The 72,089-nt window shown below is 36.5% G+C and overlaps 4 protein-coding genes and 2 long non-coding RNA genes across 9 annotated transcripts in view; 4 read left to right on the top strand and 2 right to left on the bottom strand.

Moving 5' to 3' along the window:
• The first annotated feature begins 5,066 nt into the window (after positions 1 to 5,066).
• On the top strand, positions 5,067 to 7,435 carry hint3 (histidine triad nucleotide binding protein 3). Its single transcript, XM_048153975.1, has 5 exons — positions 5,067 to 5,232; positions 5,686 to 5,803; positions 5,995 to 6,064; positions 6,150 to 6,276; positions 6,708 to 7,435. The coding sequence occupies exons 1-5, from the start codon at positions 5,101 to 5,103 to the stop codon at positions 6,744 to 6,746; spliced, it is 486 nt and encodes a 161-aa protein (XP_048009932.1). The 5' UTR covers positions 5,067 to 5,100; the 3' UTR covers positions 6,747 to 7,435.
• Positions 7,436 to 7,945: 510 nt separating this feature from the next.
• On the bottom strand, positions 7,946 to 10,688 carry si:dkey-29b11.3 (actin-binding Rho-activating protein-like). Its single transcript, XM_048153506.1, has 2 exons — positions 10,465 to 10,688; positions 7,946 to 9,355 (listed from the first exon to the last, which is right to left on the bottom strand). The coding sequence occupies exon 2, from the start codon at positions 9,307 to 9,309 to the stop codon at positions 8,836 to 8,838; it is 474 nt and encodes a 157-aa protein (XP_048009463.1). The 5' UTR covers positions 9,310 to 9,355; positions 10,465 to 10,688; the 3' UTR covers positions 7,946 to 8,835.
• A 202-nt stretch (positions 10,689 to 10,890) lies between these two features.
• On the top strand, positions 10,891 to 26,414 carry trmt11 (tRNA methyltransferase 11 homolog). 3 transcript variants are annotated; one of them, XM_048153503.1, is made up of 13 exons: positions 10,898 to 11,055; positions 11,275 to 11,340; positions 11,428 to 11,501; positions 12,443 to 12,524; positions 12,622 to 12,714; positions 13,070 to 13,204; positions 13,398 to 13,554; positions 14,540 to 14,620; positions 14,722 to 14,886; positions 15,191 to 15,263; positions 17,238 to 17,372; positions 23,480 to 23,600; positions 26,154 to 26,414. In XM_048153503.1, the coding sequence occupies exons 1-13, from the start codon at positions 10,963 to 10,965 to the stop codon at positions 26,292 to 26,294; spliced, it is 1,416 nt and encodes a 471-aa protein (XP_048009460.1). In that variant the 5' UTR covers positions 10,898 to 10,962; the 3' UTR covers positions 26,295 to 26,414. The 3 variants fall into 3 exon arrangements, with proteins under 3 accessions (XP_048009462.1, XP_048009460.1, XP_048009461.1); XM_048153505.1 differs by lacking the exon at positions 23,480 to 23,600 and having other exon boundaries at positions 10,891 to 11,130; XM_048153504.1 differs by lacking the exons at positions 10,898 to 11,055; positions 17,238 to 17,372 and adding an exon at positions 11,110 to 11,130.
• A 12,878-nt stretch (positions 26,415 to 39,292) lies between these two features.
• On the bottom strand, positions 39,293 to 42,665 carry LOC125244250. Its single transcript, XR_007179268.1, has 4 exons — positions 42,532 to 42,665; positions 41,504 to 41,555; positions 41,231 to 41,388; positions 39,293 to 40,281 (listed from the first exon to the last, which is right to left on the bottom strand). It is a non-coding gene; the product is annotated as an uncharacterized LOC125244250 (long non-coding RNA).
• Positions 41,290 to 52,832, top strand: LOC125244249. 2 transcript variants are annotated; one of them, XR_007179267.1, is made up of 5 exons: positions 41,290 to 41,399; positions 41,531 to 41,647; positions 42,552 to 42,849; positions 51,660 to 51,808; positions 52,669 to 52,832. It is a non-coding gene; the product is annotated as an uncharacterized LOC125244249 (long non-coding RNA). The 2 variants fall into 2 exon arrangements; XR_007179266.1 differs by having other exon boundaries at positions 51,660 to 52,832.
• Positions 52,833 to 66,502: 13,670 nt separating this feature from the next.
• cenpw (centromere protein W) overlaps positions 66,503 to 72,089 on the top strand; it is a 13,966-nt gene continuing 8,379 nt past the window's right edge. The window contains exon 1 of the mRNA XM_048153976.1: positions 66,503 to 66,771. Coding sequence (XP_048009933.1) covers positions 66,685 to 66,771 — 87 coding nt within the window. The 5' untranslated portion in view covers positions 66,503 to 66,684. The remainder of the gene's footprint in view (positions 66,772 to 72,089) is intronic.

The raw sequence follows: 72,089 nt of genomic DNA on the forward strand, positions 1-72,089 counted from the left end.
AGAATTTGGCAATACTGACCTGACCTAACAGGTATTTATTTGATGTTAAAATACTTTGCTATCCCAGCTTATGCAGAGACTACCATGAGTAAGCCATTTGGAGATTTGGTGATTTGATTAAAAACACTGTTTGCCTCTGTAGTGCTATCAGAAAAATACTTGGCTAAAGCTAGCTGTTAGCAGTTGCTCAGCTCGTGCATGATTCTGCCATCTTTGCTGAATAAAAGTTATTGTCTCGAAACGTTAGCCGTAAATGCCAAGTGACTCACTCTAGAGCCACAGGACAATGACATCCTGACGACAATATTAACTGGCTGATTGCAGTTTTTTTTTTACGATTTTGGAATTAAAGTACTACTTGGAGCTTAAAGTCAACTTGAAATAAAATATGACCCCATTTACTTGTACATATTCCAGTCACATTGTGAGTAATTCATCAGTGCATGATGTTACAAAGTAATTTATATATACACACACACATATATGAGCTCACCATGGCTGCATATATAACCTGATTCCAGAAAAGTTGGGACACAGTACAAATTGTGAATAAAAACAGAATGTAATGAATTTCAACATTATATTCAGAATACAACATAGATGACATATCAAATTTTTAAACTGAGAAAATGTATCATTTTAAGGGAAAAATAAGTTGATTTTAAATACACATCTCAAAGTTGGGACAAGGCCATGTTTACCACCGTGTGGCATCCCCTCTTCCTTTTATAACAGTCTGCAAACGTCTGGGGACTGAGGAGACAAGTTGCTCAAGTTTAGGAATAAGAATGTTGTCCCATTCTTGTCTAATAAAGGCTTCTAGTTGCTCAACTGTCTTAGGTCTTCTTTGTCGCATCTTCTTCTTTATGATGCACCAAATGTTTTCTATGAGTGAAAGATCTGGACTGCAGGCTGGCCATTTCAGTACCCGGATCCTTCTTCTATGCAGCCATGATGTTGTAATTGATGCGGTATGTGGTCTGGCATTGTCATGTTGGAAAATGCAAGGACTTCCCTGAAAGAGACGATGTCTGGATGGGAGCATATGTTGTTCTAGAACTTGGATATACCTTTCAGCATTGATGGTGCCTTTCCAGATGTGTAAGTTGCCCATGCCACACGGACTCATGCAACCCCATACCATCAGAGATGCAGGCTTCTGAACTGAGCGCTGATAACAACTTGGGTTGTCCTTGTCCTCTTTAGTCCAGATGACATGGCATCCCAGTTTTCCAAAAAGAACTTTAAATTTTGATTCATCTGACCACAGAACAATTTTCCACTTGGCCACAGTCCGTTTTAAATGAGCCTTGGCCCAGAGAAAACGCCTGGGCTTCTGGATCATGTTTAGATATGGCTTCTTTTTTGACCTATAGAGAGTTTCAGCCGGCAACGAATGGCACGGTGGATTGTGTTCACCAACAATGTTTTCTGGAAGTATTCCTGAGCCCATGTTGTGATTTCCATTACAGTAGCATTCCTGTATGTGATCGGGCCATTAGACGGCACTGCAAGATCACGGGCATCCAGTATGGTTTTCCAGCCTTGACCCTTACGCACAGAGATTGTTCCAGATTCTCTGAATCTTTGGATGATATTATGCACTGTAGATGATGATAACGTCAAACTCTTTGCAATTTTTCTCTGAGAAACTCCTTTCTGATATTGCTCCACTATTTTTTGCCGCAGCATTGGGGGAATTGGTGATCCTCTGCCCATCTTGACTTCTGAGAGACACTGCCACTCTGAGAGGCTCTTTTTATACCAAATCATGTTGCCATTTGACCTAATAAGTTGCAAATTGGTCCTCCAGCTGTTCCTTATATGTACATTTAACTTTTCCGGCCTCTTATTGCTACCTGTCCCAACTTTTTTGGAATGTGTAGCTCTCATGAAATCCAAAATGAGCCAATATTTGGCATGACATTTCAAAATGTCTCACTTTCAACATTTGATATGTTATCTATATTCTATTGTGAATAAAATATAAGTTTATGAGATTTGTAAATTATTGCATTCCTTTTTTATTCACAATTTGTACAGTGTCCCAACTTTTTTGGAATCGGGTTTGTAAAAAAACAGTAATATTCTGAAGTATTAGTACAATTTAAAATTATAGTTTTCTATTTTAATGTATTTTAAGATATCATTTATTCCTGTAATGGCAAAGCTGAATTTTCAGCATCATTACTCCAGTCTTCAGTGTCAAATGATCCTTCAGAATTCTTTCTAATTTACTGATTTGGTGCGCAAAAAGTGTTACTTATTGTTACTGTTTTTATGTTGAAAACAGCTGTGCTTCATTTTTTGTGAAAACCATGATACTCTTCATTTATTGATAAAAAGAAAGTTTAAAAAAAAGGAATTTATTTTAAATATAATTATTTTGTTATATATATAATATAAAAATATATTAACCTCCACACAGACTGTCAGATAATTTTAACCAAAATCCAAATAGCTATTTTATAAGCGTTATTTTGGCAAACTGTTTGTCTGCATTTGCAATACGTCACATTACGGAAGTTGGGATTGCGAACAGCAATTCACATTGACTTTGAATATACTACAGAAACAAGCAGAGGTGAAAAGTCAAAGAAAGCAGATTATAAATAAAATGCCTCTTAACCTCTCAAGCATGTTATTTGTCAATGTTTTGCCATTTAATTTCATAACAGGCCGATTTCAGATTCATAAAGCATGTGTGACAGTGACCAGTGGCGATGGCAGTCTTTTCAGCGGGATGTATGGAATGAAAGAGGAAGTTGGAAGTAGGGCAGAACATGATTAAAGAAACTGAATATTTTCCCTTCATGTATAGCTCCCTCTCTCTCTCTCTCCAGAGATTCATGATTTGCAGTTGTCACCACCCCCCAACTTCCTCCATTTTAATCAACAGGATCTATTTACAAAGCCGATGCCTCATGAATAATTCTACAACCTCTTCAGGACAAAACATCGACTTCCTCAATGCTGGAGTTGATATTTTGGTCATGAATCATTTAGAGACGTTGTTTGTTGCCAGCGCTTAACTTCATATTTTCCCAGTTATTTCTAAGGCGTTTGTATTTTCCATTCACATCACGATCATCTTCTACGTCCCACATTTGCCAGTTCTCTCAGTTATCAGTAATTCTGTTTTTTTTTTGTTTTTTTCTTCAATCCTTTGCATTCCTACAATACCATAGCAGACTGTAATTGCATACAGTCATCTTCTGGCACATTATTTATCATATGGAGCCGCAGAACAAGAGATAACATAATAGCTTTGGCCAGCTGACAACCTCCAATACAGTGGCTGCAAATTGTTGATTGTCACATAAATTATTTTCACATTCATAATGTAAATAGGGGAGGGTGTACAAGGAGAGTAAATTTGATGTCTTGAGTCATTATTATTTTTGTAATTTGTAATAATGAATCTCTGGATTGTTGGGAGTGCAAATGAGCTCTTAATTTAGAGACTAAACATGAACATGCATTTTAATGACATCATTTGCATACATTAAGGTGGTAAATGTGGCGTCCTGACATATTGGAGTACTCAGGATTAATTGCTTGGCTGACCCGCTAAACAGAGCAGTTTAACATTGTGTGTTGTCACTCACTTATCCTTTCTGCCTCTCTTGATTAGTAACCTTTAACCGGTCGGGAGCTTCGTCTGAGTTATTCTGCAGGGAGATTTTTCTCAAAAACTGCTGCGCTGGCTGCTAGAAGACAGTGTAATAGAATTTCATAGACATAGGCCGTAAATAAAGAATAACACAGCTGTGTCTCTGCCATTTCTGTTTGAGATGCCCAACTAATCAAATACAATTTTATAAATTAATCTAATTTTTTCAGCTTATACATCTTAACCTCTATAAAAACCATTGGTGACATGCTGTCGGTTACTACAGACATGAATATGACTCTTCAAATTCGAATTTGCGTTTTTACATGTTTTGGTAAGACTGTAGTTTTTTAGGTTTAAGGTGTTGTGGTTATACTTTTAAAAACAAAAAAGAACAAGAGGGGCTATAAGGATTTTTTTCAGTGGTGAAACCAAAGCGAATGAATACATTTCTCCAGGTTCTGACAATATCAATATCATATGAAAAATTTTAAACTGCTAGAAGCTTAGAAATATGTAATATTGCACAGAGCTGAATGGAAAATACTGTGTGAATATTGTGTGAGTTTGTTATTTGAGCTGTAAAACTGTCTAAATCATCCCTTTTTGATGAGACTATTTTAGGCTTTAAGTTTTGTGGTTATACTTTTGAAAACAAAATACAAGAACAAGAAAGAACAAGAGGAGATGTAAGGATTTTTTGAACCATTAAAAATAAATAAATGTAAAACCAAAGCTATAATGAATAAATACCTTTAGGTTCTGACAATATCATATTAAAAATTATTCTGAAACGGCTAGAAGCATAGAAATATATAATACTGCACAGCTGAATGGAAAATATTTCCTATAATCAGAAATAACATTTCAAGAAATTCATCTAATTTTCTCAAAATATATAAATTCACAATTACTATAAACTGAATAAATGTGATTTAAAGTCTAGCATTAGATGAAGCAACAGGAACATTATGTTAAACCTATAATATATTCAGTGTTTCTTTTGTATTCACTGCAGGGTTTGATTTTGACATCCACATCAGGTAATGAGGGACTTGAAGAATTAAAAAAAAAAAGTATATTGCTATAGGCCCATTTATAAATATTTCAAATTGTCCAATTATTATGTATTTTCTCCTCATGCACCGTCACTTGCTCACTGGCTGGATGAAAGTATTGTCTGTAAAACTGCTTTGTAAGAATATTTAGTTTGCTGACTGAATTAAACCAAATAAAAATATTTATTGTAGGCTATATTCTAATAATGGTTATATATATTTAATACAAACTATATTTTTCCATGTAATATATTAATATTTTAATGTTATTTATTTAACAAAATATCCAAAAACAACAATTTGTTTTAATAATGTAATTTTACATACGGGATCAGCATATTTCTTGACTCTGACTCAAAGGACTTGTATGTTGAAATGACGTGACGCTCGTGCTCGTGATGTAATTAGCGCTGACTTCACGCTTTGAAGATGGCGGCCGACATAAACACACCGACACCTGAGAGCGGCACATCGAATCAGACTGATGATGGTGGATATGACAAAAAATGTATTTTCTGTAAAATCGTGAAGGGGGAGATGGGAACTGAGCTCCTGCACAACGTGAGTGTGCTGTCAGTGTTTTATCTTAGATAACTTAAGATAATGTATGACGATAAGACGAGGCTAAAGATCACAATGAGAAATGTCTCATGAAATCAGTTTTTGCGTGAAGTAACACACCGACGTCTGTAATGCATAAAAGTATTTCCTTTCATTTTTACTTTGTCAAAAAAAAAAAAATAGCTATGTGGTTAATTTGCACAGCCGTCGTCATCACAAAGTAAATTATTATTAATACTAATAAAGAAATGTGGCATATTAATATGCATTTGATATGGTATTACAATAATTCAAGTCATGTTTTGTTGTTTATTAAGTCACGTTTATGTTAAGCACATTTAAAAACATCAGAAGTTGCAAAAGTGCTCTCAAAATAATTACAAATAACTTTAACAAAAAATTATTAGACCCTATCACTGTTATTTATTTTAAATAAAACCTTTCTCTTTTCAGGATGAGACTATTTCCTGTTTCAGAGATATCCACCCTGGAGCTCCGCATCACTATCTGGTTGTGCCAAGCAAACATGTGGGCAATTGTAAATCTCTCAGAAAAGAGCATGTACCATTAGGTAAAAACGCTGTAATTTATCAGAGACTGGTGTAAATGTTTAGACATTTCTGACAGTAGCTGTTCTTACAGTAACAATCAGAAGTAATGAGTCAGTTTTACCATTTACAAATAGTCACAATTCCCAATTTAGTTACATAGCATGTTGGACTACACAGTCATCTGCGTAAACTCTATTTTTGTGTTTTTTAGTGGAGAAGATGGTGGAGATGGGGAAAGAGATGCTTCAGAAGAACAATATAACTGATTTAAATGATGTTAGGTAATGGATAAAACTTTGAATACTTTGCCAGTTATACTAAAATCACGTAGCATGCCAATTTTGACATGTCAGTCGTGTTTCCAAGGTTTGGTTTCCACTGGCCTCCATTCTGCTCTGTCACACATCTGCATCTCCATGTTCTCGCACCCGTCAGTCAGATGGGCTTCATGTCACGCTTGGTCTACAGGCTAAACTCGTATTGGTTCATCACGGTAAGCAATCAAATTAACCACCCAACAATACAAACCACTATTCCCCTTATCCTCTAAGTAAATTACATCCACTAAAACTAATAATCACATTCCCTTGGAGCAGGTTATTGATGCATTAACAAACAAAATGTTTTCTGAGCGTAGGAAGACATCGCCATTTATTACGCCTGTTGAACGAGACCTTTTGTCATGTAATTGCAACAAGCAAATTGTATTAAATTAAAATAGACAAGCTACAGTGGCGGGGAATGAAAACCTTTTTTGTGTTTGCCAGCTCTAGCAGATACTGCTGGATGGATCTGTGTGGAGAAATGACAAATTCTAACACTATAACATTTTTCTTTATGTATCAAATAATAGAATTGTTGATTTTCCCTTACTTTGGAGTATGCAAATGTATAGCTAACTCTTGTCTTGTTTTCATTTTGCAGGCAGACCAGTTACTCCAAAGACTGAACTCTATGAGCTAAATGTACAGAAAGTGAGAGGAACTCAAAATACATTAATGTTCGAGATGCCCAGAGCCTTGTTACTCATAACAGTCCAAGTCAATCTGTTTGTGATGACAAAAGGCCAAAGACGGGTGCCTCTGGGATGTAATACTCATTATTGCTACGTTCATTAGTTAGTTATATTGTTGGCTAGGCGGGCCAATCAAATTTGCAGCAACAAAATTGCAGCTACTTTTGAATTGATTTGAAGAAAAAAAAAAAGCATGCTGAATAGTAATGACAAAAAAATTTGACAGAATCATTAATCTTTTATGGTGAACAGTTGGGCTTCTTTCAGTTTTACTCAAATAATAAGATTTTTAAGGATGCAAAGTAATGACAAAGACTTTTTAAAATATGAACAAGCTGAAAATGGCAATTAAGCTCAATAATTGGATTTAGCTTTGGCCAAATCCACTGCTGAATGATTTCAGCATCAGAATACGGCAGTGTTTTGTCATTCTGTACTGCATCAGTGATGAGCAAGTCTGCTTTCCTTCATATAACATTAAATGAAATGTTTTAACTGTTTATGCTATGACATAGATTGTACTGTATAGATATAAGACCTGTTTGCCTCAGATGTATTTAATTATTGATTGATGTAAAGTTGTATTTGCACTGTATGATGTCCGTAAGCATGTAAACAAAATAAATAATAACCTGCATATGTTTTCTGCTTTTTAATACTTTTTTTGTGCTTCAAAACTATCACATGATCATCACTCTAAATATATTTTATATTAAATATATTTATAATAAATTCAAAACAACTCCATACAGAAAAGTAGACATTAACGTTACTTGTAATTTCCTTGCAAGTGATTCATCGTGAGAAAAATGACTATTACAAATAGAAAACATTTAAAGGATTAGTCCACTTTTAAATACACTTTTCCTGATAAATTGACTCACCCCCATGTCATCCAAGATGTTCATGTCTTTCTTTCTACAGTCGAAAAGAAATGAAGGTTTTTGAGGAAAACATTCCAAGATTTTTCTCCTTACAGTGGATTTCAATGGCTACCAACAGATTGAAGGTCAAAATTACAGTTTCAGTGCAGCTTCGAGGGCTTTAAACAATACCAGATGAGTAATAAGGGTTTTATCTAGCGAAACGATCGGTCATTTTCGGAAAAAATACAACGGTTTATGCTTTATAAACAAAATATCGCCTTGAACGTACTTTCCGCTTCCGCATTCTTCATAACGCTTACGCTGAATGTTCTACGCCTTCCCTATTCTACTTACGGAAAGAACGCGGCGCCAGTTTCGTTTTTTTCCGTAACTTGAATGAGTAATATGTCTTGTCAACACTTCAATGTTGCATGCTATTGTAGGTGTTCACTTAAAGGGATAGTTCACCCAAAAATGAAACGTTGTTCCAATCCTGTTTGAGTTTCTATCTTCTGCTGAATACAAAAGAAGTTATTTTGAAGAATATGGGTAACAAACAGTTGGTTTACAGACATTCTCCAGAAGAAAGAAATGTGAAAGCATGTATTTTTTTGATAATACATTTTATCCCATCACAGTTTAGTGTGCAGAGATATCCAGAAATAAGTCACTTATAGGTTTCCCTGTTAAAACCCTCTTAAACCAATCTAAGCTGGTCTTCCAACTTGACCTCTATGGAGAGTACTCAAAACCAGCAAATCGACCAGCCTAACCAAGCTTCTTCTTTTTTTTCAGCAGGAACATGTGAAAAGTGTAAGTGTTGTGGCTTTGTTTCTATAGCAGCCCCTCATAACCAATGGTATGAGATGGGGGTGGGGCTTCTTGTTTAGTTGACCAATGACAGACAAGAGTGTTTTGAAATCTGGTTTGAAAACATTATTTTTCCAATTCTGTTTGGTGGTACAGAAATGACACACTTCACCTTTGAAAGCATGAAAAAGTAACAATATTGCTACATTTAAATTCAATATAGTTTAAATCTCATTATCAATAGTTTCTTTGGCTGAAAAACTGACTCCTAACCCCTGTTCAAGTAAAATGGATGCCTATAAAGCAATGTTACACAATATTGACTTTGAGGCAGGCACATGGTGTCCATCAATGCTGTAAATCACTGTAACAAGGTGATGAGGACTTCATCATCTCTCCCCTGCCACAGCATCTCTCCTTCAAAGTGCACCAGCCCTTGCTTGCGCGCCCGCAGCAGAACTCCCACTAGTTTATCAGAGATGGTGACGTATCTCTCAAACAGCATCCCGAACCGCACAGACGTCCTGCCGTCATCTCCGCTCTCTCCGATCTCCTTAATGACCTGGCAGAGCTCTGTGACCTCTCTGCTGATATGGGAGTGGGCGTCTTTTCCTCTCTGCTCTGTTTTGGAGCCCTCTAAAGGCCTGCCGTAGCCCTCCTGTCCTCGCTGGATCTGCGGGGGAATCACCTTGCCGTTGCTGAAGGGATTTTGTTTCTGATACTCGCAGTGGTCGTTGGACCATTTCTGCCAGTTCTCTGTCAGACCTTTGACAGACACGGTGCAGGTCTCCGCCCTGTCGTCTTTATGCTGCGCAGGTGCTTCATCCGTCTCCATGGTGACCTTTGGCTCACAGGATGGCTCTAGTTTTCAGCATGCTTTACTGTTGGCACAACAAAGGCTGCGAGTGAGAAGATTGCATGTCGTACAGGCTTTAAATAACTTAAAGCCTCATGAAGTCTACAAGTAACTCTGACCCAATGTAATCAATACTAGTCTATGCACTTAAACTAAACTATATCATAAAGATATATTCATTTATAGACTATAAAATAAATACTGATCTCAAAATTTGAGGTAGAACCACACAAGTGTCATTTTGAAATTTAAGGAAAAATCTTCCAGGACACGGTATTATCATTAACTATACCTAAAAACAATTGTGTTCATTTAAATAGGGCTGAAATGAAACAAAATATAAATATTAGATGAAAAACTTGAACTAAACAAACATTAAGTGGTTTATAACTGAAATACGTTTAAGATGAGGCAACTAAAATTACTAACTGGAGGTAAATAAAAACTAAAACTGAATTAAAATGAAACAAATAGAAATAAAAATAAAGTAAACCTAAATGGTAAAAAAAAAAAAAAATAGAATAAAAAATGTCAAAAGCACATTAAAAATTACAAAAAAAAAAAAAAAAGTATTAAAATATAAACCTAAAATATAAAAAGACCTAGGCCTAGGGGTAAAATAATGCTTTTTGGAAAAATTATAAATAACCGGATATATATGTAAGTTAAATTCACATTTTTATTAGCAACATTTCAAACATTGCTTATTATTACTATGTTTAATTATTATCAATTAACATTAACTGTTTATGGAAATATCCCATATTCATACTGATTTTTTTCTTCATTATCATTATAAAAAACTGGAGATATTTTATTCCATTTTAATAATACGTCCTCAAATTTGAATTACAATTCTGCAGTGCAACCTAAATTCGAATTGAATTTGTTCTCAATAGCATTCATTCTCAAAATATAGAAGGATTTAGAAAGTAGAATTGAGAGATTTTTTTTCAATTCTATTCTGAAAGTCGCACAATATACAAAACACATAGGCTATTCAACAATACGAAACTAGCACTGTATAAAATTGATAGAGACAGTCTATGACAGCGGAGTTTAACGATGCAGTCGACTTTACAAAGATTTATTTGACATCTAAATATATACACCACACGTTAAGTGTAACCTTACCGCCCTTGTTTGGGTTCTTGTGGATGGTTGTCATGCTGTAACTGCGATGGAAGTGGATACATTACAAGTTGTGCAGTGGACACTTTTCTGACCTCTTGTGAGAGTGATTGATGTGTAAACTAACCAATGAGAGCATGAGAATCATGTCACTGTACGAGAGAATGAGCCAATGACAGGGAAGATTTCATCTCCTTAAGACTTTAATGAGTGTGTTAGGATTAAAAGATATTATCAGGTGACACTAAATCGTTTCCATTTTCAAAAAAGACTATATACATAAAACATAGGGAAATGATTCGGCTTTCACGAACAGACACTTCTTTCGAGCACACAGGCACTTTACTTAATTTTACTCATGGGTATGACTTAGTTAAAACAGGCATTAAAAACTACAAATATCTAATCCTTTTAGGAGATTTTCGAGCAGGCGATTTACGTACGGGGATGCCAAATTGGAACTGTTGTTACGAGCACAATATGCCCATCGGATTATGTTGAATGTTGCACACAAACATGGCGCTCCACTGTGGTCGGGCGTGCAGACAATATTTACTTCATCTGGCACACGATAACGTCGATTTTAGATTACCGGTACAAACTGTAAACCTTCCGTACACTCAGACCTTCGTGTCAAAATGCTTATTTTGTTGGATTAAACTGTCAGGAGTGTGTTTATTAACTAAAGAGCTCATTATTCATACATTATTTTGCACAGCTCAATTCAGTATTGTAGAGTTAATTATTTTGAGTCTAAGATCGAACTGTATTTGGTACACATTCATAAATCGCTATTTGAATTATCGATTGCAGGAAATAAAATCATTGCTGTCTCTAAGGAACCAGCCATTTGATACATCAGAAACATTCATTGAAAAGGTAATGCCAAAATTGTTTTTCACTTGACACAAGTAATTGTCATAAATTATTAAACTTTTTTAAATTATTAAACTTTTTCCTCATAAGTCTCCCTTTTGGCAACTAAATGGCTTATCAGAAGATGATATACGGAGTGTCATGTCCAGAACGGTTTGTGGCAAGTAGGTTGTAATATTTTATTATTTAAGGTGCATGTAAAATGCTCAGGATGACAAACTATTATAAATATTAATCTAACTGCATTTTATTGGCGATATTTATCCAGAAATTTTGAGTTACTTTGCATATGATTCCTTGATCCTATGACCCAGTACTAACTAAAAAGGGCTCAGCATAAATTTGAATGTAGTCAATGATTGGCTGAAGATCATTGTTATAATTGTTATAAGTATAATATATAATATTATAATAAGGTTTCATTTGCTATTAACATTAGTTAACATGAACTAACAAAGAACTATATTTCTACATAATTTAATTATCTTAATGTTAATTTCACCATTTACTACACTTTTAAAATCAAAAGTAGTTACAGGGATAGTTCACCCAAAAAATAAAAATTCTGTCATCATTTACTCACCCTCAAGTTGTTCCAAAACTTTATGAGTTTCTTTCTTCTGCTGAAAACAAAAGAAGATATTTTGAAGAATGTCTGTAACCAAACAGTTGATGGACCCCAATGACTTCCATAGTATTTTTTTTTTCTCCATGCTATGAAAGTCAATGGTGCCCATCAACTGTTTGGTTACCAATATTCTTCAAAACATCTTCTTTTGTTTTCAGCAGAAGAAAGAAATTCATACAGGTTTAGAACAACTGGAGGACGAGTAAATGATGACAAAATGTTCATTTTTGGGTGAACTATGCCTTTAAGGCACTGTAAAACTGCGTGAACAATTGTATTTTTATTAACAAAGATTAATTAATACTGCAAAAAAATATATAATGCTCATTGTTAGTTTATATGTTAGCTAACGCATTAACTGACATTGACAAATGAAACCTTATTGTAAAGTGTTACTAAAATAAGCCATAATTAAAAAAAATAAAAATACAGTGATTAAATTACTGGATTTATGTAAAGTTTAATATTGATTTCCAGGTCTGCTTTTGAACTTTGGGGTCATGGAAGAACAACAGACGAGTTGAGGAGGTCACTGTTGGAGTATCCAGCAGAAAACATGGTTTGTTCATGTTTCCCTCTCAATAAAGTACAATGTGTCCATGAGATTTACAGGGTGTATTTCTGAATAAACCGTCTCTTGTATTAAATTTTCACAGGCTCCATATCTACAACAGAATTCAACTTATAAGATCAATGTCTACACTTTCAACAAAACATTAGAGTTTAAGGACAGAATCAAAAAGATTGATGTAAGTATTTTTCTGTATTTTACATGTTTGTACATTTTGAATTCCTGATTCTGTGGCATACAATCCATAATTGGTGTTTTTAATGTGATAAAGGGTTAGTTCACCCAAAAATGAAAATTCTGTCATTAATTACTCACTCTCATGTCGTTCCAAACCATGACTTTTGTTCTTCTTCGGAAGACAAATTAAGGACTGTCAATGGAGGGACAGAAAGCTCTCAGATTTCATTATATCTTCATTTGTATTCAGAAAATGAAAGAAAGTTTTAAGGGTTTGGAATGACATGTAGGTGAGTAAATGATGACAGATTTTTTTGGGTGAACTAACCCTTTAACTTAATGTATTTTTGCCACAGGCTCTAGATTTCCTGCCGTTTGAAGGGAAAGTCAATCTGAAGGATCCAGAACATATTTTCTGTTTGCTGGAGGATTATGGCTCTGATCCTAATGACATCCCAGAGGAGCCTTTCCATGTGTACTTTGGGAGATGGGTGAGCAGCTCTTTCCAGATATATAATGGTTCAGAATGTTTCTGACCTGGTGTACAGGGCTTCACATTTGACGACTGTATGGATTTGTAAAATGCTTGATTTGTGCCCTGGATACTAAAGCTGAATGATGTCCTTGAAATAAAAGGTAACATACTGTATCAACTCTTAAATGTTAAAGAAGTTTTCTCTTCAGATTGCAGATGGTCAGAGAGAATTAATTCGCTCTTACAGTGTAAAGAAGAGACATTTCATTGGGAACACTAGTATGGACGCTGGCCTCTCTTTCATCATGGCCAATCATGCCAAAGTAAAGGCTGATGATTTGGTTTACGATCCTTTTGTTGGAACAGGTGAGGAAATCTTTGTGCAGATAGAATCTATAATGCTCACCATTCATTTGATCATTCTTGCTGTATTAATTTATTTAACTTAATATCTGAAATTACATCACTTAAATTCTATATTAACCCAGGCATCATTAATTGAATATTATTAGCCTATAGCTAATAAACTATATAATTTGGTGGGAAAGTTTTTTTTTATCAATTTAGTTCTATTTCATTTATTTATTTATTGACATTATATTGGAGGTTCGTTGTCTTTTTAAACTAGTTGTCAGTGACTGCGTATAAGTTTCTCATCCAGCACATTTAAGAAATCAGATCTCTTTATTCTGCAAATGAATTCATTTAGTCTTGCAGATTGTTTGTTTGGCATGTTGTTAATCAAAACAGTTTAGACTCTTCATTTCAGGCCAAACTGAAGCAGGTGTTTGTGTTTGTGTCTCGTTCTGAGTGAAATCACATCTGACAGCTTGTCAGGGTGATTGAGGATTTGTACCATCGTCTTCTGTTTCTTATTTGTGTCTAACGGGAACCAGGAGCAGATCTCTTTATAATGTTTTGTGATGGCTCACAAGAATTCTCACTTTTCCATCTCAGTTGGCCCACTTTTACTCTTTCTTTTGACTTTGAAAGTCCCACTTTCGAGTGTCATTAGTCAAACGAAGGATTTCTGGCTTTCTAAACAGCATGGGGTTGCATTTCTGTCTCTCTCTCTCAGGCTTTTTTTGCTGAAGCGTGAGTTTGTAGCGTGCCATGATGTTGCCAGGCTTTATCATAAGTCTGTTGTCACCACATGCGCTGAGATCTGCAGGCCAGATGTGCTTATTTAGTTGAATACTCTCTGGATGGCTGGAAATCCTTATAAGCGTAATTTTACAGTGCCAAGCGTATATAAAGATCTACAGTTAGATACGTACATTCCAGAGACCACTTGTATAATTTTTTTTTAATTCTCTCATGATCATTTTTTCCCTCTGTTTTGTTTTTCCAGGTAGTCTTTTGGTAGCATGTTCGCACTTTGGGGCTTATGTATGTGGGACAGACATCGATTATAACACTATCCATGGAATAGGTATGTTTTTTTTTTTAATGGCATTACAATCATTCTCCTTCGAGTATTCCACATAATGCAGGTTTAGTCAGTGCACCTTTGAGCATTTAAACCTGTTGCAGGAAAAGCCAGCAGGAAGAATCAGAAATGGAGAGGACCAGATGAGAACATCCGAGCAAACCTGCGGCAGTATGGGGCTGAGAGTCTCTACGTGGATGTCATGGTGTCCGATGCTTCCAAACCTGTTTGGAGAAAAAACGCACAGTTTGATGCTATTGTTACAGACCGTACGTTCCTAGAAACTGAAGGCCTTTAAAGATGAAGGGTGTCATTTTTTCATGTTAAAATACAATGATCTACCTGAAAGCTAAAAACCAGCTACCATGTTCCAAAACACTGCTTGTACTGTAGCTTAAGCTGGATTTTCAATCACATGGGAATACTGTTTAATTACGTTTAGTGGTGTAGAAATGACACACTTCACCATTAAAGTCAAATTTGTGGAGGTATTTTTATTTGTTACTATTAACTGGGTTTTTTTTGGGTTTTTTTTTTTTGAAGCTTCAAGTGTTTTTCTTTTCCCTTGTGCAGCTCCATATGGCATTCGTGAGTCCACGAGGAGAACGGGATCTCATAAAGATATCATCAAACCTCCTGAGGATTTGTAAGCCTATCACTTTTATCCACCTGCATTTTTAATGGATCCACTTGAAACACTCTTTAGATGTGAGCCAGTCATCAAATAAGTCTACTGCCTCACAACTAGCACAACAAATGGTACAAGACTATACAATTACACTACCATTCAAAAGTTTCATGTTCATTGCCTTTATTTGATTTAAAAAAAAAATAATTTTCTGTGATGACAAAGCTGAGAAATCAGAAATCATTCTAATATTCTGATTTGGTGCTCAAGAAACATTTCTTATTATTATTACAGTTGTGCTGCTTAATATTTTTTAACAAACTGTGATTTATATATATATATATATATATATATATATATATATATATATATATATATATATATATATATATCTGTATGGATTCTTTGATGAATAGAATGTTTAAAAACAGCATTTATTTGAAAGAGAAATAGTTTGTAACATTATATTGCCTATACTGTCACCTTGTTCAGTTTAAACATTTTTTTATGAATTTATGAAACCCAAAACAACTTTTGAACAGTAGTTAGAACATTTTGTATGAAAGTTAGAACATATATAATTACTAATATTAATTTGGGCTCGAGAAAATAAATAATAATGTCTTTGGAGATTTGGATTTGATTATCAATGGAAAATGCAAGGATGGTTCCGTGTATTTGTTATCATTTACTCGTGTTTTAAATGCATATGATTTTCTTTTTGCCATGGAACACAAAAGGCAGTGTAGAATATATTAGTCATCCTTTTCCGTTCATTACATTCGCATAGGAACTACATTTTTCAAAAAGGACACAACAGACCACAGTTTAAATTGATATGTTCTTAAGACTTTATAGGTGATGTGTGATTGTAACCGGGATATTCTTTTAACACAGATCTTTTCAATGAATCAGTTGATCCACTTCACAAAACTTCTGTGAATGATTTGTGTACAAATCAGACTGACTCGATCCGTTTGTGCTCGCTTGTCAGTACTCACAAATAGTGCACAAATGCTATGGACTGCTTAAAGGGTTAGTTCACCCAAAAAATGAAAATTCTGTCATTAATTACTCACCCTCATGCCGTTCCACACCCGTGAGACCTTCATTCATCTTCGGAACACAAATTAAGATGTTTTTGTTGACATCCGATGACTCAGTGAGGCCTCCCATAGCCAGCAATGACATTTCCTCCCTCAAGATCCATTAATGTACTAAATACATATTTAAATCAGTTCATGTGAGTACAGTTCAATATTAATATTCAGTATTAATATTCAATATTAATAATCAGCTTATCGAATCATGATTCGGATCGCGTCAAACCGCCAAACTGCTGAAATTGACTTTGGCGCTCCGAACAGCTGATTCGACACGCTGATTCATTATGCTCCGAAGCTTCCTGAAGCAGTGTTTTGAAATCGGCCATTACTATATAAGTCATTATTTTGTTATTTTTGGCACACCAAAAATATTCTCATCACTTTATAATATTAATATGGAACCACTGTACTCACATGAACTGATTTAAATATGTTTTTAGTACCTTAATGGATCTTGAGAGAGGAAATGTCATTGCTCCCTATGCAGGCCTTACTGAGCCATCGGATTTCAACTAAAATATCTTAATTTGTGTTCTGAAGATCAACGAAGGTCTTACGGGTGTGGAACGGCATGAGTAATAAATGACAGAATTTTAATTTTTGGGTGAACTAACCCTTTAATGAGGATATAGTACTTTTATGGTGCTTGTGTTCTTTTTGAAGCTTGAAACATACAGTCCCGATTTACTGTAATTGCATGAAAAAGAGCGACCAGCACAATAAAAAAATGTATCTCAATTTCTCGTTTTCTGTTTCATGGAAGAAACAAGTTTGGAACAACTTGAGGGCGAGTAAATTATGACAGGCTTTCCATTTTTTTGGTGAACTATCCCTCTTGAGTTTCTTCTCTTGATTATATTTTCTTGTGTTTCATATCCCAATGCAGCGCTGGAGAGAGTCACGTTCCTGTTTCAATGGCTTATCATCTGAGCGATATCTTTGCTGACCTCTTGAATTTTGCAGCCCACCACTTGGTTTTAGGTGGACGTCTCGTCTACTGGTTACCAATCTACAGACCAGAGTAAGTAAATCTGAATGTTCACATTCACTGTACACGTATTCCTCCAGCATATGTGTACTGTATCAGTCACTAGGGGGCTATCTTGTACCTTCTTGTGTCTGTAGATATGAGCTCAAAGCATATCAGTACTCAAGCCCCCTGTTTCAGTGGAGGGTGTTAAACCTGCTCAGGCTTGTTGACCTGCGGTCAGCCCAGCAATGGAGCAGGTGTGAAGCCGTGGGGTATTTTCCACTGACCACAAACAGCAGTGTCCACAGATCATGCTATCCACTGATTACAGGGCCCGGGAAGAGTAGTGACTCAAAGGAGGGACCCGCTGCTTGTGATCTACACCTTTACCTCACCTCCATCTCACTTGTAGACAGATTTTTCATTATGTAGTTACGGGATTCACTCCCTCAGGTTTGCTGATGCCAACAATTATGAATTTAGCTTGCGTCGTCTGTGCCGATACAATCGTGTATCACAATTCTTTTTCTCATTATTTTTTTATTTATGTGTTCATTCATTTCAAAGTGTGTTTGGCACAATATTAACAAAATACTTGTTTGATTCACACTGCCATTCGAAAATTTAGGGTTAGTATTTTTTTTTAAAGAAGTTTATATTTTGATTCAGCAGGGACTTTAAAAGTGACAGTAAGGACAGTTACTGTTACAAAATATTTCTATTTAAAAAAAATGCTGTTCTTGGTCTTTCTATTCATCAAAGAAGTCTAAAAAAAGTATCATGGTTTACACAAAAAAAGTTGCTGTTTCCATTTTAATAGGCAAATACTTAAGAGACTATGGATGGATCATTATTAGTTATTATTATTTTTCTAGCATGTTATATGTTTGGCAACGGTTCTGTTAACCCTAAATGATGGAGTGTGTAGCTTTTCATTTTTTAAACATCCATGTATTAAGATGTATCATGGCCATAATAGAGGATGACAATGTCAAGATTCATCAGGCTCAAATTGTGAAAGAATTGTTGAGAGGGAGCATGAAGAATCATTTTCACACATGAATTGGCACTGACCTTAACCTCAGTGTAAGTTTTTAGGTTGTGCTGGAGGAGACTTTACAGAGTGCTCACCTCTTGCATTGTCAATACAAGATCTTGACCAAAAAATTGATGCACCTCTTGATGGAAATAACATCACAACATTTATTTCCATCGAGAGGTGCATCATTTTTTTGGTCAAGATCTTGTATTGACAATGCAAGAGGTGAGCACTCTGTAAAGTCTACTTCAGCACATCCCAAAGACTTTCAATGAAATTAAGGTCTGGACTCAGGCTCTCTGAACCATTCTTTCTCAATTTTAACCCTGGTGAACCTTGACATTGTCATCCTGGAATATGGCCATGATGTGTCTTCCTACATGGTTGTTTAAGAAATGAAAAGCTACGCACACCATCTTTAAGGGTTAAAAGAACCATTGCCAAACATATAGCATGCTAGAAACATAATAATGATCCATTCATTGATTCTTTTTTTTTTTTTTTTTTTTTTTTGGCCAGGCAGTGAATTAAGCAGCACATCTGTTTTCAACACTGATAATAATCATAAATGTTTCTTGAGCAGCAAATCAGCATATTAGAATAATTTCTGAAGGATCATGTGACACTGGAGTAATGATGCTGAAAATTCAGCTTTACCATCACAGAAATAAATTACATTTTAAAATGCATTAAAATAGAAAGCAGTTATTTTAATTTGTAATAATATTTCACAATAGTACTGTATTTTTGATGAAATAAATACATCATTGGTGAGCACAAGAGACTTCTTTCAAAAACATTTAAAATAAAATCTTGCCGACCCCAAACTAGAGTGCCAAACTTGACAGAAATGAACTCTAGCATATCTGGCCGATGGGTCAGAAGACGACATACTGACCCCTGATCTGAATATGTTAGGGTTGGATTTTACTGAGAACAATCAGTAACATCCACCACAAGGAGGCGCTGGCGTCAGGAAGGAACTTTACGACAGCATCTTCAGAGCAGGCGTTAGTATAGCAACACTTGTGTTTATAAACTTTGGTGTCAGAGGAGTGGATGACTGCCGCTGGAATCTGAGGCTTCGATGTTGATTACCCTTGTAACAGTTAGAAGTGGAAACAGCCCTCAGTATCCGATTCATCCACTTCATCCTGTGGAGAAAGTTCACAATCAAGCCCAAGACCAGATGAAAACACATCTGCAATAGTAAATGGCAGGATTTCCCCATTTCTGGTGACGCATCAGGTCAACAAATAAAATTAGAGGGATGATAGAATAACATACCGTAACGTATTTTGAATGGTGTCCACAGTGATGTAGACGTCAACATGACGGTGAAAAGTGAGTCTTTTGATTCAATTGACACATCTTCGACCTTTACTTTAATTGTTTTGTTACCACTGCATATTGTTGCAAACAGAAGAGTAATCTCTCTTACAGGACATGGACGTCATGAAGTGAAGGCAAAGATGAGTGTAATGTCCCACATGGGACGTTAGTCAGTCATTAGTACCCCATAATGCACGAGTCTGTTCTGACTCATTGCCCTATATTCAGAAATGTGATTCTGTCAGGTGATTTCTGTGGATGGAGATCTCCAGAGGGCCCTTTACTGGAAAGCTGACATTTGTTAGACATTTCTCCAAGGTGACAGGAGTAGCTCCGTGTAAACAGTACGATGGAGAATATGTATGCTTCGTATGCCTCCTTGTTTTGCTTTGTCAGGTCCGTTGAAAAGAGGGCACATAATTTATGATTTGTTTGAAATGGAGCTAACTGCGTGTGCGCAATGGTTTGTGGATCAGTGGCTTTGTGTGGATGAGGTTCAGCTACAGCTAGCAGCCCTCGAAATGATTTTTTCATTGATTTCAGGCACTAGTCGTATTTACGTAATCGTCTGAAAAATGAAGGGAGTCGGTGCGTGCGAAGGCGTCTGTCAGCGCGTGAATGTTAACAGCCTACCAGCTCAACTCCCTGCTGAGTTAATGTCCCTACTAACTGTCTTCACAGTCTCTGGGAACAATGAATAGTTTGGATGTTCTCAGTGTTTCTCATAGTTTCGGCATGGCTTCAGATTGTGATAAAAATGGTCAGAATGGTCTAGTCACAATTTGCGGTAAATGCTGTTTCGTCGTGTTTTCGTGCGTTTTTCTTGCACACAGCAATGTTTCAACATGTGTTCACACATAAACATTGTACACAGATGTCAAAATCACATCCATCATCAATAAAATGATGGATGTGATTTTATTTTTTAAAAAACACTGGCATCCTAAATCTCTGACCCGAAGCTAAAAGCTCAAACTCTTGAGACACTGGGTGCCTATGATCTGATATGATTTTCATGGCTTTACTAAGACATCTGGTTTTGTAGATTTGTTCTAAACCAGTCAGAGGATATCAAGTAATTTACTCGCAATAAAAGTATTTGTTCAAAACCATAATCAGAGTTATACCAACTTACCAAGTCATTTACTCGCAATACTTAAACGGTTAGTTCACCCACAAATGAAATTTCTGTCATTAATTACTCACCCCCATGTCGTTCCACACCCGTAAGACCTTTGTTCATCTCCGGAACACAAATTAAGATATTTTTGATGATATCCAAGAGTTTTCTGACATCCCTATAGAGAGCAACGTCATAACCAATTTGAAGGCCCAGAAAGGTAGTAAATACATCGTTAAAATAGTCCATGGGACTACAGTGATTCAACTCGAGCGCTTTTTACATTGTGAACAGGGCAGGAGACTGGCAGGGAAAAGAAGAAATTGTTTTTACGCACAAAAACTATTGTCGCTTCATAACATTAAGGTTGAACCACTGTCACATGGACTATTTTAACAATGTCTTTACTATCTTTCTGGGTCTTGAAATTGGTTATGACGTTGCTTTCTATAGGGAGGTCAGAAAGCTCTCGGATTTCATCAATAATATCTTAATTTTTGTTCCAAAGATAAACAAAGGACTTATGGGTTTGGAATGACATGAGGGTGAGAAATTAATGACAGAAATGTAATTTTTGGATGAATTAATCATTTAAGTATTGCGAGTAAATTACTTGGTAAGTTGGTATAACTCTGGTTTTGCTTCCAATTTCCTACACACACCACTTGAACCTAAAATAATCATTCATAAAGTTCAAAAAGGTTGAATCAAATTACAAGGGTGTTCGCAGTGGGCTGTATTTACATTAATCTTGTGTCATAAAAGCATTCTGAGCTGAGGTTCAAGTATATTTAACCACTTACATGACTAGCGTTCTCCAGCACTCTTCTTCATGAGCATTTAAGTGTGTTGTTAAAAACTAGCCTAAAGTTCCATTTGCTGTTAAAAACTATGCTCAGAATCGATTAGAGAGAGAATCGCGATACTTTCAGAAAAGATGCAATGATTCTGATCCATAATCATTGGATCATGAATTGAGAATCGATTTATTGTCCCATCCCTAGTTTTGTCTGTAACTCAACAAATGTGGTTGCAATTTCACCGATATATACACACACACATATATATACACACGTGTATATATATATATATATATATATCGGTGAAATTGCAACCACATTTGTTGAGTGTATATATATATATATATATATATATATATATATATATATATATATGTATATATATGTTGTTTTTTCCCAGAATGAACACAAAGGCAGATATAGTAATTGCTACACAAAGATGTCAATTGTTGTCCTTGATGATTGGCTAGAGGCTTCCTGTAGCTGAAACAGTAGAGCACAGTGCTAGCAACGGCAAGGTCATGCTTTTGATTCCCAAGGAAAGTAAGAACTGATAAAATGTGCACTTTAAATGCAATGTAAAGGGGTTCGCACACCAGATAAAAACGTCTACCAAATGTGGGTACATTCATGCATTGCTTCTGTGTTCATTTTGGTAACCTTCAAGGTGCCCTAGAACGTTCTTTCACAAGATGTAATAAAAGTCTAAGGTGTCCCCTGAAAGTGTCTGTGAAGTTTCAGCTCAAAATATTCCATAGATTTTTTTTAAATTAATTTTTTTAACTGCCTATTTTGAGGCATCATTAACTATGCACCGATTCAGGCTGCGGTCCCTTTAAATCTCACGCTCCCTGCCCCCCCCGAGCTCTCGACTATAATACAGTGCATAAACAAAGTTCACACAGCTAATATAACCCTCAAATGGATCTTTACAAGATATTCGTCATGCATACTGCATGCATGCGTCGGATCATGTGAGTGTAGTATTTATTTGGATGTTTACATTTGATTCTGAATGAGTTTGATAGTGCTCTGTGGCTAAAGCTAACATTACACACTGTTAGAGAGATTTATAAAGAATGAAGTTGTGTTTATGAATTATACAGACTGCAAGTATTTAAAAATGAAACTAGCGACGGCTCTCTTGTCTCCGTGAATACAGTAAGAAATTATGGTAACTTTAACCACATTTAACAGTACATTAGCAACATGCTAACGAAACATTTAGAAAGACGATTTACAAATATCACTAAAAATATCGTAATCATGGATCATGTCAGTTATTATTGCTCCATCTGCCATTTTTCGCTATTGTTCTTGCTTGCTTACCTAGTCTGATGATTCAGCTGTGCACAGATCCAGACGTTAATACTGGCTGCCCTTGTGTAATGCCTTGAACATGGGCTGGCATATGTAAATATTGGGGGTGTACATATTAATGATCCTGACTGTTACATAACAGTCGGTGTTATGTTGAGATTCGCCTGTTCTTCGGAGGTCTTTTAAACAAGATTTATATAAGGAGGAGGAAGCAATGGAGTTGGAAAAGAAATACATTGAGTTTCAATGTACTGAACTCTTGTTATTCAACTATGCCAAGGTAAATTAAATTTTTGATTCTAGGGCACCTTTCAACATTGTTTGGCTTCTAAAGTGAGAAGGGAATATCTGTGAAAACATTCAGCCACTCATTTAATTGATCACCCCTTTTCCATTGCTATGCAGTGCATGATGTGATGCACACAAGAGAGCAGTGGCACAATTTTGACAACAACTGTTAATAGTTGTGACATCCCCTACCACTATCAAGGTGTTTCATTTGATAAGTGGGCAGCTGGCTGATCTAAAATTGTACTGTGGTCTGCAGGTACTGTGAGGAGATGGTGCCTCTTCACCCCTGTTTGACTCTCATCAGCAACTGCGAACAAACTCTATCCAGCCACACGTCACGAAGACTCATCACCATGGAGAAGACCAAGGAGCCTGAGGTATGTGAGGCTTTTTTGAGGTGGATACCCATTGCTCTTAAGATGAACTTGATTTATGCAAACTTGTCGGCGTGTGCTCCTGAATATGTTTAATACGGTTACGTCTTTTATGGCGCCGCATTGAATGCTCTGAAAATAACCTGCCATCTGGCTGTGGTTGACTTGCTGTTTTTAAGCTGCTTTAATGATTTAATCACACATTGTATGGAAAATAATCCATCTTTGGATTTGACAGCCACTTCACTTCAAAACCCCAAATTGTTCCCATAAAAGCTTTCCTGAAACACACTCACGAATATCTACCCAGACGGACATGTGTCTCCTCTTGTGCTCCAAACCTGGAACGAATATGTTACCTACAGATGTCATGTCCTTGTCTTCCTCCTGAACTTGCTTCAAACCCCAAAGACAAAAAATGACTATCAAATGAGTCTCTTCTGTGGAAAAACTGGCTCACTTCCCAAAGCTTCAAGTATGTGATCTTGGCATCGGATCCCTCAGTGCGATTATGGAGATCGCTGCTAAACTTCTCCTCATGTCCAGCAGTAGCTGAAAAAAACATCTGAATAGTGTCCGCTGCTTATTGTTTATGGATGTTTATCCTAATGTCCTTGATCGGCTGTGTTAGACTTGTTCTACAATGCTCTTCACATGGGTTCTGTTGCTTTTGTTTAAGAACAGAAGGAACATGTCTTGTAACATTATGGGATAAATATTACCCAGTGAAGCTTATTTTTAGAACAGAACGCTGGACTTTCAGGAGCTTATCAGATCTAGCATTAGTCTAGTGCTGTCAAACAACTCTGAGTCCAGATGAGGCCCTGTTTCTGCCTTGTCTCCTTCGCGTTCTCTCTGTTTCCATCTCTTGCTCTGTTGTTTCTCTTTACATTTTGCTTTTTGGCACAAAGAATCTGTGTGTCCTCATCTCCCCTTGTAAAGTATCTACACCAAAGATCTGTTTATCTTCCTGGTTAAATCTCACAAAGTAATCTCCAAGCCATGCTAACGAACTAAATCCAAAAGCAATAATATTCTACATTATAATATACCTTGTTTTTTCACATTAATGTGATGCAGTAAAGTTAATTTGGATACGCCAGTGTTCATTGTCACATGATCCTTCAGAAATCATTCTAATATGCTGATTTGGTGCTCATCTTATTATTATAAATGTGGAAAACAGTTGTGCTGCTTAATGTATTTTTTTTTTTTTCACTATATAGAATTCTTTGATGAATAGAAAGTTCAAAAGAACAGCATTTATTTGTAATAAAAATCATTTGTAATAACGTAAAAGCCTTTACTTCACATTTGATCAGTTGAATGCATCCTTGCTGAATAATAGGATAATTTCTTTAAAAGAAAATCTACTTAGTTTATATATTTGCATTACAGTCAGAAGAGATTATTGTTCGTATTACAGTATGGTAGTAAGAATAGAGAGAGATGGGGTTATATTCTTTAAATGTCTTTAAATAGGCATAATTTTCTTTTTTTCTTTTTTTGGAGTGAAATATGACTGTTTGCATGAGATTCACTGTGCTTTTTATCTTCATTTGTTCATCCTTTAATTCTGATTGACATTACAGCCCACTTAGGCTGCTACAGACACAAGGGTCTGTTCCTGTGGCTTGTGTGGTCTGTGTTGCGCAAGTTGCGTTGTAAACTAAGGCGCCCGGCGCGTGTGACCTGAACTGAGTCCTTGCTGACTGGCAGAAGGGAGTGTGTTGTAGAAGGTGCCGTTGATGGTTTGCAGGCCCAGATCTGGAGTCATCACTTTTAGCTCACAGTCTTTCTGCCACCTCGTTAGCCTGTGGTGCAGTGTGCTTCCCTCCTGCCCTCCTCCAGCAGGTTCTGCTTAAGATCCTGGCCTCGACTCTGAGCAGGAAAATCTGAGGAACTTAACACTCTGCTGTCTGTCATTAGGCACTTGACTGTGAGTTTGAGAAGGGAAAACTTAAAAAGTGTGCTTTATTCAGCCAAACATTTATGCCCGTTTCTTCCATTTTTCTCTCTGCCTTTTGTTTTTAGTGTACAGTACTAGTCAAAAATATCTAAACATTACAGTCTTTTATGCTCACCAAGGCTGCATTTATTTAGTCAAAAATACAGTAAAAACTGTAATATTGTGAAATATTATTACAATTTAAAATATTTGTTTTTTTATTTTAATATGTTTAAAAATGTAATTTATTCCTGGAATTGCAAAGCTGAATTTTCATAATTACTTACATGATCCTTCAGAAATCATTCTAATATGATTTGTTGCTCAAGAAACATTTATATTCATAAAAGATGTGATGTTTTTAGTTCTCAGATAATGCAAAGAAACAAAGTTCTTAATAATTTTTTAAGTTCAGAAGAGTTTGGTGGAATAACACTGATTTCAATTGGACAAAATCACTCTTATGAAGTTAAAGCATTAGTATTGTGTTGTTTAAAACTGAATATGAACTACTTCTTTCCACCATTTCAACTCCCCACCATTGAAGAACTGCAATTTTTTTTTCTTTTTTCTTTTTTCTTTAAACTGTTTAAAATGCTTTCTTGCAGGATTCGGACAAACTAGCGCACCTTGCTGACCCTCGCTTCACCCCATACCATGGTCACAACTCATTCAGAGAGAAATACTTCAGTGGTCTCACTAAGAAGAACGGAAAGGACAGCAAAGCCACCCCAAGAAATGAAGATTAAAACATGGGGGAGAAACGGTTTTAAGTTGTGTTTTTGTTTTGATACTTTTTAATATTCTTTTTATAACTTGATTTTCACATGTAAATACATGTCGTTTCAATAAAAAAAATTGTTTTATCAGTTTGCTCCTCTTCTTTTTATCTTTCTCTCTAAAGCGAGCCCTACAGACTCCATTGAATTTATTGCAGCATTAGCAATATGTGTTGAAGATAAATTGGCGACAGGGATTAGTTTAATACCTGTTTCTCCAAGTGCATGCGAAGTGGGAAGATGTAGGGGTGTAATGTAATGTGCCTACTGGACGTTTGCAGAGGAAGATGGAGCGCTGGGCCTGCTATCTAAACTCCCTTTAGAGTTTATACCAGGTCAGTTTGACATCTGACTAATGAATCTGTCTTAGACTTAAACTCACCTCAAAGAGAGCCGTCTAGTTCAACATAATTAAGATCTCCTATGAAAATAAGGAGAGATCTTGGGCAGAAATTTAACATGTGATGTCATAAACTGGTAGATGCATCCGTTTTTATTAGGATAGAGCTGTGAACTGCCTTTGCTGTCTTCATTTTGCATTGCTAAACCCTGAGTCTGATCCTAAACTTTATAAAAACAGTGATATTGTCTTCTGGCACAATTCCTATTTCTGGTTTCCCTGTCTCTCTCTCTCTCTCTCTCTCATTCAGGCATTCTTTAGAGTAAGCAGAAATTAAATGGATCAAGGAGATAAGCATCCTTCCATTCCTCAACTCTCCCCTGTAGAGGATTGATGAAGTGAAAAGCCACAGAACTGTCTGCGTAGCCTTCAACTATTCCAGGCCGAAACCCACTTTCCATTACAAGATGAGCTGACATTAGTTTCGTTTTACATAAAAGGGGTTATGAATGAAAAATAGACTGCAAACTTTTGCGAACAAGCTAACAAATCAATTAGTGGACAAGTTGTAGCAGAGTTGTGTTCATGTCGTTGGAGTTTCTTTCCAGTGTTCCCATTGATCCCCAGTTTTCATTAGTTGAATGATATTGAAATTTGTCTTATTTCTGTTAGAGGAATATATAGACCATCCTATCATCACTGTTCCAGGTTGGGGGGGAAAATATGTTCCAAAGTATGGAAACATGCACTGAAAATAATGATTTTTTGATGTCGTTCACTTTATTTAAACAACTTATTTTGATTCAACACCATTGTATTAGGTTTCTGGTTCAAATTCAATTGCTTCATGTTAAATTAAGTTGAAACAATTACTTTGACTTAACTTTATGTTTTTATATTAAAATAACATGTTTCAATCAAGTAAACCCAACCAGGACTCAATCAAACAGGATTTTCACTTCCCATCATGCTTTGCAAAGGGGCTGAACTAGGAGTGTAAATGTTGAAATATTTAGTGTTATTTTAAGCAGTTTTTAGGAAGATGAGAAAATGGAAAGACTTTTTAATGTTTACTGTTCTATTATGTTGGTATTTAAAAGTTTCTGTTAATTAATAGTTTTAGGGTTACCACTGTGGTGAATTGTTGCACTTGTGCTTGGGTTGAGGACCTGCTAACAAACTTTCAAATTACTTTAATAAGAAAGTAATTATTGTGGTAGTGCTCTGGGTTGCAATTTCCAAAAGCATCGTAAGCCTATGTTGATTGTAAAACCATTGCAACCAATAGATTTATGATCAATTTAGGCTTTACAATGTTTTTGGTTAAGGCAATAGTGATGGGAAGTTCGGTTCTTTTCCGCGAACCGGTTCTTTCGGACAGTTCGATTCAATAAACCGGTTGAAAAAACCGGTTCACCGGTTCTTTTACGCTCCGACGTAATGACGTCATCCGCGATTACGTCGTCTATCGCGGGCCGGGTTGAAAAAACAAGTGATTAAAATATATAAAGTTAGTAATCATAACATCAGTCAACTAAAACATTATAATCTGAAGCGTTTCTTACAATTTAGTTTTGCATCTAAAGCATCCAAACACATATACAGGCAGTGATGTGCAAACAAAGTTTTACAGTTATAAAGTGAATAAATTAGTCTTCATCATGATCCTCTTACATTATGATTAAATAAACTTACGTTTCGCCAGACTGGCCCCTCATTCGAGGCCTCTCATAGCATCAGTTGTCCTAGTTAACCGGTGCTGTGATGTTACTGTTCGGTAGCTTCAGATCACAAGCTGAATCACGCATGCGCAGTATCATCAGCTCACCGGTTCTCAAATCGGACACGTCCGAAAGAAGCGGTTCTTCGGTTGTGTACTGATGATCTGAAAACCGTTGCAACCGATTCTACCCGAGAACGAGATTGAGATTCGAGAACCGCGAGAGCGATTCAAAAGGAGTCGCTTGTTTGCTCTCGCTGTAGTTTGATTACGTCATTTTTTTTATCTTTATATCACCTTGTTTAGAAATTAAAGCTGTCCATGGATTATTTATGAAACAAATAAATGTTTTGATAAATCTAATTGTTTTCACTCTTTAAAAAAAAAAATAACATGAAAGCACAACTGCACAACTTTAACTATATTGCTTTTTAAATAATATTAATATAGAAAAATGAATTTGTAGAACTATTTCTGAACATTAGTTTGATCTGTGTACAAAATATTATGTTCATGTGGGCATGTAGTTTATTATGTACATTATTATGTACAGTAGTTTATGCTATTAATCTGCTATGGTGTATTTGGAAAAGCACAATAAACGTTATATTTTCAGTATGTTTTATATTATCACACTGTCCGATGTTCAACAACTTGACTAACGTGCTTTTCGTTCACTTGAAAAGTTAAACGCATGCGCAGTATCATCAGCTCACCGGTTCTCAAATCGGACATGTCCGAAAGAAGCGGTTCTCGGTTGTGTACTGATGATCCGAAAACCGTTGCAACCGGTTGACTCGAGAACGAGAACCGTGACAGGCCGTGTATGTTCGTTCGTGTGCGCCACGCATGCGCACTCATATCAGCTGCTCTGCAGCTCGTGCCCATCATCATCAGTTCTCTCTTTACAGCAGGTTAAGTCACTGTTGGAGTAACTGAATAACTCCGGGATGTTGGTTTATTTCGAGAGGTAGTGTCAGGCACGTCAAAAAGTGAGTAACTTTAGTAATTTGTGGATTCATGTTTGCTTACTGGAGATGCGAACTGTTTGGAACGATTCAGACCGATTTGGTGAACTGGTTCAACCGGTTCACTAAAAAGAACCGGTTAAAAAGAACGATTCGTTCGCGAACCGGACATCACTATAAGGCAATTTAGAATGAATCCAGTATCACATCTAGATTTTTAACAAAGGACATCACAAAAGTTATGTAAATCACAAAATTAAACAAGAAGAATTAATTGTAAAAATCAATGTATATGAAAACAATTTATTGTTTATTTATTTATTTATTTATTGCTTTTTATATATTTTATTTTAAATGAACACAATTTATTCTAGTTAATTTAACATGGTTGATTCTATTGGATTTTACTTGTCTCAATCATGCGGAACCACTGTCCATGTTTGAATTGAGTAAGTTGGACATAACTATTTTACATAGATTCTTCCTTAGTCAGTTGTTTTGTCACAACTCAAGGATTTTGCATAGAGTAAAAATAAACCTTTAATGTTAATAAAAACTAAGTTGGTTGTGTGGAAACACTGTCCATAATTGACTTGAGTTAGTTTAAAGTGTCATTTTTTTGAGTGTATGGTAAAAAGGTTTTAATTTATTAACACTCAAAAGCTATTCTTTGAATTAATGTAATTAAATCATGGAAAGGATTTCCACGTGATTAAATGGCTTTCTTTCAGCATTAAGCACTTTTGTTAGGCTAACTTAAATTGCATAGATTGGATCAACTTAAAGGGCACCTATTATGCAAAATTCACTTTTAGATGGTGTTTGACCATAAATGTGTGTTGGCAGTGTGTGAGCAAAACCACCCTAGAATGAGAAAAATCCACCCAGTGTTTTTTTTACAATCTCAATAATTCATAAGCACTGTCTCAGAACGCCCTGTTCTAAGATTGCTCTCACTGTGACGTAGAATTGCGCTAAGCCCCACCCACGTGGTTTGATTGACAATCTGGTTTTGGCATAGACCCCGCCCTCGGTGATCTGTCAACCATCCTCCATTGTTTTAACGACAGCCGGTAATGTCTCCTAAGAAACATAAGTGTTCTGTTGTGGGATGTAATAATGAACATAGTAGTTTTCACTTACTTCCGACATCAGAGCCACTGAAAACGCAGTGGATGGATTTTATTTACGAAAGAAAGGCGCCACTCAAAATTCCAAAATACGTTTATGTGTGCGCGAATCATTTTTTGACTGACTGTTTTGAGAACGAGGGTCAATTCAAAGCAGGTCTTGCTTCAAAGTTAATCCTCAAGTGTGGATCGTTGCCTACTGTTCGCGATCCAACGTCACCTCCAGAAGAAGTAAGTGTATTTAATGTTTTTTGAGCAAATAGTCATTTCAGTCGATGTCAGCCAATTCAATAACAAATGCGTCTAAAGTTGTTGTCGTCGTCGTAGAATGTCTGTGTATATAATTTAAACCTTGTTTGTATAATGTGTATCCACACGTATATATATATTTTTTTAAAGATATATATTGTATTACAAACTGTGTATGTTTACTTAGCAAACACAGTATTTGTGTTTGTAGTTTCAACAAATTGCGCGAACGTTATCACAGTGTGTGTGTGTGTGTTGCACATCCATAATTGCAAAGGGGACGCGATTAAAACTCTATAAGTACATAAATGTATCAAATAACCATTCAGAGACGTCCTGCTCCATTCTCAATTGTGTTTCTTCTGCCGGAGTCTCTTCATCATCTGGGTCTGATTCCGGTTCAAACATGTACGGCTGAATGCCATACAAAACAGCGGGTCTCTCACTCTCAGCCATTCTGCTTCTACCCTCTGTTTATTGCCATAGGTATGCAAGTTACGCCCTCATCCAAAGGCAGGGCGGGGATATGCAGCTCATTTATATTTAAGGTGGTATACACCAAAACAGCTCTTTTTAAAACAGGCCCCAAAAATGACATTTTCAAATGGTTATAATAAATTAACTGTGGGGTATTTTGTGCTGAAACTTCACAAATACATTCTGGGGACACCCAAGACCAATATTACATCTTGTAAAAAGGGGCATAATAGGTGCCCTTTAAGTAAATGGGTTGGTCCAAAACATTGCAAATTAGTTGGGCTGACACTATTAAATTAACCTGTGCCCAACCATAGTAAATAAGTTGAATCAACCTTAATAAATTAAGTTGACCCAACGTAAGTACATTAAATTGGAATAACAGAATTGCATAATGCTGAAATAAAGCAACTTAATCATGTGGAAATCCTTTCCATGATTTTTTTATGTTCAAAGAGTTATTTTTTGAGTGTGTCTAAAATGTCTAAAAGCTTTTATTAGCTTATTAGATGATCTAGCTTACTGCAGCAACAAGTGTCTCACCAGCCACCGAGCGAACGTAACCACCAAGTATTGTTAACATAACTTTCAACACACTCAAATGTATTTTTTGTATGATTGTTTTGACCAAGTAAAACAGCACTGTGTTACCCCACTATTTAAATTTGTCACATAAAGTGACCCCTGTGAGTAGTAATTCAGCACTTGCGGCTGTTTCATTAGAATGAAATAAAATAATATGAATTTAAGTGATCAAACATAACTGTAACAAAGTTCAAAGTCAGGGAATGAGGCGATTGTTAAATATAACTTTAATCGTAAAATAAGCATAAACAACAAAACGAAAGGAGCAGCATATAAGCATAATAAAAACAGCAACATAAAATGTCCCGGGCTCTCGGCCCCGCCCTGCTTCTTACTACAGTAATGTTAATAAAACTTCAATACTTTAGCGCATCCATGAACATGATTTCTGCCCGAGTCCCGTCGGATTGCTTTCCATCGGCTGTGGAGGTGAAGACGACAACTCCCATGATTCCACGCTCATTCACGCCATCATCAAGCTCTGCCTTTGTTATTGTTTTGAATAAGTGACCTCTAGAGGCGAAACTTACATACTGTGCCTTTAATATTATTTATCTCGGTGTAAGTGTTCTGTCAGGGCTGGATGTTTTCAGTTATAAGTGCTTAAAAATATCTAAATAGACTCTAATACCCAACATTTCCCTTTTGTTTTTTAAATGAGCTGTGCCGTATAAATGGGGTGCTCACGAACAGCCAATAAAACTAATAACCAGCAAAAACAATAACCACACGCGCTCTCACCAGCACAGAGCCTTAAGAGATCTTTGAGTCAGTTTTATTAGGTTCATATGGCAGCAAAACAAATACTGCTCATTCACCCACACGCACCGAAGAATGTTTAGGAAAAAGAGGAACAAAAGACCAAATAACAATCAACAATTCTTCAAAGTTAGGTTTAGCTTTTGTATGTTCAGATGGTTTACATGTGCTAATGTCATTTTTCATCAACACTTTGTTTTGTGCGGTGTATCAACCTGCAGAACAGAAAGTGAACGACATTATTGTGCACTTTTTTGAGATTTGTGTTGTTTCAGGTTCCCTGTGATGATCTACTTGAGCCCCACCTCACCCCCGTCTCCCCTTTACCTCCTCCGACCTACACTAACAAACCCTTCAGAGGAACAGATGAGTCTAAGCTTGTTGTGCTTCATTAATTTCTCTCTGGAACTCAGCCGTTTTGTGGCCCTTGTATGTTTACTCACAAACTCTGGTGTTAGGAGTTTGTTATTCTGGCTCTGTGATTCCTTACGTTTTCAGCTGTGTCTTGTTAAGCTGTCTTGTGATTCTCGCCCTCTCTGTCTAAATGACAAAAGTTTTGTTTTGTTCTTTGGACCATTTTTACATGACATACTATTTATTTAAATAAGATATGAACTGCTATTTGTAACGCATTTTACTTCTGCAGTGCGACTTTTCATAGTAATACAGCATGTTCAAGAAATATAAGGCTGGACTTAATTTTATTGTTTAGAAATTGATTGGATCTTAGAAAGTGGGCATTACATACTAGAATGAATCCAGACTGAAAACAAATTTGCGAAAATAGCTATTATCCACCTAAGTGGCCATTTTTCTTCTTTAAAGGTGCCCTCGAATGAAAAATTGAATTTATCTTGGCATTGTTAAATAACAAGAGTTCAGTACATGGAAATTACATACAGTGAGTCTCAAACTCCATTGTTTCCTCCTTTTTATATAAATCTCATTTGTTTAAAAGACCTCCGAAGAACAGGCGAATCTCAACATAACACAGACTGTTACGTAACAATCGGGGTGTACGCCCCCAATATTTGCATATGCCAGCCTACGTTTCCAACATTATAAAAGGCATTAGACAAGGGCAGCTAGTATTAACGTCTGGATGTGCACAACCAAATCATCAGACTAGGTAAGCAAGCAAGAACAATAGCGAAAAATGGCAGATGGAGCAATAATAACTGACATGATCCATGATAACATGATATTTTTAGTGATATTTGTAAACTGTCTTTCTAAATGTTTTGTTAGCATGTTGCTAATGTACTGTTAAATGTGGTTAAAGTTACCATCGGTTATTACTGTATTCACGGAGACAAGAGAGCCGTCGCTATTTTCATTTTTAAACACTTGCAGTCTGTATAATGCAGAAACACAACTTCATTCTTTATAAATCTCTCCAACAGAGTAGCATTAGCCGTTAGCCACGGAGCACTATCAAACTCATTCAAAATCAGAAGTAAACAATGTAACAGTATACAATACTCACATAATCCGACGCATACATGACGAACACTTTGTAAAGATCCATTTTGAGGGTTATATTAGCTGTGTAAACTTTGTTAAGGCACTGTTCAAGGCAAGCGCAAGCTCTGTGGGCGTGGACCACAGGATTTAAAGGGGCCGCAGCATAAAATTGGCGCGTTTATAATGATGCCCCAAAATAGGCAGTTAAAAAAATTAATTAAAAAAAATCTATGGGGTATTTTGATCTGAAACTTCACAGACACATTCAGGGGACACCTTAGACTTATATTACATCTTTTAAAATCATAATCTAGGGCACCTTTAAAATAACATGTAGGCTACTAATGAATCGTTCATAGTAAGTGAATCAATTTTGATTTTATGTTAACTTTAAAGTTAATTTTGTATTAATATTTTTGTCACAGCAATGTAGAGGTACTGCTATTATAGCAAGGACTTTGAGACTTTAGGTAAAGGGTTAGTTCACCCAAAATTGAAAATTATTATCCATCCAAAAAGTAATCCATACAGCTCCAGGGGGTTAATAAAGGCCTGAAGTGAACGATGCATTTTTGTAAGAAAAATATCCATATTTAGTCGATTCCGGTGGAAGAGTGAACGTTGACCTGATGCAAGATGTATTGATGAACGCACAGAGGATAGAGCAAAACAAATCACCGGTCACAAAAATTATAAGTCTAAAATGAGAATTTGTCAGTAGGCCCAGCCCTATTTGTTTGAATCACGAGAGGCGTCTACTCTCACCTGAGCTTACATGACCCCTACATCCTACATCATACGCTGGAACTCGACTCTCTCGTGAACACACGTTAACGGAAGCTAGTGATAATAGTCTATAAAGTCATAAATATGGATATTTTTCTTACAAAAATGCATCGTTTCGCTTCAGAAGGCCTTTATTAAAACCCTGGAGCCATAAGGATTACTATTATGATGGATGGATGTGCTTTTTTGGGCTTCAAAATCTAGGTTACTATTCACTCCCATTATAAAGCTTGGAAGAGCCAGAATATTTTTTTAATATAACTCCGATTGTATTTGACGGAAATAAGAAAGTCATATACAGCTTGAATGGTTTGAGGGTGAGTAAATTATGGGATAATTTTTATTTTTGAGTGAACTAACCCTTTAAGCCTCTAGCAGTCTCAGCCTCAGACGTCACGCCCATGGACCGTTGGCTGAACATCTGATGTATAAGGCACACAAAATGGGACACTTCAGGAGTTTCAAAGTCATCATCTGATTGGTTGAATTCTACAGGATTATCAGGAGAAGTGTGTGTCACATTCTTTAATGGTCCACCTGGAAACAAAGCCGCCGTGATGCCAACCCCCCTCATGGAAAAAGAAAGCCATTGTGTTTACAACTGTGACAATGAGCACTTATCAGGATCAACTAAACGCTGGATTTTCAGAAGTATGCGAAGTTCACGGCATAGACTCTTTAAAATACGCCGGTCTGTTATTGTAGGGACCTCGACTTTACATTTTCACACCCCTAAACATGACACTGAATAAAACAAGCTATGACTGGTTGCTTTACATGTCAGTCAGACGGCCTCTTGGTGGTCCTTGGCCAATAAAAGCTTCTGCCATCAGTCTGAAGGTCTGGCATTGCTCATGAATATTAATTAGATTATATTGAGAAATTAAAATTTATCAATATTTAAAGCCAGATATTGTAGTTACAAAATCTATCAGCAAGTGCTACAGGTTACAGGTATATAATACAGGTTACAAATACAGGTTCTTTATTGGCATCTGGTTCCTTGAAGAACCTTTAACATCCATGGAAACTTTCCATTGCACAAAAGGTTCTTTATAGTGGAAAAAGGTTGTGTAGATTATTAAAATTTTCTTCACATTAAAAAAAAAAGTTTCTTTTAAGAACTGTTACATAAAAGGTTCTTTGGAAAACCCAAAATTGTTCTTCTATGGTATCAATGCACAAAACCCTTCTATTTTTATAAGAGTGTCATCCAAACCTTGACCTATTGAGTGTAACTATGGTTGTTTTGACTTTAAAAGCTAAGAGGAGCCTCTGCGAGTGATAGCAATGGTCAATGACTCTTAAGCTTTTAATACATTTCCATAAATATATGACAAAAAATTCTTTACTACTTCGGTGTGGGCTGTTCTGTTTTGACCGCGAGGAAGACTCTACTCATTCCAGCTGCTTAAATTATCATCTCACTTCCTCCCACTGGACATTCCACTACTGTGTCGACCTTTTCTCACTTCAGTGGAGTGGCTGGGATGCAATAAACCCGCTTTGATTATGACTTACTTCTTGAGAAAACCCAGAAGAGTCTAGAACGCACGCCATGCTTTGAAAAAGTGGAAATTGAAAGTCACTGACCGGCCTGTCACAGAATCTCTTCCTTTATCGCGTCCGTTTCCTTGTGACCTGGCGTGACCTACAACTTATATAAGTCTTGCATTCTAATTTCGTTAAAAACAAAGATCTGTTTTCGAACCGTCGGTCAAACTGCATTTTATTACCTCTAGAATTTCAGAGGTATGCCACAAACTTCCCTTTTACCCCATTATGAGGCGAAGTTGACAAACACTGAAAAAATGTGTGAAAAAACACGAATAATGGAGTCGGAAGTCCCTAAAACATCTGCACGAGGCATTAGCGGAAAAAACGGCTTAACAATGGGCCGACATAATTATCCTCAATGAGGGGAACCTCTAACGGGTTCATCCCACCACATTTTAATGACTCGTGGGTGCCAAGTGGCAAATGTGGTTACAATGACACCATCCTCTGCTTGTTTCTCTTTCCATTCCAATAGGCATAAACAAGTCTGATCAGTTTCAACAGAGGGAGAAAGCAGAGGTTCAATATTGGAAAATTCTCTTCATTAGCCTAATATTTTTTATAGATTCATTAAATGTTTGACCACACAAAAAATTCTACCAAAAACAGACTTAATTAAATTCTGTCCTTGCTGTTTGTCTTTGTCAGAACTGTAAGATACTTTTTCGAGCAAAGATGCATTCAATTGATCAAAACTGAAATTAAAGAATGCTCTTCTTTTGAACATTTTAATTGTATTAATTTTACAGTACTACTGTTTTCACTGTTTTAAACCAAATAAATTCAGCCTTGTGAGCGTAAGAGACTTCTTTTAGAAGTATAAAACACCGACCCCAGACTTTTGGACGTAGTGTATTTATACATAATAATAACAATGAAAATTACTTGATAACTTGCCAATTAATTAATAAAAAAAAACAAAAAAAACAAATAATCATCACATATATCATTAATTACTGAGAAAATCCCAAATGAACATTAGTGCACTGTCAGGATAATATAAAGTATTTAGGAATTCATTTTTTCCCCTCTGGGTCATTAGGTTTGTATTTCTGTGATATGCTTAAGTGCTCACAGGGAGGATGTGATTGCAGCGTGAGGGTGTGTAATTGGGGGTGTCGAGCCGCCAACACCAGGCTCTCACGTCTGACTTGCGCCGTGGAATGTACAGTACATGTGGGTCTACGTTAGCCAAAGCCAGGAAATACGCAAGAAACTGAATTCTTGCTTTCTCCCCCATGATTCCTCAAAGACCATCACCCCTATCGAGGCAGGCAAATTTGTGCAGGTAAACATGGCCCCTGGAGGCTCACCTTGGCTGCGGCAGCATCACACCTGTCTATGGCCCACAGGTGAAGGGCCTGCTGGATAACAGCCTCAGCCCGGAGCTTTCAGGCTCCTGAAAACCCTAGCCAGGAAAGTTTCTGTCCTCTGTGAACCCTGTGGTTTTATGGATGTTGTGTGCTGGGCACACCAGATGCATTTTATATCTGAAGAACATCAGTAAAAAAGAGTTATAATGCAGATGGGGATCTTGGGTGATGTACTGTACATCCACACAGAGTCTGGGTAAATTAAATTTTCTAATGAAATCTGCACTCTCAAAACTAAAGGTTCTTTATTGGTATTAATGGTTCCATGAAGAACCTTGAACATCCACATAACCTTTCCATTGCACAGAAGGTTCTTTATAATGGAAAACGGTTCTTGTGATCAATTAAAATGTTCTTCGCATTAAGACAAATTGTTCTTTTAAGAACTGAATGGTTCTTTGGAAATCCCAAATGGTTCTTCTATGGCATTGTTGTGAAAATCCCCATTTGGGACCTTTATTTTAAGGGTGTGTGCTTTTCTAGTAGTTACTGAAGTGTTTATTTTGAGTTAGTGTGGTGTGAACAAATCAGAAAGTTCATTCATTCAGCACCTGCTCATTTCTAAGATAGATATTCTGTTATGTAGATCAATTAACTTTGTGGATAAGAATGAGCTTAAAGGGTTAGTTCACCCAAAAAATGAAAATTCTGTTATGAATTACTCACCCTCATGTCGTTCCTAACCCATACGATTTTCATTCATTTTTGGAACACAAATGAAGATCTTTTTGATGAAATCTGAGAGCTTTCTGTCCCTCCATAGACAGCTACACAACGGAAACTTTGACACTTCAAAAAGTTCATAAAGAGATCATAAAACTAATCCATATGATTTGAGTGGTTTAGTCCAAATTTTCTAAAGAGACACAATCGCGTTATATGATGAACAGATTTAATTTAGGCTTATATTCATATGAAAACATTCATCAACTCACACATCAATTGTGGTAAACGGAAGCTCAAGCATGTGTGCTTGACATAAAAACCAATGAGGTTCATTCTTGTGTGTCACGCAGCACATTTGAGCTTCCGCAAGAGGTTTGTTCTCGTGCGTCAAGCAGATTTGGTTGAGCTTCGGATTATGTTCGCTGATCATTGTTTATATGTGACTTCAAATACAATTTTAAGGATTTTAACATTCCATTTATTTCTATAAAAACACTTCAGAATCAGAAGAAGTGTCTTGTAATCAAGAGATTTAGAACATTTCTTTACTCTGGCAATAGACTGTGTTATAAAAAGGGACTGTCGGACTGACATTTAAAATAACCACTGACTCTTTCTTTTCTTTTCAATGACAGATATGGGAGAGTAAAGTATACTCAAAGAAGAATACACAGGTGAGAAAATAAAAGTCTTATTTGTTTGCTACATGACTTGCTGTGGCAAAACTTTTGAATAACACCCGATAGATGCTTCCCACTTTAAATAATTGATTGTGATTTTAATATTGAAGAAGAAAGATGGATATACCATGAATTTCAAAAAGTTCTTTGTAAATGTTAGATCTTACCATGCTTCTTTTGATTAATGTACTTGAAAATGTTGACAGTTGTGTACTTTCATTGTGGTTGTTTTAGTTTCATTGTAGTTAATGTTGCCGTAAGGCTTTCCTGCTTTGCAGCTGCAAATGAACCACAAAGCGGTACAGCTTGGTCATCAGTCTCTCAGTGAGACAAAATTACACTCAGAACTTTCTCTCATGGGGGCTATTTGATTTGGAAATGATTAGTGGGTTTTGCATGCAGGTTAATACCAGATATGGAACTGGTTGCATGAATGAATGTGTGATAGCTTTCTGTTTTTTTTTTATTTGTTTTTTTTTTTTATGACACAATAAACAGCACAGTATTCTATATTGAAAGGGTTTGTGTATTTCAGCATAAATGCAGTTATGGGTTTGATGTGCGAATTCCATGTTTGTTACCAATATTTCTAGACCGTGATGTAAGTGTTTATTTAGATTATTCAAAGAAATACACATGATACAGCCTTTAGACCATCAAGAATCCATTAATCAATGTGCATTTATCATAAGTTTTTCCATGTGTCATATCCACATTGTATACAATGGGGTCGAATAGTCTGGAACCACATTGAAAATCCACACCAGGTCTTTCAAAGGTAGGCAAAAACATGTCAGAACTCATATTTTTATTGTCTCCAGGTAAACAGGAGGAAAATAAACGAAACAGGAACATTTAAAAATGCAATAAAGTATAGCATGTGGCTTAACTTGGCAAGGTTTATGTTGCTTGGTTGCTAGCACCATAGTGATGGAAAGACGAACCTATTTTCTCTGGGTGTGCTGTTCACACTCATGCAGTGTTATGCCATCAGGGGACAACATCATAGGCTTTTCCATTCTGTTTCCTTTTGAAAGTTATTGAACCTCAGCTTTATTGAATTTGGCTTCCTGTATGCACTTCATTTCCTCATCTGTGGAGATCCAACAGGTCCAAGTTTCCATTTTCTAAACAATTATTTTATAGGGGTTTTTACACCCTTGGTACTAAATCTTCAGGTCTTAAATGCTTTAGGAATTCCACCTTGTTGAATTACAATGAAGAAAAGTCAAATTATTATAGGTTTGGTGAATAAATTTAAAGGAACAGTTTAGCCAAAATGAAATTCTGCCATTATTATTTACTCACCCTCAAGTCATTTCTGACAAACAACAAGTTTATTGTTTTGTCAAAACTATTATGTTTTGAACTGTAAAATTGTTTTACTGTTTAAATTGTATTTTTTTTAATTCATTTTACAGTTTAGGATGTTACTATAGAAATTGGTGTTGTTTCAAAACAAAATTGCAAACTAAACAATGTTCTGTTATCAAAATTTTCCAAAATGATTTCAACTGCTGATTCCATGTATGTATATATATATATATATATATATATATATATATATCCCTCCTTCTACACAACTTTCAGGCATGATTATAATCTGGTATGAAAATGATATAATATAATATAATATAATATAATATAATATAATATAATATAATATAACATTTTTTGTAGCATTTGCATTTATTGTAGCTTAACAACCCCTGATCACTAATCAACTATAAAAAGTACTTTAAACTGAAAAATAACAGCATGCTGTTTGGAATGATGTGGGGATTTTTTTTTTTTTTTTTTTTTTTTTTTAATTTCTTAAATCTCTATAATAGATTTAAAAGAGACAGAATTTTTAAAAAGAGACAGAACCCGCCAAAAAATCACCAGTCTATGTTGGTAAATAATAAGTAGTTGTGACAGCATTGGTTGGAGCAGTAAAGCTTTTAGTAGTATACCGTAAATTGCAGTAGCTCGCTCTTTCAACAGTTTTCTTGGCTTATGAAGAAAGAAGAAATTCACCAAGCGAGTAATGGCAAATTATTTTTTTTATCAGCACCTCTGACGATGCAGTTAAACATCAGTGCACTGTGTAATTATTTAAGCCTCAGTTAGCACAAGGTTTTTGAAAGCTGGAGAATAAAAGAGCCCTCACCTGATTTAGAGAGTGCTGATCTGCCTTTATGACACACTTAGCACCTCATCATACTTCCCCAGATGCAGCTGTAAAGATCTAGAGCCTCGCCCGCAACACTTGGAGCAGAGCTGATATTTACACAACAGATCACAGCCTGCTGTTCCACACATCAGAACCTATTGCAGTGGTAGGAGTCACATTTAATGTTACATGTTACATTATTGCATTACTTCTAGTTAAAGTAACTAATAACTTTAAGCATTATTAATTTTATGTAAAGTAATTACTTACTTTTTTCTGTTTCTGTCTCACATTTAGTTGTAAGCTGTATGTGTCTGATTCACTAAAAAGAACCAATTCATTAGAGTCATTCATTCTGGAAAATGGCTGTGTCCGAAAGCCTAAAAATGTTGCTTTCGGAGGATGCATTACAAGGTAGGAAGTCATCAGGGCACATCCGAATCCAATGTTAGCTTCACCACTCTAAAAAATGCCATGTTCAGCCTGCTGGGTAATTTTATTGGGTTGTTTTTATTTTAATTTTTTACCCAAATGCTGGGTTCAGCCTATTGGATAATTTTTATTGGGTTATTTTTAATATTTTTACCCAGGTGCTGGGTAGTTTTTCTGTATCTCAGCAGCTGGGTAATTTTTAATGTCAATGAACCCCCTCACATACCTACCCATTACTGGGAAAATGTAACCCAAGTCTGTGCCAAACCGGTTAAAACTGGAACTTTATGCTGCGTTCCAGGCAGGTTTTTGAGCCCGTAAGTCACGATTTCAAATCACGACTCACGACTTTGTAGCGTTCCAGGAAAGTCACGCCAAACTGCGTAAAAGTGTAAACAAACCAACATGGCGGACCGTACGCACGGGACTTATGCTCATTAATTATTTCTATCGCCAAAGGTGCTTACTCCTTGCTTATTTAAGGGAAACAGAGGAGGAAAACGGCGCATAAGGCAAGAGAAGCTGTTATACCTTTTATTTTACCGTGCACTTGCATAAACACGGCATCCGTAGGGGCTGCCATTGTTGTTTCACGGGCTATGTGACATCAGAACTCGTAATTGGGAGTACATTGATCTGGTACGAGTTCACGGGTGGGAAGTCACGGCTTTGACTGCTGTTCCAGTGCACTTTCACGGCTAGAAGGTTGGAAAAACACGGGTTACGGGTTGCCTGGAACGCGGCATAACAGTCATTTGTTTCCTGTTCTGAGAAAAAACTTACTGAGGGGAAATTCCTGAATGAAACTAATCCTATTAAAATTATTACTGTACAAAGATGAAAACATCTGTAGTCTGACATTTTACCTTTTTTTGTTTACATGTAGCCTACACCAGTCTGCTTGGAACGCTAGCCTTCTACAAACGCAGCACACACCGGATCTACACTCAAAGCGAACGTCGCGCCGGCGCCACCATGGAAGTTTCACGGCCGTCAAACTAATGCGTGACCAGGGCTGAATCACGATGTAACATCGCTGTCATATGTAACAAAGTTACACTGACTACAATAGGAGCGCTGTGGACCTATAGTGCGCTAGCATTTCAGCTGTGCGTTTGACGGTTGAAACCTAAATGCCTGACAGATGAGATGGCAGAGCATGCTGTTTTTAGATAATACTGAAGGTAACGCTGTCTTTTATGTAACATCAAAAATGAATAGCCTATATAAAATTGCCATGTGTTCTTTCCAATATTTACCCAGCGCTGGGTTGCCAAATAACCTAGGGTGACCATATTTTGATTACCGAAAACCACTCGGCCCGGCAATGAGATACTCAAATGATACTCAAAATTTACTCAAAGATGCCTTATAATTTCAATACATTTAAAGTAGTTCTATGCCTCCTCTGTATGGATAGAAAATTGTTATATTACAAAATACTATCTATAACCAAAGACACAAATTCAGATAGGCTTCTCAGAGGTTATTCAACATGTTTTATTATGACAAGTTTAAAAAATAACGCATGAAATAATGATAGCAAATAATATCTCTTCTGTATTAGAAAAATAATAAATTAAAAAAAATACCTCTGCTATATTATCAATCCAAATTTAACAAAAATATCTCTCACAAACTTACAAAAACGAACTAACAAAAAATGTCTAATCTTTAGTTTTCTTCTTTTCATCCTCGTTTTCCTCTTTATCCTGTTTTTCTTCTTTATCCTCCTTGTTTGCCCATCTATATATTGCTGTAGAGCTGATCTTTCGCAGCAGTTTTTTGTTACTTAACTTAGCATGAAAGTTATAAAGAAATGTATATAGGCCTATCAGCTGTTACATCGCAAGGTACAAAGGAAGAGCACAACGAGCTGAACTCATTGTAGACGATAGCTGAAGGTTGCTCTGCTGTTACACGAAGTATCTGTTATTCAGTTACAGACGACTGCACAAATCGTGCATACTCTAATGAAAACATATAAACTGTTACCTCGAAGTACACAACAGTAGTTTAGGCATAAGTCAGCCACGACGCTGAGAATAGTTACCGAATAATCCACTAATGTCTTGAGATACAATCTGAACTAATAAGTTGCACGTGCATTATTAATATATGAATATTAACTCATTAGTATTCATGTATGCTCCGCCTTCGGAAACCGAAAATCTCGTAACACCGGTCAATTTAATGGCCCAATGAAAAACAATGAAAACCAGGACATTTTCATCACTGTATAAAAAAACAACCAGGACGGCCAGGACATGAAAACAGGACATTTGGTCACCCTAAAATAACCCAAATTGGGTTGTTTTTTTTAATCCACCATTTTTTGAGTGTGACTTCTGAGATACCTTCATCTAATCAATTTGTGAAGGCAGCATAGCCTACTGTAGAGGTATCCTTTGATCGTGAATGTAATTTCCCCAAGTGCAACATGTTCCTAGATTGGAACAACATTCCAATCAACCAATCAGATTTGAGGAACAAGTTTACAGTTTGTCAAATTTAGGCTTACAACCAGGGTTAGCTACTTTTACATCAGTGTTATTCACCTATCGTTTCCCTCTGATTTTAGGGATAAGTTATAAGGTTTATGTTTAGGGGTAGAGATAGGGTTAGTACAAAATGTTCAGACAGGAAAGTTATTCCAGGATCAACATAATATTTTGATCCAGGAACATGACTTACTTGGCAAAATCACAGTGATCATCCACTGATATCCCGCAATCCTTCCATTCTGTTACAGTTAAGTTAAAAAATAAAGATGGCATCTGAAAGTTGCAGTTGGTGGTCAGTTTGTGTGTAAATGTACTGTTTTGACCAACGTTTTCCACTTTTGATGTCAATTCTAGTGAGAAATTTGTATTGTAGTAATTAAATATTTGCTTATCACCAAAGCTCTCTTCATTTTGTTGTCATTAAATAACTCGGAAGTCTGTATGAAATCAGTTTCGTGAGGTACCTTGGTGCGCAAATGCTGTCGGAAAAGTCATTGCTTGATAGGGCAGCGAGGCAACTCAGCTGCCAAAGCTTTCAGATGCAACCTGTGACTAAACTGGTTGTGCAGTATGATTTTGATTGACTTAAAAGAACTGGTTCAGTCTTTCGTTCTAAAATCAGACTACACTGGTTGCGCTGTAGATTTACTACTCTAGCAGTGTTGCTGTAGTGTTGAATAACCTTTTCTGTTAGAGTGTTTTAATCCATTTTTCTCACAGAAGAATGCTTCTAGGAGAACCATTAACAAAACTGAACATCATTCGGTTCTAGTGAGCATGCTGTTGTAAAAGAAAAAGAAAAAAAGATTGGTGCTTCCAAGTTATCAGCAATACTTAATGTCCAGAGAGCAACAGAATGGCTGATATAGGCAGGAAAATATGATTACCTTGTAATAAGTAGCAGGTGCTGTGTCTGGTTACTAATAAACCCTTCCCCTTGATCCTGTTAACAAGACTGAAATATGAACAAACGAATTAGCCTTGAATGCAGCAGAATCGCAACTACGTAATGTTGGAACACATGACTGAATCTGCAAACAATGCACTGTATAGTATGTTTCGTGATGTTGAAATCCCTGTACATCATGCATTATACTTAATAGGTCAAGAATGTGGTCAAACACTATCTAAGGATCAAACGCAGAGTGTTGAATGCTGAATGATGTCAGGAACTTGAAAGTATGGCAGTAAATCTACATCATTTTCATCACCTACTTCAGATGACGTCTAAGCATGAGACCTAGAAAAAAATGTGATTATTTATTGATGTCAGTGAGTGATGTTTGAAAACTGTATTCACCTAGGCACTAAACATTAGCTGAAAGTCATCTCCAAGCATTATTTCACCTTTCACTTCTTGGTCTTTGTTTCCAGCTTCAAATGTGCGCTGACAGATGTTCTGCTTGTTAGCATCTCCGAGCTCTGGTCTGAACTTCAGAGTGCTGGACGAGCTTTGGCTTACTGGCCAGGGTATAAAGAAAAGTGGCAATTATTCTTTTGGACATTATACTAGTCCATAAAACGTCAAAGGCATGAAATCTGACATTTTTAACGACAATGCCTGTTCAATATGAAAGTGGTTGAGGGATTTGCTGTGTTTTCATTGAGATTTAGTTTCTGCAGAAATGAAATTAGACAGACACAACAGAAATGTTTCATGGGAATTTTGATGCAGCGCAAGAATATTGTTGTTAAAGTACATTGATTACTGATTTTAGTATAATGCTGAACCTTCATTTTTTTGCACAATATATCTATTATTAGACCATTACGCAATGTTTGTCATCTCCATATCATCACCAAATAACTTGTGGTTTGTATCACTCACTAACAGAATTAATTTTAGAGATGTTCGTATATCTCCTACCAAATATGCTTAAGTTGCCAATGTGCAATGTAAACGACGTAAATTGTATTATTTTATCTCAGAGGGGTTGTCAATGTACAGACTACAGTATGTAGCCACTAAATGGACATGGTGTTGCAAAAAAATATTTCAGTGCTTTTGCGTTCCCCTTAGAAAATTTGTGTTTGCTCGCAAACGATTTGCATTCCCCAAGAAACTTTGTATCCAGTTCCCACTGTATTTTGTCCTCCGCATATAAGCTTAATAAAGCCTGAACCTCATTGTCAGTCCATCGGTCGTAACTCCATTGCTGATTTGAATAGCAAACAACTCTGCACGCACCGCAACAGACTTTTAAAAACGATGGTTGAAATAAAATGCTGCGTGGAGTTAACCAATCAAAATGCTGTGTGAACTCATCCAATCAGCATGTTCAGCACCCAAGTCCCACCCCTGAAAGTTCCGGAACTTTGAGAAAGTACTACCTCGTGAGCAGGTACTTTCTGAGGGGAATTTTTTTAACGGGAACTTCATTTATACCTTGGTTCCTGTGGTCGAAACACACCAAGTTTTAGAAGAAGATACAAACGCACTGCCATCTGAAGTTCCAATCAGGAGGGATAGATCCAAATGTATATGAAAAGATATGACTGCACACTCAACTTGCAAATAGTTTATTTACAAACGTTTCGGCAAAAAGCCTTTTTGCAAGTTGAGTGTGCAGTCATATCTTTTCATATACATTCGAAACACACCAAGTACCACCCCAAAGTTCCTAGTTCCTGGGTGAAGTTCCTGCGGTGGAAACGCAGCTCTTGTGGGTGAACGCAGTTTCTTGGGGGAATGCAAAACATTTGCGAGAGAACACAAAAGAATTGACGAATAACTTGCATCTCATATTAGTTTTTCATCACCATGTCCCTTTAGGGGCTCCGTATCAATGGTTTAATAATATCTGTTTTTTGCCTTTGCAAATAGTTCTGCTTACTCAATGTGTTTCAAAAATTTTACATGAAGATTATGACCTTGATCATTTCAAAATCTCTTGTAAATGTGTTTTAAGCAATACCCAAATGATTGATTTTTGCTCATTACCCTCATTTCACTCTGGTTATTTAAAGTGTTTCAACTTTCAATTCAAAGTGTTTTAACTCGGTTATTCAACTGTTTACATTTTGACATCAAGAGCGTAGTAGAAGAACTTGCATTGTCAATTTGTTTATTTGCATATAAACCCTTTGTAATGAGCTGATTTTTGTCATTTTCAGCAATTATGGTGATCTGTAATACCTGAATGCAGTTGCTCAGCTAGTACAGGACCCCAGATGCAAGGTTTTTTGGCAATAAATGTCCTGTGACTATACACTTTTATATGCTTATGCAAGGACATGAAAAAAAACAGTACATTTTACACTTTTGAGAGCCCTCCAAAAAAATGGCACTGGTAAAATATATACTATACAATTAAATATAATTGGACGTTGGATTTTTTTGACTAACAGACGCCAGGCTGTTAAGCTCGACAACCTCTTGTCTTCCACTCTCATCATGCCACAAGGATGTGTGTTGAGTCCTCTTTTATATTCTCTCTTCGCTCATGACTATGTCACTGCATATGATTCAAACACCATTATCAAATTTGTTGATGATACTACGGTGGTTGGCCTGATCAGAGGGAATGACGAGACAGCCTATAGGGCTGAGGTCCAGCGCATGATTGGGTGGTGTGCTGATAATAACCTGGTACTCAACACCCAGAAGACCAAGGAGATCATCGTGGACTTTAGGTGAACTCAGAGTTAGGCACATACCCCCATTTACATCAATGGAGTCACAGTGGAACGTGTCCCTAGCTTCAAGTTTCTGGGGGTTTACATCACTGATGATTTCACCTGGTCACTGAACGCCTCCACAATCTACAAGAAAGCACAACAGCGGCTTTATTTCTTGAAGAGCCTTAAGAAAGCTCAACTTTGTCCCAAGATATTGGTTGACTTTTATCGCTGTTTTATCGCTGTATATTAACCAATTGCATCTCAGCATGGTATGGCAATTGTTCAGCATCAGACCGTATAGCACTCCAGCGGGTGGTGAAAACAGCCCAGAGGATTATCGGTATTCAATTACCGTCAATCGAGGATATCTTCAGGAAACACTGCTTGAGAAGAGCGAATGCCATCATTAAAGATGCATCTCATCCTAACCATGGCTTGCTCTCTCTTCTTCCATCGGGCAGGCGTTTCAGAAGTTTATGGTCCCGTACCAGCAGGCTCAGGAAGTGTTTCTTTCATGAGGCTGTGACTCTGCTGAACTCTCAGCCCTGAGACACTATCACCATTTCACACTGTATTTTAGTAGCACTTACATTCTGCTTTTAACATCAGTTGAACACCTTCCAGTGTTCATATAATTTATTTATATAGTGCATTCATCTAACTATACTTTTTTTTTTTTTATGTTTGTTTGTTTTTTTCTGCACTTCGTGGAATAATGTGGAATAATTGCTATTTTATTATTTATCCTTGCTGGATATTAACTGTATTTCATTGGCTTTGTCTTCATACTTTGGCTCAATGACAATAAATTGAATTGAACTGAATAAATTATATATTGCAATTGGAGAAATATGCCATTTGCTGCCAAATGGGGGTTACAGCATAGCAGGGGCTAATGAAGCCATTCTAACCAGCATAACCTTGGCCCTATGGGTTCAGACAAAACATTTTGAGATATGACAGTTGTTTGTGTGCCAGTATCGCTCTGAATGAGCTGCTCTTCAGTACTCGAAGCATCTGAATCCATTTGTCACAGCTAAATTGAATAATCCCATCATATCCTTATATATGCCAATCACTCAGCTGAGGGGTGAGCCCTCTGGAAAAGCCCCATTGTTTGATTTGACAGAGTACAGTTAAGAGCTCTTCCTTTGAGTTGCAGCTGTTGGCCCGAGTGGACGGGAGTGAGTCTACGGACTGCAGGTATGTGGAGGTGAGCAATGACAGGCTTTTTAAGCCTCTTCTTTGATGTCCTGCCCCCCTCTGGGAGCTAAAAGGGTAATGTGAGACGTCAGGGAGCACAATGACTCTCTCACCTGCACCCTTTGAAGATCCAAGCATGCCTAGGACATCTCCATCAGAGGATCCACAGACGTTTATGGGCCCTTTTTCTTTCTTTCTTGTTTTGAGTGCACTAGTCAAACTACTCCCGAAGTCTTTGTGGCCGTGTGTTTCTCAGCACTCTGGTTACAGCGGCTCTTGTTCAGGATGAGACCCGGTGTCAACCTGCTCCATGGCCCAATCAGCATCAATCGCTCAGCCTCTGTATGTCAGTGAACCTTGAGGGTCACCTCCTGCACTGACCAATTCTCCAGCCAGATTCTCTTTCCAGGACGGTTTCTCACAACTTACCTCTCCAACTGTGACCTGCCCTTTTATCTATAAAATACTGTCGCGTCTCAAAATTTGCCTTAGGTATAGACTTGCAGCTGTTGCACGTGATGCAAGCTCCGGTTTGCTATACTTCCCAGGCAGAAGTCATTGACAACAAAATTGACAAAGTTAAAGCTACAGTATGTATTTCCTGCACCACTAGCGTTATAATTTAGAGCAGTGGTTCTTTAAAGAACATAGGTTAGTTATGATAGGGCCACAATTTCATTTAATTTGCATGTTTTATTAACAGTTATTAGCATTTTATGTGGTTCCTAGGGTGTTCTGGGTGGTTTTTAGCGTGTTGTGGTTGCTAGGATGTAGCTTGGAGGTTGCTAAGGTTTTGTTGCACTTGGCTGCTAGGTTATTGTAGGGTGTTACTATAGCTGTGTCCCAATTCAGAGGCTGCATCCTTCGAAGGTCGGACCAAGCATTGGCGCACAATGAATTCTGGGGTCCATCTGTTGTATCCTTCATTGCCCAGGAAATGAGGACTCATTTCAAGGCCACATTTGAAGGAGCCTTCAAAATGGGACAGCCTTCATTGTGCCGTTGTGAAGCAATCGGCCTTCAAATGCAGCCTTCGAAAGACGCAGCCTCTGAATTGGGATGCAGCTTATGCCATTTTTGTTTGGGTGGTTGCTAGGGTGTTGCTATGCATTTGCTATTCTGGGTGATTTCCTACTGCCTCAAGACATAAGAGCGTAAGTTTTTTTTTCTTTTCTTTTTTTTCTTGTTTTATAAGGTTAAAATTGTAAATGTAACTGCTTAGAAATAGTAGAATTAATTGATTACCTAGATTAATTTAGTTGAAAATAAAATTATGTGAATAATAAACTTTCTTAATAAGCAAAACAAAGCCATATCCAGAGTTCAATTGATTTGCACAGGCTATGATGTTACTTTTCTTTTTATTTGACAATTTTCTTATTCAGCCTATAAGTTATGTTACAAATTTTGAAGAGTGCTGGCCCTATAATGCAGTTCTTGGAGACATGAATACATTTTACTGGACAATTAATCGAAAAGTATTTGAAACCGAAATTCAAAACCTCTAACTGACTTAATTTTCCCATGTCGGTTATTTCGTATTTTTAATCCTGTAAATTCTTTCCCTTTAAAGGATTAGTTCACTTTGAAATGAAAATTAGCCCAAGCTTTACTCACCCTCAAGCCATCCTAGGTGTACATGACTTTCTTCTTTCTGATGAACATAATCTGAGAAATATTAATAAATATCCTGACGCATCCAAGCTTTATAATGGCAGTGATAGGGATCAATGAGTTTGAGCTGAAGAAAGTGCTTCCATCTACATCCATCCATCATAAACATGTACTCCACATGGCTCCGAGGGGTTAATAAAGGCCTTCTGAAGCGAAGCGATGCGTTTGTGTAAAAAAAATATATCCATATTTAACAAGTTATGAAGTAAAATATCTATCTTCCGCCAGACCGCCTTCCGTATTGAAGTTACAAAGAAAGTGTAAACTGGCGTCACGTCAGTTATCCTTTAAAAACATACTACCATGTGTAGTCACGTGACTCCGCCCCATCTAGTCAGTGGCATGGAAGCAAACTCAAACGGCGAGTCAACACACACACAGACAGAAGTCAACTTTTGTGACTTCCTCACAAAAGTTTGTCAATTGTATGTGTTTAAAGGCCTGCCAGTTTGGACATTCAAGTGATTTTAGACCATTGAATGTGTATCATTATATTGGGCACATGAACACTCATATGCACATCACGTGAAGATCGCGCACACAGAGAGGAGCTCAGAAACTAGATTTCAAGGCTGTCCTGTGATTTATCACTAAAAGTAGGTTAGAAACTCAAAAGTTACAGCATATATTTTTCTTCTTTTGAAGTAACTACTTACAACCCACAGCTTCACAATTAATAGAGAGAGAAACGCAATCGCTCTCTCATTAATGCATTAAAATAAATGTACTGGTAGGCTACTGTGCTAATTTATCTGTATCTGATTTACAGTGAGAAGAAACCATAGATAAAATAACTGCTGAAAGATCGAGATTTTGATTTTAGGTCATATCACCCAGCCCTATTTTAATGTTTGATTTCTAATAGAATTGGAAAAACTTCACTGATCAGACAGGTACCTCTAACCCTGACACGGCCACAGGAGGGAGTCGGAGGGTCAAGTACATTTTCCAGCTTTGTTATTTTACTGTACTAACGGATACTCTTGTTGTAGGATGCTCTACAGCCAAACCAGAGGAGCCAGTGTGAATCAAAGCAACTATAGCCAATGGCAACAGTTCATGTGCAGACAGGTGAAAAAGATACTTCTGTAGGTCAGCACAAGGTCATCAAGCAGAAGACAGATAAGTGACTCTGCATGAGGTAATACCACATCAACCACACACACCTATTTGGCTTGGCAAAGGGAGCTCTTTGTTAGTGCAGCGAAGTGCTGATGGCTTCTGTCCCCCTCTGGTAGGGTCACAGGGGCCCTTTTCTGAAACAGTATAGGCCATGCACCTGACAAAGATCCAGCATCATCAAATATTGATCTATATTTACACTACCAGTCATAGGTTTGGACACACTCGACTGAAAACCTTTTGATCTTTTTCATGAATGCTTGAAAGTAGACTTAAATTGTGCCTATGTATTTCTTTACAAAACTAAAATTTGAATTACATTTTTTTCAAATAGACGAGTTTTGTATACATGAGAACTTCAATACTGTTCAATATATAACAGATATTTAAATTTATTTTATTTGATACTTTATTTTATTTTCGAATATTGTGTATTAATATTTAAATGTAATTCAATTTTTTTTAAATTATAAAAATTCTAAATGATAATTTGCTTATAATTCCATTTCGTTATTTAAAAGTTTTAATGACATTTTCTGTTATTCTGAAATGTGGAAAATAGAATGAGTAGGTGTGTGCAAACATTTGACTGTATATTTATGTCAGATATTATATAAGTGCAAATGTATGCATGCATATTATTTAGGGGGAGTGGGGTAACATGTCACCCACTTAAACTGCAAAGTGATAACATTTTATTCTTCCTCTTTGCAGTTTTGTGTCACTCTCAAAGTCCTATCCTATTTCCATCTGGAATTAATGACCACATGAATCTGGTCTCTCTGTTACTCATCACCCATAATTCTCTTCTGCGACCTCTATGACCCTCACCTCCTCTTGTGTCTGTCCTCTTCTCCTCGTCGTCCTCTTTTCCAGCAGCATTCACCTCTGAATGACTCGAGGCTCTGGCAGGGTGACAGCCCCTGTCTGTCTCTCCTGGACCAGCCTGAACCAACACCAGCCTAATCCCCGGGATCACCTTTCCCCCATGGGGACACAAGTGTGGATCAGTGGGACAGAGCTCCAGGAATCTCCTCTTTTCAATTGGGTACAGAACCACACAGCGTTATACATGAAACATCTTTATTAGAACTGATATCATATTTTGAGCCCTATTTAATGAAAGTTGGAACATGCACGTTTTGGTATTCAGGTGTGTCCTTAAAGGGATAGTTCACCCAAAAATGAAAATTCTGACATTATTTACACTCAACCTCATGTTGTTCCTAACCTGTATGACTTTCTTTTTTCTGTGGAACACAAAAGGAGAAAGTTGAATGTAGATGGAGCTGTTTTGCGTATGAAGAAAGTAAATGTTAGCGAGACTCTCATGCTCAAAAAATGACCACAGAAGCACTATAACAGTATATTCCACGATCTGAAAACGGTATGATATGAAATTTTAGCTGTTATTCACATTTTCAGTAAGGTAATTTAATGTTTTAGAAATAAGTCTCCTATATCTCACAAAGGTTACATTAATTTGATCAAAAATACAGTAAAACAATATCACTGTGAAATATTATTACAATCTAAAATAACTGTTTTCTATTTTAATATATTTTAAAATGTAATACATTTTTCAAAATCATTGAATATCAGTCTTCAATGTCACATGATCCTTCAGAAATCATTCTAATCTGCTGATTTGGTGCTCAAGAAACATTTCTTTTTATTACCAATATTAAAAACAGTTTTTTTGATCAATAAAGTTCAAAAACAGCATTTATTTTAAAAAGATGTTTTGTAACAATGTAAAATAAATTTTTTAGCAAATTAATGCATCATTTCTGAATATAAGTATTAAAAAAATATATATAATATAAATATAATATAATATTTACTGACCCCAAACTTTTGAACGGTGATGTATTTAACAATTTAAAGAGGTAAAGAAAACAAGACTGAAAATCTTTTGCAGTTTTATTTCGCAAGTAAATTTATTTTGTCATAATATTTATATATTTTTAATGAAAAATATAAATTTAGAATTTTTTTGCAGTTTAAAAAAACATTGTGTGTGGTTGTGTTGGTCTTGCAGAACGCATCATATTAACATATTAAAGTGAAATATCAGATTTACAATCTGATATGGTACAGAATCATTGCCACATTCATAAACCATGACATTTGCATGATACATCAAGGAAGACCATGAAATTACAGCTATGTAAGATGAAAGCGAAAGAAGGTTCGGATCTAAACTGGATCAAAAACTGCTTGAATTGAAGTGAGGGGATGTTTCTTGCATGGTATCTTAAAGAATTTAGTTCTCCGTAGCTGACACAGGCTCACCCAGATATAGCACTCGCACCGGAGCGGAGTGGTGTCAGAATCAGTAGCTCTCTAACCATGAAAAACTACTCGCATCTGCTTAATTTCACTTCCCTTGTGGCAAGTCAGAGAATGAATTACCGAGAGGGAGGATTTATTAGCCATGCTGATTTAAACCCATGGGTGATCGCTCTGTTTTGCATCTGTTGGACTGTGAGAAGCATACATAGGAAAAACACGCAAACCAAACGCTAAACTTCTGGTGTCCGATGGTCGGTAAAGATAAGATCTAGCACAATGGAAACATGTCGGATGAGGAAATACCCTAAGACACTAGTAAAGGAGAGAGGGTGTGTGTGGGGGGGGGGGACTCCAGTCATGAGAGGCATCTCAGCTCTGTACACTCATATGTTCACAGGCTGAGGTCAGTGAACCTGAGAGTAAAACAAACCGTTAAGCTAACAGAGGGCGCCATGCATCACTGCACATGCATTCTTGTCAGTGGGAGATCTCATGGCTCACAGAACCAGACTGGTGGAAGCGTTTTTTTACAGCATGGTTTACCAAAGTCAAGGAGACTGCAAAGATTTGCACATTAGCCTGGTTAGATAGTATGTTGTGTTTGCACCAATATATTCTCATAACACATGGGAGCACTTTATTTTGATAGTCCACTTTAGACATTCTACTAGTACTATAAGTAACTTTATAAGTAACACTTTATTTTGATGCTCTCCCAACAGACATTCTACTGACTATAAGCAAGTTTTGCAAGTACATGCCAGCTTATTCTACTAACCCTAACCTAGTAGTTGCAAATTAATTGGAGTTAGTTGGCATTAGTTGCAAAGTTACTTATAGTTAGTAGAATGTCTAAAGTGAACTACTCAATGAAAAAGTATAACCTAACATATTTAAAATAAAAAAGGCGCAAGATGCAATTACTCGCACTGAGAGTATTCAAATATTCGGTTGATTTATCTTTTGAGTGTTCAAGTAGGCAAAATAACCGAATTGCCCATCCCTAGTTTTAATGCTCTTCTGTATGTGTGTTTGTCTGTGTCAGGGTGTGTGCTCCCACCCTCTGTGCCCCTTCACCCTGGTGCCCTGTGGTTAATTGGATTCAGACAGGGCTTGTTGATGGGAGGGAAGAGTGTGGCTGCATTGTTATCTGGGGGTCTCGGTGCAGCATCGGCCTGATAACATAAGCTCTGCACTCCCTGAGCACTGCCCCCTCAGCACAGAGAGACGCGCTCTTACACAACACTCTGGAGCATGGCACAGCCGACCGGATATACACACACACACACACACACACACAGAGAGAGAGAGAGAGAGAGAGACACATACAAGCATGCTTCATCAAAGAAAGAAATCCTGCTTATTAGTCATGGGAATTTAACAATTCTGACTGATATGTTTCTGATTCCATTTGATACTGTTCATTAATGTAATTGACAATACTATCACTACTACTAACTGACAATGCTACTACTGTTTAAAAGTTTGTGCACTACTGTAAAAAATTAAAGTTGAGAAAACTTAAAAGTTTAAGGCAACCAGCTGGAGGAGATTTTTGAGTTTTCTCAACTTGTTGTATAACAACTTCAATTTACAACAAGTTGAGAAAACTCCAAAGCCTCTTGCAGAGAGATTTTTTTGTTAAACAAATTACAGTAAAAACAGTAATATTGTGATATTGTGATATATATATTTATTATATTATATATATATATTTTTTTATTTCTATTATTATATTATTATATTTGATCAATTTCAATATATTTTATATGTAATTTATTCCTTGATGACAAAGTGGAATTTTCAGCATCATTACTCCAGTCTTCAGTGTCACATGATCCTTCAGAAATCATTCTAATATGCTACTCAAGAAACATTTATTATTATCAGTGTTTCCTTGATGAATAAAATGCTAAAAAGAAAAAGTTTATTTGAAATAGAAATATTTTGTAACATTTTAAATATAAATATATATATATATATATACACATATATATATAACTTTATGGTTATTTTGCATCCTATATATATATATATATATATATTAGTATATTAGTATATTTAGTAACCCTTCCATTTGATTCAATGATTCATTTTAACCAATTCATTAAAAAGAACCATCTTGAAAAAGCAATTCTTATGTGAATAGGTCTACGTGACCATACTTTAAGTAAATAATTTGTTTTTTTGTATTTTTTCTTTTTCTTTTTTTAAAATGGAACAGTTTTCAGCCCAAGTGCTCGTGATCTTTTTCTTGTCTCCTGAATTCAGGGAGGACCAGAGAAGGGAGAACAGCGAGCGAATGTGTATTTGTGGATGTTTGTGGGTGTTCATTGCACAGGGGTGGTAACTCAAGTTTAGACAGTTTTATATAGTTGAGTACACTCTGAAAAGGTGCCGTAAATCAATTTTATTTGCTATTTGCTCTGATCACACCTCTCTTGACCTTTGACCTCCTCTGCTTGACAGATATTGTGCTGCTTTGGGTTTGCTTGAGCGGTCAGGCCTGTTTATGTTTTCCTTTTTCAAATGCATACTTTCTCCTGGCACAGCATTTTAGGGGGGTAAATGCAATTCCCTAGTCAGAATTAAAGCAGAGGTTCATCCAATTTTTCACTCCTTTTTTACTTCCAGGAAGAGAGAATATAATACAGGATTGGAATTACTGTTTCTAAAGTGCTTGAGGCCTCCTAGCACTGTATGTTGAAACACTGCCGTTATACAGTGGTGGGAGCTTGTGATGTTCTGATAAGACAGTAAGCTAGTTGGAATATCCACTGTGTCTCTGACACCTAGGAATGTCATCAGATAACAAGCCATATGAAGTGAGACAGGAGTGTAAGTCACTAGATACACAGTGAGGAAAGAGAAAGAGAAAGAATGGGTGAGAAAGGATGGATGAATGGTCAGAAGAAGCAGAGATGTGGGGAAAAAACACTGCAAACACTGCGTTTTTCTCTAGCATGTCTGGCTTGAACTCCCAGACAGCACAGTATTGATCTGTTTATGGGTGATCCATCAGAAGATTATTTTAAAAAGGGAATGCTTAAATAAATGAAATTTAAAATGTTAAATTGTTGAAAAAAAAAAAAAAAGTTCTATGTGGCACTGGATATCAAAATCCATTCAATGCGATGATCAGATCTTTATTCCAGGACAAGAAATAAAGTTTTAACATAAAACAAAGTTTGAAACTTAAAACAAAGTTTAAAATAGACAAAAGTGCCAATAAATAAAGTACCACAAATATACATTGCCAGCATTCTTTAACATAACTGCTGCTTCCTTCCCATAACTTTGTTTTTCTTCCATCAGAATCGGTTTGCGGCCCGTTTAATCCATAATCTTGTTGTTATTTGTCACGGTAAATGCAGGGAGTTCCAGTGTCCCCCGTTCACACGACTTCAGTCAGGCCCGCCGTCATGCACTGTACCGCAGTGGACATAAACATAAGGTGGGAATGCAAACAACCCCGCTTCCCATTTCCGCTTTCGCTCACACTCACTCTCAAAATCTCACTTCCACAAGTGGTCGCATTTCAAAAAGGCCTCTCAGACACAGCTCTCGTGAATGGATTGGAGGCATGAAAATGCTGGTTAAATAAGCACAGACTTGATGGATTGAGATTGCAGCTAGGCAATTTAGTTATTTTAATGGCACAACGGAGAAGTAGGAGACAGACATAGACCAGGCAGGAAGTAAAGCAGCCAATTAGTACTGTCATGACATCATCCCGCAGTTCCAGAGTGATCAGTCATGTGGCATTTACTGTTCAGGTGATTGGCTAAAATGTTAATGAAACGCTGATGCTGTTTTTATTCCCATTTTGTTACTTTCAGAAAAACTTTTGGAAGCACATATTTAATACACACAGCATTACTATCAGATACATAATGCTGACACGTAGAAATATTTCACATGCAGGTTCATAATTTAAACAAAGACAGGACGCCAGTGAGAAAAATGTTTCTGTCAAAGTCATGAAACTCCCTCTCTAACCTTTATTCTTCTCCAGGGATGAGACTTATGCTGAATGAACACCATTGGTCTCAGAAGAGAAGAGATATTGTACACATGGAGATCTCGCTAACATGTGAGTTCCTTCTGGTAGTAGAATGAAGTGATTGAGCAATCAGAATGAAGTATCCCTGAAAGCTGTATAATTAGTTATTTGTCTCATTACAGAGCAAGTGTATGAAAAAGAATGAAAATATATATATATATATATATTATATATATATATAATATTATATATATTATATTTTGCTTTTGCTCTCTTGTTTAGTCTCTTATGCTCACCAAGGCTGCATTTATTTGACCAAAAATACAGTCAAAATATTATTCAATATATTTTAAAATGAAATGTATTCCTATAATGCAAAGCTAAATTTTCAGCATCATTACTCCAGTCTTCAGTGGCACATAATCCTTAAAGGTGCCCTAGATTATGTTTTTAAAAGATGTAATATAAGTCTAAGGTGTCCCCTGAATGTGTCTGTGAAGTTTCAGCTCAAAATACCCCATAGATTTTTTTTTTATTAATTTTTTTAACTGCCTATTTTGGGGCATCATTATAAACGCGTCGATTTTATGCTGCGGCCCCTTTAAATCCCGTGCTCTCCGCCCACAGAGCTCGCGCTTGCCTTAAACAATGCCGTAACAAAGTTTACACAGCTAATATAACCCTCAAATGGATCTTTACAAAGTGTTCGTCATGCATGCGGCATGCATGCGTCGGATTATGTGAGTATTGTATACTGTTATATTGTTTACATTGATTATGAATGAGTTTGAGGCTATGCTGTGTGGCTAAAGCAAACATTACACACTGTTGGAGAGATTTATAAAGAATGAAGTTGTGTTTATGCATTATACAGACTGCAAGTGTTTAAAAATGAAAATAGCGACGGCTCTTGTCTCCGTGAATACAGTAATAAACGATGGTAACTTTAACCACATTTAACAGTACATTAGCAAGTTAGCAACATGCTAACGAAACATTTAGAAAGACAATTCACAAATATCACTAAAAATATCATGATATCATGGATCATGTCAGTTATTATTGCTCCATCTGCCATTTTTCGCTGTTACGAAACAGTCGGTGTTATGTCGAGATTCGCCTGTTCTTCGGAGGTCTTTTAAACAAATGAGATTTATATAAGAAGTAGGAAACAATGGAGTTTGAGACTCACTGTATGTCATTTCCATGTACTGAACTCTTGTTATTTAACTATGCCAAGATAAATTCAATTTTTCATTCGAGGGCACCTTTAAGAATTCATTCTAATAATGATTTGGTGCTCAAGAAACATTTCTTATTATTATTATCAATGCTGACAGTTGCTGTTGAAAACAATGTGTCCTTGCTAAATAAAAGTACAATAAAGAAAAAATCTATATATAATATGAGTTGCAGAACACATGATATTTTCCAAGCAGATGAAATAATTCTGATGAAATGGAAATATATCTGCCCTTCTCTTTTACCCCATGGAATATGAGTTTATATTCAGAGTCGTACCTTTGAAGTTTTACTCGCAGCCTTCCAGAGTTCATGGATCTATGACTGACTGATCATACTTGCAAAAAAAGATTCTGGAAAAACCTTCACAGACCTCCTGTGGAGAAAACAGCCATAAATGCAGTCCCTGTCCACGAAACATACACACATGATCTAATACAGCCAGGAATCAAAGACTCCCATGATGCTGCAGGAAATGTATTAGTCAATACTAAGATTTTCCATGGTAGCATCTTCAGAGTTATCTCCACCAGTGCCAGAGTTAAACATGCCAACATGTGATTTGCTTTAATCATATGGAATGAGTTTCAGTTGCCCACAACCATGTTGTCAAGGTTATTAATCCCATCATCTTCCATCTTCCATGAGGAGGATGTTCCTTTCATCTCTTAGGTCAAGCAGACACATGTTTCAAATAGAACTATTTTAAAGTGTTAAGCTTAAAGGGTTAGTTCAACCAAAAATGAAATTTATGTCATTAATTACTCACCCTCATGTCATTCCAAACCCGTAAGACCTTCTTTCATATTCGGAACACAAATTAAGATATTTTTGATGAAATCCGAGAGGTATATGACTCATCCGTAGACAACAATATAATCAACACTTTCAAGGTCCAGAAAGGTACTAAAGACATCGTTAAAACGGTCGACGTGACTGCAGTGTTTTACCTTAATTTTATGAAGTGAAGAATACTTTTTGTGCGCAAAAAAAAAAAAAAAACAACTTTATTCAACAATCTCTTCTCTTCCCTGTCATTAACCTTACGCAGGTGACAGAGTAAGCACAGTGAAGGCTTCTGCACGACGCATTTGTGTGATGCTGACATTAGAGCCGGCCAATAATGACGTAGAATCTGGAATCGCTGGACGTAAACAATGTATGAGTATGACACAGAAGAGAAGATATTGTTGAATAAAGTCGATTTTTTTGATTTGTTTTTGCGCACAAAAAGTATTCTCATTGCTTCATTAAATTAAGGTTGAACCATGCAGTCACGTCGACTATTTTAAAGGTGCCCTAGAATGCTTTTTCACAAGATGTAATATAAGTCTAAGGTGTCCCCTGAATGTGTCTGTGAAGTTTCAGCTCAAAATACCCTGCATATTTTTTTTTTTAATCAATTTTTGAACTGCCTATTTTGGGACATAATTATAAATGCGCCGATTCAGTGCTTGTCCCCTTTAAATGCTCGCGCTCCCTGCCCCCTAGCTCGCAACTCTATAATACATTGCATAAACAAAATTCACTCAGGTAATATAACCCTCAAAATGGATCTTTACAAAGTGTTCGTCATGCAGCATACCCGATCATGTAAGTACAGTATTTATTTGGATGTTTACATTTGATTCTGAAAGAGTTTGATAGTGCTCCGTGGCTAAAGCTAACATTACACACTGTTGGAGAGATTTATAAAGAATGAAGTTATGTTTATGATTTATACAGACTGCAAGTGTTTAATAATGAAAATAGCGACGGCTCTTGTCTCCGTGAATACAGTAATAAACGATGGTAACTTTAACCACATTTAACAGTACATTAGCAACATGCTAACGAAACATTTAGAAAGACAATTTACAAATATCACTAAAAATATCATGATATCATGGATCATGTCAGTTATTATTGTTCCATCTGCCATTTTTCGCTATTGTCCTTGCTTGCTTACCTGCATAAAGTCTGTGTGCTGCTCCAGACGTTAGTAATGCTGGCTTGTCTAATGCCTTGAACATGGACTGGCATATACAAAAGTCAGGGACGCACATATTAATGATCCCGACTGTTGCGTAACAGTCAGTGTTATGTTGAGATTCACCTGTTCTTCAGTGGTCTTTTGCACAAATCAAATTTACATAAGAAGGAGGAAACAATGGTGTTTGAGACTCACTGTATGTCATTTCCATGTACTGAACTCTAAATTCAATTTTCAATTCTAGGGCACCTTTAACAATGTCTTTAGTACCTTCTGGACCTTGAAAATGTTGATTATATTGCTGTCTATGGACGAGTCCTATAATTCTCAGTAGTGTTGTAGTACTCGAGACCGGTCTTAAGACCATTTTTTGAAGGTCTTGGTCTCGGCCGCATTTGGTCTCAGTCTTGTCTTGGTCTCAGACTAAAAGGACTCTTTCAAGACCGCTCAAGACCACAACTGCAGGGATATTGCTAAATTGCCGTTGCATTGTCTGATTTTTTTGTTAACATCATTCATTTGATTGGATGTAAAACTTCCTGCTTCAAATGCAATCAATAACTTATTTGTAATTTCATTTGTTACTGTTGTGCCATGTCAAAAATGTCACCAAAATTAATACAAATGCCTACAAAATTTAATATATGATTGCAAAAAAGTATTTGTATAAGATCTTGATATTTATATTATAACATATGATATAATTAAGCAATATCATAAGAGGGCTGTTTTCACAAATATGAGCACAATTGCAAATGTGATATTGATTTTTTACAAATGTTCAATAAACAAAATATTATTTTTTAGAACATTAATCTCAACATCATTTATGCATTTGTAATTGTACCAATTCAGATGCAACTTCTGTTCCACCTCTGCAGTGTAAAGATGAACTTTGTTGTTAGTGATTTAAATTGATTGGTAACAGCTCTATATAGTGTCTTATATTATTGATTAAAAATAAGACATTTCTCAGGCAGTAAATGTGGATCCTTCAGATGTATTTGAGGAGTGCTTGTCAGGTCTTGGTCTTGACTCGGTCTCGACATGCCTTGGTCTTGTCTTTGTCTCAACCCCCCAAAGTCTTGGTCTTGTCTTTGTCTCAACCCCCCAAAGTCGTGGTCTTGTCTTGGTCTCAACACACTCTCGGATTTCATCAAAAATATCTTAATTTGTGTTCCGAAGATGAACAAAGGTCTTACAGGTTTGGAACGACATGAAGGTGAGTAATTAATGACAGAATTTTCATTTTTGGCTTAACTAACCCTTTAAGATATTTAAATGAGGTCATAAAGGATCTGTGTGTTTCTTTGTCAATAACACATTCCGAGCAATGTGCATACTAATGAAATGTATAGCTTGAATTGAGGGTTCAATTCTTAATACTGGCAGGAATTGACTGGGGTGCCCTGAGCAAGTCACCTGACCCCCAATCTCTCCCTGGGCGCCACAACAAAAAGGCTGCCCACTGCTCCGGGTGTGTGTCCAGGTTTTGCATTGTGTGTGTGTTCACTACTCACTACTCCTAATATTTGTGCACTAATTTGGATGGGTTAAATGCAGAGGACAAATTCCGAGTATGGGTCTTACTTGGACTTCACATGTCACTTTCAAACTAATAAATATTAAAGATTAATAATTAAATATTTAATTTATTTTATTAAATGCATACTCTTTATTTAAATGTTTAATAAATTATTGGGCACAATGAGAACATATTGAAATCCTTATTTTGCACCTGTTCACAAATCCGTGTGTGAAGCATATTTACCAAGGTGTTATGACATTCAGCAGGAGCTGAGAAAACCCTTAACACGTTTCCCCTGCAAATGTGTCTGACGCATTGCAGCATTTAAGCACCTGTTTTAGTTAGAAAATCAATGCTGGAGGTCCAAACTCTTTGTTTTCTTTATATTACTGCATTTCTACCAAAAATGTATTTTATTTAAAGTCTTTTCACCGAGATAGGTGTTGCAATCTAGATTATTAGTTATTTTAGCCAATCTGATTGGTCCATTATCTGCTTTGTAGCCTAAACTTTGATGCACAATTGTCTGGATCTGTGCACTAACATCCATTTCAGTGGAAAAGCTTTGGATGTTAGATATCAGGGTGCTGTTTACATGCATGTTCAGATTAGTATCTGTGCGGACCATAGGTGATATCTGTAGACCACCTGTTTTAAAAAGCTTGTTCTTTATCAAAGTCTTGCAACAAAGTACTTAAAGGCTGTCTGAAGATTTATAATCCATTTGCTCTGGTTTAAATTACCCATTGTGGCAAAACTTCAAACATTGGATTCAGTAGGACTTTTTTGAGCACCTGGTTGCTACATTTATCCGCTATGATAAAACAATTTCATGACTCCCATTACTTGTTCTGATGACCTGCTGTGTGCTTTATGTGAATACTGAACCGAGCGCAACACAAATGAACCTTCTTAGGTAGCATTTCAATGAGTTCCTATCACTGACTGAGGAGCTGATAAATTAGATGCGTATTGGGACAATGTTTGGACAAGGTAATTCACTTGTTCTAATATACGGCCCCTTCTTAGACCCCTTGATCTGTCTGTCTACTCTGCTTGATTTACCAAAATGGTGATATCCACATAATATTATAAATCTGTGGCTTCTTAAGTGGTTGGGAGTGATGCAGCACACATCTAAAACTGAAGTATTTCACCAGTGACAGTCTGCGTTTGTGTAGCATTATGTCTGTCAGCCTTTGAAACATGTGTCTGGTCCATACTCTCACCTAACAAAGGCTGCAGTGTGGAGGAGGAAACTGAATGAAAGCTCACCATCTCTGTAACTGTGCTGCTTTCTGTGAATGAGACTCAACTTCATAAGAATGTAGGAAATGGATTGGTTGGGCCCGGTAGAATAAGATATGGAAATGGTGGTGTTAGTAGCTGTGTGAAGATGAGTGTGATAAAGCTTTATTTCCAAGAGTTGTAAATGATGTATGAAGCTTTGACGGAGACTGCCAGCACATTCCATCTAAACAGGAAGTGGAAAAATCTGTTGTAGCATGCTGATGAGAATTGTTCATGGTGCATAAAAAAGTCAAAATATTCCCAAATGGATCTCTCATGTTTATATGTGTTTCCTCCTTTTGAAACAATAGTTTTGAGATATTTAGCCAGTGTGAACCAATGCCAATATTTTAATGTACATACTTCTCAAGATGTTTTAAGCACTTGGGAACAATATCAAATATTTTTTATTCTTTTATCAAAACATGGCAAGTATTAAGTTAGATATTTTCATTTAGTTCTGGGTGAATTTACTTGTGCACTCATCCGTGTAATTACAAGAACCCTCCAGCTGAAAATATCTGATTGTGTATTAAAACGTCTTGATCCAAAAGATTTTTGCAATCTGTAAATGAACTCCACATGAAATACCAGAACAAGAACTACCACTAATCAGTCCTTTGAAGTGTTGCTTCCCCCTTGTTATTCTGTAGAAAACTCCCACGCTTACAAATTGTTGTTTTAGTGGCATTCTGAGGTTAGAGTAAAATTAAAAATATATATATACATTCAATAAAGACTTAAAAATAAGTTTTCAATTACAGAAACCACACTGTTTCTTAACAGCTCAGTTGTTTTACATCATAATTTTTCAGTTAAGAAAGATCTTAAAGGGTTAGTTCACCCAAAAATGAAAATTCTGTCATTTATTACTCACCCTCATGCCGTTCTACACCCGTAAGACCTTCGTTAATCTTCGGAACACAAATTAAGATATTTTATTTGAAATCCGATGGCTCAGTGAGGCCTTCATAGGGAGCAATGACATTTCCTCTCTCAAGATCCATAAAGGTACTAAAAACATATTTAAATCAGTTCATGTGAGTACAGTGGTTCAATATTAATATTATAAAGCGACGAGAATATTTTTGGTGCGCCAAAAATAGACATTTAACCAGTGATGGCCGATTTCAAAACACTGCTTCATGAAGCATCGGAGCATAAATGAATCAGTGTATTGAATCACGATTCAGATCGCGTGTCAAACTGCCAACGGCTGAAATCACATGACTTTGGCGCTCCGAACAGCAGATTCAATACACTGATTAATTTATGCTTCCTGAAGCAGTGTTTTGAAATTGGCCATCACTAAATAAGTCATTACTTTGGGTTTTTATTGAACCACTGTACTCACATGAACTGATTTAAATATGTTTTTAGTACCTTTATGGATCTTGAGAGAGGAAATGTCATTGCTCCCTATGAAGGCCTCTCTGAGCCATCGGATTTCAACTAAAATATCTTAATTTGTGTTCCGAAGATTAACGAAAGTCTTACGGGTGTGGAACGGCATGAGGGTAAGTAATAAATGACAGAATTTTCATTTTTGGGTGAACTAACCCTTTAAGCATAGATAAATTAAACAGACATGCAAATATGTTTTAAAAACAATTTTTTGTTCCATTAAAGGCAAGTAATGGCCGTGCTTTCTCGTTTGTGTTACAAACCTGTAGTGAGAATGGAGAAAAATGAGTGGGTCGAGCTGATACATTTTATTAGTGAATAAGATGAATAAAGCCTGGGGCTATTCTCTTTCATTTTAAACTCAGCCAAATGCCAAAGCCCAGAGCAATTAATAGAAACCATAAAACATTGCCATTAAAATGGACTCAAAGTTCTGGCAATGGTTCAGCTCCATCTTATATATTAATTTCTTTTTAATTCAACAAATGCTTTGCAGCTGTTTTACATTCTTTGAGCTCAGGGGACAAAAAAGAAAGTAGCTTACACCTGAAAGGGAATGAAAGTCTGATCTACAGATACTTTGTTATGTCTTGTCAAATGTTTATTTTATTGTCCTGTATTGTATTGCCTTTTATATTGTTAATTTCTTGATATGTTTTATTGTTTTTTTTTATCACAATTACTGGCATTCTACTGTCATTGTTTTGAAGCTAGGCAATAAATTATTTGAGTAATAAAAGTTCATAATGACAGTCTTGTTACACTCTCAAATGATATAGCTATAATGAGGAAACTAAAAGATTGATCTAACAAAAAGGTTAAAACATGACTGACTTTTACTAAATTTACACTTCATTAGGCAAAAAAAAAAAAAAAAAAAACAGAATTAGATTAATAAAATAAAAAGTGTGTAAAATATACCTGAATTGCATTCTCAACTTTCAAAGAAACTTCCTAACTTTCAGCTCAAGTAATCCAATTTCTCCCTGTAAACACGCAGAAAGCACGTGCTGGCGAGAGGGACCATTGAGCTCTTCATACGTCATCATCAGGAGCCGGTAGTGAAACGCGCGATATTTTGAATACAACCAAAAACAAACTGACGCTAGCTTTACTTTCGATCTTCAAATCCGTAAACTAACGCCTTCAAGCAGCCAAAACATGTCAAAGAAAGCACCGAGAGCAGCCCTGAAGCTCCATATGAAGAAGAATGCTAATATACGGATAGGAAAAAACGCGGACTTGATGGTGAGTTGATGAAAATGAACCACACCAGTTTTCTCCGTACAAACGCGCGTGTCACATTCACCTGGAAATATGATTACAGATAAGTCAAATGAGTAATTTAGCTGTCACGTGTACTATTATGCAGTTGTTGTGTAGTCAGAATATTGCCTGTTTCTTATTGGGGTAGAGTTGTATGTTCGTGTTATCTGGGTCTGTGTTTCAAATCTAGTAAGCTTCCTACGTAGGCAGTATTTTAGGACGCCCGGAACGTTTCAAACGCCCTGATGAAGCCTAGAAATGCTGTCTAGGTAACGTAGGGAGCTCCGTAGATTTTGAGAAACTGCAATAGGTTGTCATTAAGTAGAAACAGTTTTGTTGTTTTTGTCTTTCGATTAAAGCATCTTTATAACATTGTATATTACAATGGACGTTTACACGTTACAGTGAAATGTTTGTTTTGATTTTCTTTTTCTTTTGAGTGTTATGTTGAAGGAGTAAGATCTAGTCAGACGTGATGTAAGTGAGCATTGTAATGCATTATGGAGAGTTTTTTTTCCCCCTGAGAGTTTCCCTCTCAGATCTGCCAGTAAACTTTACCAGACATTAGTGGGTAAAATACTTACTGATGTGGAACAAACACTTTATATATAGCTTATAGCATGGGTTAGTCTGTTTAAGGAAAGGAATACAGCTAATGTGAATGAACTGGATACATGTGGCGCCATGGGCTCCTTTCATGTTGTCTTTTTGCAGACCTCATTATGACGAAGCCCATAAAGTAGTGTTTCCCAGAGTAGTGCTTTTCATATGGAGGTGAATTTATTTTATTTTGATTCATTTTATTGCTCATTTGCATTATGTAGAAATCAGGAAGCACTGCTGTCTTCCAACCAGTCACATGAAAATTGTAACTTTTGTAGTCTATACACTTCTCTTTAAGCAGATAATAAGCTGCAAAAGTTATTTATCACTTAGTTTTTTAAAGCTTTTTGTTTGGTTTTTAGGTACTACTACTAATAATCTTTTTGATAGTTATTATTAGTTTTTATTATTTGGAGTGGGACTGGGAAATGACGCCAGCCGTATTCATTCTCACATCGTCTCCGTGACCTCCATATGTCAGATCATTTGCAAATGCAAGACCTCTGACAGTAATGACTTGTTTGCCACCAGTGTAAAGTTCTTGCCCATCTTGTCACTTAGCAAAAGATCTTATTCTAGGATCAGGAAACCACAAATGGGCAGACAAGCCATTAAAACCAAACCACCATGTTGTGACTTTTGAAGTTGGTTTTATTTTAAGGAACTTGGCCCCAGATGTTTACATTTGTTTAACGTTTTATATCCGAGCAGCCCTGATGAAACCAATTTGTTTTATGCATCATCACGTGAAGTGGCCACTGTAAATGTTGTTATATGCAATAGATGTATAGCAATGTCGCATGCCGCCTCTTTGATTGCTTAATACTGACCACTTCATAGCTCACGATGATTAAAAGGAACTTCTATTTTCAAAAGGGGAGCCTGGTGGTTTAGGTTGATTGAGGTTTGCCTCTCGGCAAGTTTGCCTAGTGTTTTTCATGGGAATAGGGGAATTGCTTATCCGTTGTTTTTAAGTTGAGAGGCACTGTACATGGTTGATTGTACTGTGCGTGTGTGTGCGTGTATGTGTGTGTAGGATGTCCGTGCACTAACAGGGTCCTAATTAAAGGTCCATTGCAGCTGGTCTCACTTTATGGAGACTGGAGGTGGGGATGTAAAAGCCGCCTGAAAGGTGCTCTGCTTTACAGGGGTCTAATCCAGCCATTAAACTAAAAGGAAAATGCAGGAAAAAATGAAAGAAAGGCTCCCTTTTTTACCGTCCTATGAATATGTACCGGTTTGATCTGGTTTCCTGGGCTTTTAATGGCAAAATTTCTAATAAGGCTCTTCGCATTTTGCTTGTAATTGTTGGTCAAGCTATGATTGTGTTTTTGGCTTTCCCATGAAGCCTTTAGTCTTGGTTCTTTGTCCGGCTCTGATATTGAATCTATAGCCTTACAGGGGAAAAAAAAAGGTTTTATCAAATTGTGAGATTGCATTCTGAATGGACTGTGATAAGATTTTTTTTTCTTTTTTTTTTTTTCTCTGGCTTCACTCAGAAACATGCAACATGACCAGTGTAGTCTGATTCACAAATAAATGACTCTTACGAACCAGTTCATTTAATGAATCACACCAAAAGACAGAAATCGCTTAGATACTTGTCCATTACCTGTCAGTTTCCTTCGCTGTTCACATTGTAAATATAATGCAGAGCTTCCAGATTCTGTATCAGAATCTCCGGCTCATTATTGTCCATTTCCTGCGTCAGCATCACGCATCGTGGTGCTCACATGAACAGCGTCGGAGTCCCATTCTGACGTAGAACCCGGAAGCGCTGCACTGCGTTCACTACGTCAACAGTGTAGGAGACTGACAGAGAAGAGAAGAAATTGTTGTATAAAGTCGTTATTTTTGTTTTGTTTTTGCACACAAAGCGTATTCTCATCGCTTCATAACATTAAAGTTGAACCAATGTAGTCACATGGACTATTTTAACAATGTTTTTACTACTTTTCTGGGCCTTGAAATTTATGACATTGCTTAGTATAGGGAGGTCAGAAAGCTCTGGGATTTCATAAAAAATATCTTAATTTGTGTTCCGAAGATGAACGATGGTCTTACAGGTTTGGAACGACATGAGGGTGAGTAATTAATGACAGAATTTTCATTTTTGGGTGAACTAACCCTTTTATTAAAATCTGATTCTGTATCTGATTCTTCTGAAGCAATTTGATAGCTTGGTGTGTTTCTGAGGAACAGACTGAAATTAAAATCATATGCAAAACAATCATTCTGTAGGAAACTGAATAATGTGCACTGCGGTTATTTATATAATTTACAGAGGCAATTTTAGGCCTTAGCTTAAATAAGCTGGTAGAGTAGATGTCAAAATGGCAAATTAGAAACAGAGGTGTTTACACCTAGTATACTGATTTATACTGTAAAACAATAACAGGAATAATTGTTCTCTTTCCTCAGAAACTTCAGATGCAGATTTCCAGTAAACCATGGCAATCACCTTGATGGCTTTTTCCTGAATTATTCTGTGCCCTATCAAATGTGCTTAGACTCAAGTTTTCTGTCTCCTCCATCAAATCTTACTCCATAAGCACTGAAACAGCTTGTGAGATTATCCCAGTCATACTATTTCATCTCTCCTGTTTATAAGTGTGTCCTGCCGGGTGGAGCAGTGGCTTAAGACAGCGCTTTGTTCCCCCTGCTGAACTGAGATAGCCTATGCTGCATTTGATGGTTGATTGAACACGAAAATAATCAGCTGCATCCTGCAAGGAAGCTGTGAAATTGTCTGTTTTCTTTTTCCAGACCTCCCCCTAAACCGTATACCCACTTTTGCCCCCTAACAGCAACATTTCCTCCCTAGTGTTAAGGAACTCTGGGAAAGTGTGGAAAATCAAGGGTCTTATTTGGAGGCCCAGGCCAAGAGCTCCTGGCATTTTCACACCAAGTCATTAGATGTTGTGCCTGGCTTGTGTACTGTAATTGGATGATGGGTTCCTGAGAACGACTGAGCTGAAGTTTGTGGTTGCAGGTTATTCAAAAGTGTTTATTTAAGAGCTGATATATGCAAATTATGGTCTGTTGAATCTGGTGAGGTGAATATTTCAAATTTGTGCTCTGCAGTTGTTTGTCTCACACTCTGTAACATACAGGCTCATTCAAAACCTTTTTTTTTTTTTTTTTGATGATGATTTCACTTTAGTTTTTGTTTTAAACTTTAAAAAAAAAAATGAAAATCTTGCATTGTTAAAATTGATTTATGTCTCTAGAAGTTTCGGCACAAGTTGCTGTTGGTCTTCTTTGTTGCATTTATTTGAATACTGAATTGAGATTGGACTTTTCTTTGTTGTATTCATTATCTATTAGGGTGCATTTTAATTCAGTTTTTTTTTTTTTTTTGTCTGTAGGGGTGTAACGATACCCTCATGTCACGATTCGATACATATCACGATACTGAACTTACAATAATATTGTTGTGATACTCCAAGACATGGTAAAAGTTTAACAAAAAATTTACTGTTGATTAAAATGCTAAATTTGGTATTGCATTGGGGTGGAAATGAATAGGCTTGGACTTGGTGCTGGTAACCCAATGTACAGTGACACCAGAATAAAAATATTCATGATTCTGAAGCTGAAAATACAGATTTATTTTAGACGAATATGCTTGAAATATCACTTACTTGATATTTTTAATATGTAGGCCACGTTTTACTGGTAACACAAGACATTTGGCATTTTCGGGACCCTCAAATATTCCCCCATTGTATTATTATATGTTATATTCAACATTTTATATAGTAGTTTAATGTAGTACTGACAGTAAAACTCTGTAAATCTTGAATTTTTCTCATCCATTTTCAGTTTGGGTGAACTATACACAATACATATTGTCACTATCCACCACGATACATGTTGCATTTTGCGATATATTTGTGATATGAAATATTGTTACTCCTATATTTGTCAGCATACTCAGCTCTGGATTGAATTGTGGGTTCTTATTTATTCTATAATTTAATCTTTAAAAATACTAATAATTTATTACCACTGTTAAATGGAAATTTTTAGCAAATCTCAAAATGAATATCCATTATTCTCTAAATTATAATACTGTGATGCCCAAAATTACATGTAAGCTTTAAAATGATTGATTTAGATATTATTTAGACAAAATGTTATATATAATATTAATATTGGCCTTTTTTAAATATTGGTTTATCAGCCATAACCTGCATAACTATCGGTATCAGCCAGAATTTTAATCTCAGTTGTTGGTTTTCTTGGATCAGAGTGTTAACCTGTCTGGTGTTTTTGGGGCAGTGTAGGCTATAGCCCTAACTTTTGCTTACTTGAAGCTTTAACTATTCTTTTGCTGCTATCTGTGTCTAAGCAAAGAGATTTCCTTCAGGAACTGCAAATCCAGATTCATCTTGTTCTTATAACGCTTTCTTTTACTAGAACAAGATGACATTTGGATAGATCGCAGTCTGCTCTGCACACTCTAAGGACTCTGTTTAATGTTCCTAATGCTGCTCAGACTGGTTTTCTCTGCACTCCTTTGCCCTCGGTGAGGATTCCATGTGCTTTTCGTGTCTGTGCGAGGCAGTAGAAACGGCCTCCGCTGTAATCAGTTCAGCCCGGTCGTTATGTTTTGGCAAAGCCTCTGGCACAGGGGAAACCTGGTCTTCTCAGTTTCCTTCGCGAAAACGCTCTCAAGACCAGCTGTTGGAGAA

This window comes from Megalobrama amblycephala, linkage group LG13 (assembly GCF_018812025.1).
Source record: "Megalobrama amblycephala isolate DHTTF-2021 linkage group LG13, ASM1881202v1, whole genome shotgun sequence".
Taxonomy (NCBI): domain Eukaryota; kingdom Metazoa; phylum Chordata; class Actinopteri; order Cypriniformes; family Xenocyprididae; genus Megalobrama; species Megalobrama amblycephala.

Bases quoted from the DNA above. Each gene is read 5' to 3' on its own strand.
- hint3 (XM_048153975.1), top strand. From the start codon at position 5,101: ATGGCGGCCGACATAAACACACCGACACCTGAGAGCGGCACATCGAAT. The intron at 6,065-6,149 runs GTAATGGATAAA...CGTGTTTCCAAG, and splicing joins ACTGATTTAAATGATGTTAG to GTTTGGTTTCCACTGGCCTC. The intron at 6,277-6,707 runs GTAAGCAATCAA...TTCATTTTGCAG, and splicing joins ACTCGTATTGGTTCATCACG to GCAGACCAGTTACTCCAAAG.
- si:dkey-29b11.3 (XM_048153506.1), bottom strand. From the start codon at position 9,309: ATGGAGACGGATGAAGCACCTGCGCAGCATAAAGACGACAGGGCGGAG.
- trmt11 (XM_048153503.1), top strand. From the start codon at position 10,963: ATGTTGCACACAAACATGGCGCTCCACTGTGGTCGGGCGTGCAGACAA. The intron at 11,056-11,274 runs GTACAAACTGTA...TATCGATTGCAG, and splicing joins ACGTCGATTTTAGATTACCG to GAAATAAAATCATTGCTGTC. The intron at 17,373-23,479 runs GTAAGTAAATCT...TGTGGTCTGCAG, and splicing joins TTACCAATCTACAGACCAGA to GTACTGTGAGGAGATGGTGC.